This window comes from Eleutherodactylus coqui, chromosome 7, assembly GCF_035609145.1.
Source record: "Eleutherodactylus coqui strain aEleCoq1 chromosome 7, aEleCoq1.hap1, whole genome shotgun sequence".
NCBI lineage: Eukaryota > Metazoa > Chordata > Amphibia > Anura > Eleutherodactylidae > Eleutherodactylus > Eleutherodactylus coqui.
In genome coordinates, this window is record NC_089843.1 from 100763503 (window position 1) to 100827854 (window position 64352).

The following is a 64352-nucleotide window of genomic DNA, read 5'->3' on the forward strand; positions in this document are numbered from 1 at the left end:
AATTTGAGGTAGCGGCAGAAATGAGTTGCTGGAAAAGCAAAGGAGACAAAGGTATCTGTGTTGCAAACTTTGCTGACAAAAGTCATGGTTGGAAGAAGGCAACATGGTGGTTTGGGCTTGATGGAAAAGGCTGCAAAAGTACTTGACTCTATTGAGAGAGGATATCACCTGTGAGTACCAGGAATTTACTGTACTGTAATCACTTGTACGGTCTCCAGAGCTTCTGTGTAGATCTGGTATTTTCCACTATTTGGTCAATGTATGGTGGTAATATTGCTCTTTGCATAACTTCTATGATTAGGATGTGCCTCTGCAACTATAAACATGTATTATCTCTTAAAGGCCGGACTCAGGATGTTTTGTGTATGCCTCCCTATTGCCATACACTAGGCATAACACAGTATATCAGTTTTGCCTGGTGTGTTCCCTTCCTGCATGAATACAGAAAATAAATGGCAAGATACGCTCTGGGTTTTTGGTTAGTTGATCCCTCCTCCAGATCAGTGTCACTACAGGGTGGAGTGTAGTATACTACAGCAGCTCCAGTGCATAGAGCTAGAAGTGTAAGAAGACGATCAAGAAGAAGGGACAGAACTAGTAAACACAAGAGAGGCAACATCTAAAGAAGATCAAGCATGAACATCATCCCAGATTTCTCTAAGGAATCATGGATCCTGCTCCTCGTTCTGCTGGCACTTCTCACTTAGTAAGATTTCTATCATTCTCTCTTATAGTCTTTTGTCTTTGTTCCTTTCAGACAGATAATAAGTGAAGGGTCTTGATCCTCATCCATGATTGTGATACAAGTAAACACACAGCTCTGCCCCCACCTACTCCTGCAGCTGAGACCCCTGAGATCGGAAGTAGTGTACTAAACCTAAACATGTACTATGCTACAAAGTTACTGCATATCTTGTGTGCTGCTAAATAATCATCATGTATCTACTGCCCTTAATAACATGTATATATAAGAATGTACAACAGGGAAATCATTACTACCAGCACAGTGCTTTAACCAAGACCTTAAAGGGGTTGTACTAGAATTACTAGTTATTCCCTATCAGCGCCTGCCGCAGGTCTTTTCTAGTCACTCGAGGGATTTTGACTAGCAGTCTCTACAGGAATATGTTGTCAGCCACTAATAGCTTCCTCTTTCTTCCACGTCCGACAGTGTAGCCAGTGATCCTGTAACTGTGAACTACACTTACAACTGTGTCTCTTCTATCCTTTTCCTTGTTTCTGCAAGACAATCATCTATTCTCTTAAAGAGTGCTTGCATTTTTGTTCTTTAACGTTCAGAATAAGTGATTTTCAGCATTTTCGCAATAAGTTTTATCAGTCTGTTCTGTACATTTTTCTTAAATAACACTCTTCTGCTATGTAGCTAACTGAATATGCGACTGAAAAATCTGTCTTCACCTTGCTGTATAACAGTAGAGGGCGCTACATCCAGAGGTGTCTGCACCTGTTCTCTATAGATCAGATGCAGACACTAATGTACGGTCATGTATAACAGTGTACGAAGGGTCTCTACTTGATATACTTTATTTTCAATAAGGCTCTGGCCACACTCTGCTCGCACCCCCCCTTGCCACCCGTGTGTTATGCTGCTCTCCCCCCTCTTAGGTTGGGTTCACACGGGGCGGATTTGCCACGGAAATTCCGTGCGGAATTTCGCCGCGGCAAATCCGCATGCGGCCGCTAATCCCGGGATTAGCCAGCCATGTGAAGGAGATTGACGGCTTGATTGACTGACTGTCAAATCGCAGTATGACGTAATGCTATAGTATCACGTCATAGTGCAGTAGCGATCAAAGCATCGCATGTTGTAGTCCCCCACGGGGGCTTAGAAGAAAAGTGAAAATAAGATCAATAAAGTTTTACTAATTGTAAAAAAAAAGTAACAAAAGTTTAAATCCCCCCCCCTTTTGCCATATCTATAATAAAAAAAATCAAAATCATAAAATAAAAATACATATTTGGTATTGCCGCGTCCGTAAAAGTCCGATCTATCAAAGTAGCACATTATTTACCTCGCACAGTGAATGTTGTGTGCAAGAAAAAAAAAAGACGTCAGAAATGCACTTTTTGTTACCCTTTCTCCCAGAAAAAAATGCAATAAAAAGCGATCAAAAAGTCGTTTGTATGCTAAATTGGTACTAACGTAAACTACAGGGCATCCCGAAAAAAATGAGCCCTTGCATAACTATGTCAGAGGAAAAAAAAAAAGTTATTGCGCGCAGAAGATGCAGCAGAAAATAATTTAAAATAATTAAATGTCTTTGAAAAAAAGTACAGTAAAAAAAAAAACTATACAAGTTTGGTATCGTAGTAATCATTCTGACCCATAGAATAAAGTTATCGGGTCATTTTTGTTGCAGTTTGTGCGCCGTAGAAACAAGGCGCACTGAAAGATGGTGGAATGTCATTTTTTTTTTTCATTTTACTCTACTTAGAATTTTTTCCGTTCAAAAGTATTTTATTCGCATAGTTTCCGATATACAAGCATATATTTGTCAATTGCATAATAAATTGGAATGGTACGTACAGTAGTGGTATTGACATCTGTAAATAAATTCTTTTCACTTTTGAGAGTTCTGCTATGCGTCTTTTTCCTTTTTTGGGCAGAAGTATACTGTCTATATATAACTAAACTTATACTACAACACAAACATAACTGACAGACAGGGGAATTCAGGGGGTGGGGTGGGTAGGGATGAGGGTAAGGTTGGGGGTGTTATGACCATTGAATCTTTGAACACTGTTTAAGGCGGCAGGGCCCAGCTCTGAGCCGCCCCATGCCCCACTCCGGAGGGCTTCCCGAGGGAGCTCCAGAGCCCTCTATAGGTGCCCCGTGGCCACCCAGGCCTTGAATCTTTCAGAAGCTCTGAAGGTAGACCACGCCTCCCAGGTATGATAGAATGTTACCTGGGAGTCACTCTCCTCCGCTCCCATCTCGTCGAAACGCATGAGATCATTTACTTCTTCTACCCACATCCCTCTCGAGAGGGGGGGGGGTTTGTGTTTTTCCAGAGTCTAGGAATGACTCTTCTGGTTGCTAGCAAAAAGAATCTCAAAACATTTCGCTTGATATTTTTGATAGAACCTGGGAGGACTGAGAGGAGGGCCATTTCCTGAGTGAGTCTTAGCTGTGATTTGCAGATGTGGTTATATAGATCGATAATTTCCCCCCACAAGGCAGCCACTCCCGGACAGTTCCACCATATGTGGGACATGCTACCAATGTCGGCCTTGCATCGCCAGCACGTTGGTGGTGTCTGTGGGAAAATTTTGTGTAGGTGTTCAGGAGTTCTATACCACCTGGCCAAAATTTTGAAATTTAGGTCTTGAGCCTTACCGGCCGAAGACATTTTGTGACATAGTGTCCAGGCTCTCTCCCAGTCCTCTTTCGGTAGACTGTGACCCAGTTCTTTTTCCCAGACTTCTATGTATGCGGGGCTTTGGTCCTCTGCCTCCCGATTCAGCATCAGTTTGTATATAGTTGAAATCGTGTGTCTCTGTGTGTTTGAGGACATGGCCATTTGTTCAAAGGGCGTAAGAGCCCTTGTTAGGTTCACCCGAAGAGCCAGGGAACCCACATACCCCCTCAACTGAAAATATTGTAGCCAGTATCCGGGACCAGATCCTCCATCACCTATTATTTCAGTGAATGGTTTCAAGCTCGTGTTGGTCATGACATCTCTGATTCGTGGTATTGGTGTAGTCTGTAACCCTAATATGGACGTTCCCCCTAGCGTTGTCTCAAATTGTGGGTTTGTCATGAGAGGTGTTAGTGGGCCAGGGACTGAGACCATGCCTTCTTTATGCCCGAATTCTGTCCAGGTCTTAAGTAGTTCCCCTACAAACGGAGATATGTCGGGGATCTCTTTTATGAGTCTAGATGGGATCCACGCTGTTCCCCGGAGGGTCCCCGGGACCAGGGAGTGTTCCGCAGTGACCCAAAGTTTGTGGCTGTTCTCTTTTAGTAGGTGTAGCACACAGTTTGTGAGGGAGGCTTTATAGTAGAGATTGAAATTGGGCAAGCTCAGGCCCCCTTTTTCCTTTTGTCTGGTGAGGAGTGAGTAGCGTAGGCGTGGCTTCTTTCCCCTCCAGACAAACGCCGTGATGAGGGTCCGGAGGCGTTTTAGATAGTAATTTGGGAGTTTCACCGGGACCGTCTGGCATATATAAAGAAATTTTGGGAGAGAGTCCATTTTGATTACGTTGACTCTGCCACTCCAGGACAGAAACAGGGAATTCCATTTGTTAGGATCCCTTTCTAGTTCCGACAGGAATGGAAGAAAGTTCAGTTTAAAGGTCTGCGTTGTGTCTGCTGGGAGCTGGATGCCCAGGTATTTTATAGAGGGCCGTTTCCATCTAAATGGGAATTGCGCCTCCAGCTGTGATGCCTCGGCCTGCGGCAGCGTCACGTTCAGGATCTCTGATTTTTGGGCGTTTATTTTATAGTTGCTTACTCTACCGAAACGTTTGAACTCTTGAAGAATTACAGGTAGTCCTATGCGCGGATTGGACAGATATAGTAGCAGGTCGTCCGCGAACAGGGCCATCTTATGCTCAACTTTCCCAGTCAAGATCCCCCTGACTGAGCCATTTTGACGGATCGCGTTAGCTAGGGTTTCCATTGTTAGAACGTATAGAAACAGGGAGAGGGGGCAGCCCTGCCTGGTCCCGTTTGTTATTTGGAAGGCGTCCGACAGGGATCCATTTACCTGAATCCTGGCTGTGGGGTTTCGGTATAGGGCCATGATTCGGTCTTTTGTCCTCGGGCCTACCCCTATTTTATCTAGTGTGGCCGCGAGAAAGAGCCAGCTGACCCTGTTGAATGCCTTCTCTGCGTCGATCGCCAGGAGGCATAGCGGGTCGCCCCTGTCTCTACTTAGAATTTTTTATATATATGGCACTTCAAATAGCGCAATTAAAAACTACAACTCGTCCCGCAAAAAACAAGCCCTCATACAGCGACGTCGATAAATAAATAAAGGAGTTATGATTTTTTTTAACAGGGGAAGGAAAAAACAAAAATGGAAAAAAAAAGGGCCGCATCCTTAGGGGTTAAATGCCACACATTCATGGCAAGAAATGTCAAGTCTTTCCTTTTTTTAACCACAATGAGGATTTAAAATCTGTATGTGTAAAATTCTGCACTTTATGAACTTCCATTGAAAATAATAGGTTTCGGAAGCCATGAGGATTCCATCGCTGATTTCGTCGTGTAATCCGTTTACACATTCCTCAGTGTGAACGAGGCCAAAGATTTGTGAATATTCAATTTATCATCCATATGATATTATGTACAAATGTTTAGATGCGGACTGTTTGGATTGGATACTGGGGGAGCATTTCCTTTGTTAGATATTAATGGTAGTCTGATTAATGTGATAAAGTTCCTTGTCTTGGTGTATAAAAAAACCCACAATAATAAAACACATTTTTTTTCCAGTTATGCGATCTGGCCATATGGAGTATTCAAACAATATGGAATACCCGGTCCTAGGCCCCTTCCATTTTTTGGAACCTTTCTGGAAAGCAAAGACGTAAGTTGAAATACGCATCATGTGATTAATTATAAATATACAATTCATTAACCTGTTGAGGACAGGACTACTTTAAACTTTCTAAAAATGGTTCAGTTTTGTAAGTACAGTTAGGCTTTAAGGGCTCGGTCACACCAGGTATATTCGTGTAGCTAACTTACATGTGCAAAGAAATCGGGACTATTAGAACCAATGGTTTCCTATGGAAACATTCAGATGCAGGAACTTTAGCTGCACAAAAAACTCACATCTAAAAAGAAAGGACATCAGTGAATGAAGTTCACGCAACCCAAACTTCCTGCTGCATGAAAAGCTAGGACCTGACCTATCCTTGGTGCGTGATTTGCAGGAGTTTTCATAGACTCCTATGGGAGCTGGACAAAAAGGAAGGGAGTGCTGCCACGCCGCTGCTATCTCCACGGGCCTGTAGGGATTTTCCCATAGTGCGGAGAGAGAGAGCGAGATGAAAGGAGTCTCCGGGGAACCCCCTTGATCCATTTTAACTCGATATTTTTGCGCACCTAACTCCTGGATGATTGTCACACCCCTGTGAATGAGCCCTAAGGGTTACAGGGAATCTGCTTCTCAAACTGCAGGCAACATGTTATAGAGCAGGAGGAGTTGAGCAGATTGAGGCGAATTTCAGAGCAACGTGGTTTTCTCCCCTTTAGGGCTCTTACCCACTTGCGTCTTTTTAACGCTGCGATATCGCTGCGTTTTTTTCATGGGATCGTCAATGGGACTTTCTAATGTTAAAAACTCATCGCACAAAAATCACAAAGCACAAACTTGCCATGCGTTTTTAACATGAGAAAGTCCCATTGACAATCGCGTTAAAATACACGCAGCGATATCGCAAGGTTAGGTTATCGCAGCCATATAATGGGACACAACAAAGCCACTGATCTCTATGGAATTCAGTATTTTCATCTTCACTAGCTCTTTTCCCGTCCGCGATTTGTACGGCCGGGAAAAGATAGGAGCTGCCCTACCTATCCCGCACGTAGTGAATACATTGTGCGGGGAAGATCGGGCAGCCGATATCTTCCTGCCTCTTTTTCAAAACTCCTACGCTCTGGCGCAAAGTCTGAACTGCCGGCCAGGGAGATGTAATCTCCCTCATTCAGGCACAGCTACGTTCCATATAATTAAGCCTTGATATATAGTTTTATGGGAAAAGATTCAGTATAAGGGTTCATTCACATAGAGCTGGCAGTGATTGCATACGGGCTGCGATTGGCACTACACATGCCCAGGATTCTGATGCCACAGACATGTACAGTATGCCTTTTTTTTTTTATTGCGCACTCTGTGCACAGTGGGGCTGCGTATTGAAATGCTGCCCCTTCACAATGCCTGTGAATGGACTGCGTTTCATATGCAGCCTTTCAAGGGCTCCGTATGATATGTGGACAAATAGAGCATGCTGTGATTTATTTCTCCTGCGCATCATACGTACTTTTCACTCAAAGTCCAAACACAGGTGTGAGTGGAAGAATGAAAGTCCATTGACTTTCATTGCCTCCATTCACCGAGTGTTAAGCACGGGAAATATGTGTGTGTAATACGCGGTGACAGTATGCCAATGTGAATGAACTCTAACTTGTATTATATTTATTTATATCTATGCTCATTCGGAGCTGAACAGTCAAATGGGCGGAGCTATCAGTGATTGACAGCTGTCTGTGTATAACTGTACATACAGGGGTAGCTGTCAATCACTGATTTCTGAGGTTATAAGAATACTTAAAAAGTTCCTAAATGCTGTCTGAAAGCTCACCAAACAATGCCCCAATAGATCCTGTCAGCGCTGATAGCAGAACACTTACCAGAGCTAATCTGCTGCTCCGCTGTTTCTATGAGATTGAAGTGAGGTAAGTATGTATTATTTTTTTTTTATGGCCTTGAAAAAAAAAAAATTAAAATAAATTATAGTCGGATACCCTCTTTAAAAAAAAACAACAACACAGATATTGTTTCCAGGGGTTTTCCTGGGAAATACTATTGATTACCTACAGTATCTTTAGGACGGTCAGACGAGCATGTTTTTTTGTGTGCCTATGTGAACGGGAAAAAAAAGTTATGGGCGTTAACTGACCATAAGCAATTCATTTTTTTTAAGGTATTTTTTTCAATGTATTAAGTAATAAAATACAAAAATGGTATAAATTTAGTATTGCTGTACTTGTACTAACCCACAGAATAAAGTCAATGTGTCATTTTTACTGCACCATGACTACTATAAAATACCCTTCCCAGTGCAGTTCTGGGATTTTTCACATTTCACCCACTTGGAAATTTTTAAAAGTCTTCCAATACATGATATAGCACATTAAATGGTACCATTAAACAATACAACTCGTACTGCAAAAAACTAGCCCTCGAGTAAATATGTCATCTGAAAAAAAATTAAAAAGTTATGATTTTTTGAACGCAGGAATACCACATTTGCAGAATGGGACCTGAACACAGATGCATCTATGAGCCTTAGTCATGAAAGTGTTAAAGGGGTTGTCCCGCGCCGAAACGGGTTTTTTTTTTTTCAACCCCCCCCCCCCCGTTCGGCGCGAGACAACCCCGATGCAGGGAAGTAAAGAAAGTTTACCGGAGCGCTTACCGTAATCCCCGCGCTCCGGTGACTTCAATACTTACCGCTGAAGATGGCCGCCGGGATCCTCTGTCTTCGTGGACCGCAGCTCTTCTGTGCGGTCCACTGCCGATTCCAGCCTCCTGATTGGCTGGAATCGGCACGTGACGGGGCGGAGCTACACGGAGCCGCTCTCTGGCACGAGCGGCTCCATAGAAGACTGCTGAAGACCCGGACTGCGCAAGCGCGGCTAATTTGGCCATCGGAGGCCAAAAATTAGTCGGCACCATGGAGACGAGGACGCTAGCAACGGAGCAGGTAAGTAAAAAACTTTTTATAACTTCTGTATGGCTCATAATTAATGCACAATGTATATTACAAAGTGCATTATTATGGCCATACAGAAGTGTATAGACCCACTTGCTGCCTCGGGACAACCCCTTTAAGTTAGTATAACACAGGATGATTGCTCTGCTTCCAAATAAACGCTGTAATTACTTTGCTGTCTTGTATTCATGAGAGTGAGATAGGAATTTACATTTCATATTCATGCAAAGACATGTGGACATGTAATGTGTCTCGGCAGTGTTGAGGCTAGACCACAGAATATTGCACAAGGAAAGTAGGAAAAGTTGGGTTTCATAAAAGTAGTTCATTTATTAGTGGGTAACAGCACCAAGCTACTTGGCAAACAGTCTGTTGAACTTCCCGCCTTCTGGCCTATACAATGGAGGTGGCGTTTTGTATTGGTATTGGGTTCACCTGCTTCTCAGACTTGCACTCTTCAGTGACTTCCCCACAATGCCTCTGGATTCAGCAGTTACTACTGTTGCTCACTACTTGCTGTAGTCATGCTATGCTCACAAACAACTCTGCAAGAACAGGAGGACCCCTGTATATATGGTTCACTTGGAACATGGGGGCAGCGTGATCTTAAATGGTTTGTCCAGGTGCAAGACAATTTTTAAAAAATTGATCCAGGTCTGCTAAAACAATAAAAGCCGGAGCTTTGTGTTTCTATGCTTGATCGGTATCCATATTAATTATTAGAAATTTATTATTGGGCGATTCTGAGCTTTACTGACAAATGTTATTTACCTACAACAAATATGTTTATTGACTAACAACTTCAACCTTCAACTTCTCTGACATTGTGGATAACGAATCTAGTTGCACCATAGGCAGAACGATTAATGTTTCAATGGGGTTGTCCAAAACGGTGAAAACAATAAAACAGTTCTGAGCTGCGCATAGATGGAACTGCTTAGTAGTGAAGCCAGTTTGGCAATGTAAATGTAACACGCTGTACCCAGTCTGTTATTGAAAGCCATAAATTATAATCCTGATTTGCCCTTTAACCAGGCTACACTCAGTAATCCGAAATTTGTGAAAATACAATACAGTTTCATGAATAATTAACCCAAAACACAACAGATGCACCCAGTAGTAAATAAAAGCCAGAATTTTTGGCAGAAAAGTTTTTGGCAGAGAAGACTAAGGGAAAATGCCCCTAAAGACAGCAGACAGAGCATACAGCAATTTTGAAATTATGCCATATACCTATAAAAACACACCAAAAGTGAGAAAAAGAACACTTAAAACTGCTATATTTATAAGGCTTTTTACATATTACTGGTGACCTACAGTTAAAGGGGTGGTCTCGCGAAACAAAGTGGGGTTATACACTTCCGTATGGCCATATTAATGCACTTTGTAATATACATCGTGCATTAAATATGAGCCATACAGAAGTTATTCACTTACCTGTTCCGTTGCTAGCGTCCTCGTCTCCATGGTTCCGTCTAAATTCGCCGGCAGCTTGCTTTTTTAGACGCGCTTGCGCAGTCCGGTCTTCTCCATTCAGCACGAGCCGCTTCAGTGTGCTCCCCGCTACAGCTCTTCTGCGCATGCGCAGACGAGCTGTCACTGCTCGGGAGCGTGCTGGAGCGGCCATTCTGTACCTTCCTCTGTTAGGGGAAGGTGCAGAGCTGCCGAGCTGTCCGGAGAAGCCGCCCAGCTGTCCCGCCGTCCAGCTGTCCTGGTAAGTGATGGGCCGGGGGGGGGCTGCCGCTGCGCCGGGGGGGAGGGGGGGCTGTCGCTGCGATGGGGGGGCTGTCGCTGCGCCGGGGGAACTAGCGCTGGTGCCGGGGGGGGGGGGGGGGGGGCTGTCGCTGCGGCGGGGGAACTAGCGCTGGGCCGGGGGGGTCTGTCGCTGGGCCGGGGGGGGCTGTCGCTAGGCCGGGGGAACTAGCGTTGGGCCGGGGGGGGCTGTCGCTAGGCCGGGGGAACTAGCGCTGGGCCGGGGGGGGGGGGCTGTCGCTGGGCTGGGGGGGGCTGTCGCTAGGCCGGGGGAACTAGCGCTGGGCCGGGGGGGCTGTCGCTGGGCCGGGGGGGGGCTGTCGCTAGGCCGGGGGAACTAGCGCTGGGCCGGGGGGGGGCTGTCGCTGCGCCGGGGGGGCTGCCGCTGTGATGGGGGGGGGGGCGGGGCTGCGCCGGTTACCTGCTGCCTGGCGGTGGGTGACTGGTCGGCGGCTGCGGTGGGTCCGGTCGGCGGCTGCGGGGCGTCTGGTTGCCATGGAGACACAGCTGGCAGCGTCTCGGGAGGCTTAGTAATGTGTACTTAATGGGGGGGACTGGGCAAAAAAAAAAAATTCACTGCTTCCTCGAGACATCTCCTTTAATAACTGGATGTTTAAAAAAAAATGCAAAATTTTTTGCAAGACTTTTATTTGTGACACCAGTTTAAAACCGTTCTAAAAGATTGTGGAACTTCTGCCACTTGGCTCATTATGGAATGTGCTACAATCTTCTACTTTGCTTCTGCGTTCCGTTGTCCTAGGAGCCAAACATTGGTTAAACTCGAAGTGCCGAATCCGTCACATGCCGGATTAAACAGCGCTGGACGGAACCCATTGACTATAACAGGTTCCGTCTGGTTGCCGTTATGGATTCCGGAATTTTCTTGGATGAACTAGTCCTGCATGCAGCTCAGTATCTTACTGAGTTTTAACAGAAATATGTGACGGAAGCTCAGAAAGGAGTGGATGTCAGCGAGCTGGTCACTAACCTAAACTATACAGCTAATGTTGTCCTTAGTTCACATATTATCACTAATTTTATTTTTCATTTGTAAAACAATTTTTATTTATTTTTCAGGGGCTTTTTAAATTTGACATGAAGTGTTTCAAAAAATATGGAAAAATATGGGGGTGAGTTCAAAAATGTAATGTATTAATATGATTATTATTATTAATATGAAACTGTGTGTGTGGATCATTCATAGGTGCAGTGTACTTTCCAATATCTCACAATATCCTGTGCTAAGCTGTATATCAGTGGCTATAAACTAACAGACTGTACACAGAAAGCCCGCAGCAGATTCTGACCCTGGCAGCAGCGGCATCTGAGCGTACCAGTCTTTCTTTCTCTTTATCTGTACTGCAGATGGTCTGCATGGCTCACTGTCAGACATGCGCAGTACAGATTTTTTATTTGACTTCAATGGAAGCTGTCCACACAGAATCCACGCAAGAATAGAGCGGAAATGACAGTTGTAGTCTTCGGGGCCCGTCTGGAACTATTTGGTTCTGTTCAAAGATGGAGCCGTTTGGCCACAGGGATTCCCCTTTCCTTCTCTTTGAGCAGAGAAGAAAAGCAGAACCCCAAGCGCAGATGTGAAACTACCCTAATGTTCATAAATTCTAGATTGCTTACACTGAAAAATCCCCCCAAAGTATTCCTATTTGTTGTGTAGAGAGTCCAATCCACAATCTTGCTTCAATAGAACATCAATTTTCATTAAATTACACACTAAGTGCCCCATATGTTCATTGTTTTATATTAATAGGAAACATTATTTAGCATTTTTGTCCTGTTTCACGTGGATCGGCCCTCTAGTTTTGGCCCTCATAATATGTCTGAACAGCTCTATTTTCGGTACCAGGTTCTACGATGGGAGACAGCCAGTACTTGCTGTTATGGACCCAGCAATCATTAAGTCCATTCTCGTTAAGGAATGCTACACTATATTTACAAACAGGAGGGTAAGTCTGCTAATCAAATCCAGTTTTGTTTTTCACTATTTCTGACAATGATTTACATATATATACTGTATTTCCTTTCTTTTTAGGATTTTGGCCTTAATGGACCAATAGCCTCATCAGTGGCAAACGCTACTGATGACCAATGGAAGAGGATACGAACAGTGTTGTCGCCAACATTCACCAGTGGTAAACTTAAGCAGGTAGATTATATAGATGTATCATAAATACGACCATGTTTTTCTTTATCATAGTGCTCTGGATATGAATTTCTCCAGCAGGGTGGGAGGTATTCTGGAGCTTCCTAATTATGTAGTATGGTGTGTGCACGCAATGAAAGGAACCAATCGGACACAAGTTATCAGTCTTGAATCTCAACCAGCTCTGGGTGTTACAATCCCAGAGCCCTAATTTATTAAAACACATAATACCTGCCCTTCATGGGCAAATAACATATTACATAGTGGTATATACTTCTTGTTATTCGTTGAGACATATAGAATCTCCTCCCTTCCCCCTGCCACCTCAGGCCCCGCGTACAAACTAGCCTTTGTCTCCTCAACATGTGGTCAGGCAAAGACCAGTTTCTTGGAACTTAGACCTATATTGGGCTAATATATATATATTGTGAGACGGTGACCGGCAAGGTGCTGGAGGGCAGGTATGTTTCGCCTAGGATGCTCTCCTATGCTGCTTTGGGCAGATACGTGCCACCGAGCAGTGGAGGAAGCCGGCAGTATAGTGTTAGTAGCATTAAGCTACTAACACGTTGTAGCAAGTAAGTGGCTCCAAGCCGCATAATCCGGGCCGGCTTTTCCTGGAGTGACCAAAGTGAAGGGTGGGATGGTCACTCCCACGTACCAGGTGAGGCTGGTACCAGGCCTTATAAAGCCTGGGCCTACAGGGCCTAGAGGAGAGCTGAGACCTTTGCAGGTTTGAGAGTCCTGGCTGGCTGTGTGCAGGAGCCATTTGGTTACCAGTGTGTAGACAGGGACGATCCATGTTTAGTTAGTGCTCAGACGAGCAGGATTTACTTTATGTTTGCCTGGTGTTAAGGCCTGTATTTTGCTTTGTTTGCACTGAAATAAACCCAGGCGAAGCCTGGACTAAAGACTTTATCCCAAGTGTCACTGTCTCTGACTGCTTATGCCCAGGTTGCTACCGATCCTAAACGCTAATCCCTCACATATGGTGGAGGATGCGGGCAGCAGTCTTAAAGAGACATACACCAATTAATGGACATTTTGCTGCAGCAGCTGGAGAACCGTTGCTAAGGGCAACCGCCCAAGAGAGATTGACTGGAGAGTGCTGTAACCCCCATGTCCTGGGTGAAAGCTGCAACGGCACAGCCATCAGATACAGCCAAGATGGAAGAACTGATAAAGCAGCTGGTGCAAATGAACGTGCAGCAGCAACAAGTGACGGCGACCCAGCAAAAGGTCCATGAGGAGGCCATGAGAGCTCAGGCCGAGACTAATGCTCTCCTGGCGGAAGCCAATCGGTTAGCCTTGCAGGAGCAACAGCGGGTTAACCAGCAGCTGCAAGAGCAAGTCCTGGCGGTGGCGCAAAGTGTGCAGAGGTCGTCTGGTTCGCTCCCCACCACCCGTACCGCGGTACAGGCGGCCTTACAAAAGATGACGGCCACCGATGACATCGAGGCCTGTCTCGCGGTCTTTGAGAGAGTGGCCGAGAGGGAGAAATTACCGGCGCCTCAGTGGGCTGAGGTAGTAGCGCCTTTCCTGACAGGAGAACCCGAAAAGGTCTATTTTGACCTCGGTGAGCAGGATGCCAAGGACTATATTAAGCTCAAAGGTGAGATCCTGGCACGCTTCGGCGTGGACACCCGCGGGCTGGACGAGTACACGCCTGGACTTTCGCAGATGACCTACCAGCTCGCTCCCAGATGTACGACCTGTTCCACCTGGTGAGAAAGTGGCTGCAGCCGGAGGAGTCGTCCCCGGCAGAGATCATACAGAAAGTGGTTCTGGATAAGTTTATACGCTCGTTGCCCCCCGCAATCCAGCGCTGGGTGGGACAAGGAGGTCCCCAGGATGTGGACAAACTCGTGAGCCTCGTCGAGAGGTATAAAGCCACGGAGGACTTATTGCAAGCCGTGCCTCCTGGACGTTCCAACCCCAGGAACAGCAAGTCGGCTGGAGCACCTGGTAAGACTGTTCCATATGTAAGGGGTGTAAAAAGTGTCCCAAGGGGAGGCGGCTCAGAGGGGGATCATTTGGGGCAGAGGAGGAGCCCCAAATGGACATTCGGGTCCCGGGTAGAACCCCAAGGAGACCGGGCCTCCATACGATGTTGGCGCTGTCATGAGCCCGGGCATCTTGCTGCCAACTGTCCCCTCACTGTGGAACCCATGGACTGTGACTCTGCCCGGCGGAGGTCGATGTTCGCACGGCCAGTATGTTCTGCAGAGACTGTGTCAGAGACTGATCGACCAGTATGTCACCTAAAGGTGAATGACTTTGCGGTGACAGCTCTACTGGACTCAGGGAGCTTGGTTACGCTGGTGCACTCCAGCCTGGTCGATCCCACAACCTTCACCGGCCATCGCATGGGGGTTGTGTGTGTGCATGGGGACACCAAGGAGTATCCTATTGCCCTTGTAAGACTTGAGACTCCGTGTGGACTTGCCACCCATGAGGTGGGCGTCGTAAAATCCTTAATGCACACCGTGATCCTCGGGAGAGACTTTCCCCTATTTTGGGACTTGTGGCGACACCGAGGGTCGTCTGCAAATAAGGTTCATGATAATGCAAATGTGTATGATGTGTGTCCAGAACCGTTTGACCCTGAGGGTACGGTTCCGGCAGTAGGGGTGACCCAAGAGAATGGGGATAACTTTCCCTTAACAGTATTGGTGGGTGAGACGGAGGTACAGGATGAAGTGGTTGCTATGCCTGACTTGGAGGTCTCACGTGCCAATTTCGGAACTGAGCAGATCCGAGACCCCACCTTAGTAAAAGCCAGGGAAAATGTTAAAGTGATAAATGGGGAGCCTCAATTTCCAGGGGCTGATACTGTGTTTCCACACCTGGCAGTCAACCAAGAATTGTTGTATCAGGTTGACAAGGTCCGAGGGGAGGTTGTGGAACAGCTGGTGGTACCTCAGTCATATCGTAGGATGGTCGTAGACCTGGCGCACAAGCATGTGCTGGGAGGTCATCTTTGGAGCGAAAAGACTAGGGAACACATACTTCAGCGTTTTTTTTGGCCTGGGGTACATGGGGATGTAAAACATTACTGTGAGTCGTGCCCAGAGTGTCAAATAACAGCTCCTATGCCCCATTACCGGAACCCCTTAGTGCCCTTGCCCATCATAGAGGTGCCGTTTGAGCGGATCGCTATGGACCTAGTTGGGCCCTTGGTAAAGTCTGCCCGGGGTCACCAACATATATTAGTGGTTGTAGACTACGCCACCCATTACCCCGAAGCCGTTACTTTACGCAATACGTCATCCAAGGGTATTGCAAAGGAACTACTTCACATGTTCTCCCGCATGGGCATACCAAAAGAGATCCTGACGGACCAAGGAACCCCCTTTATGTCAAAGGTCATGAAGGAATTGTGTAAGCTGCTGAATATTAAGCACTTACGGACATCTGTGTACCACCCACAGACGGATGGTCTGGTTGAGAGATTTAATAAGACCCTAAAAAGCATGCTCAAAAAGGTAGTCAATAAGGATGGGAAGGACTGGGACTGTCTGCTGCCATATTTAATGTTCTCAATCCGTGAAGTCCCACAATCCTCCACTGGGTTCTCTCCCTTTGAATTAGTTTATGGTAGACATCCCCGGGGGCTCCTTGATGTAGCCAAGGAGACCTGGGAGCACGAGTCCACCCCCTACAGGAGTGTTATTGAACACATCTCCCTCATGCAAGATCGAATTGCAGCGGTCATGCCCATTGTTAGAGAACATTTACAGCAGGCTCAAGAAGCCCAAAGCCGGGTATATAACCGGTCCGCCAAGGTGAGAACCTTCAACCCTGGGGATCGGGTACTAGTGTTGGTGCCCACCCTAGAAAGTAAATTCCTAGCAAAATGTCAAGGACCCTATGAAATAATTGAGAAAGTCGGAGAGGTAAATTATAAGGTATACCAGCCAGGTAGGCGGAAACCAGAACAGTTGTACCATGTAAACCTAATTAAGCCATGGAAGGACAGAGAAGCCCTGACTGCAGTGAGCACCCCCCATGGTGAGGTCCCAGAGGTGTGTGTATCAGGGTCCCTGTCCAAGTCCCAACAGCAAGAATCTAGGGAATTTATACGTCGTAATGCGGATGTGTTCTCCGATATACCAGGGCGTACTGGTGTCATAAAACACGACATTATAACTGAACCAGGGGTAAAGGTTCAGTTGAAACCGTACAGGGTTCCAGAAGCCCGCAGACGAGCCATCTCAGAGGAGGTCAAGAAAATGCTAGACCTCGGAGTAATTGAGGAGTCGAAAAGCGAATGGTCCAGCCCTATCGCGCTGATACCAAAACCTGATGGCTCTCTGCGCTTCTGTAACGATTTCCGGAAGCTAAATGACATGTCAAAATTTGACGCATACCCAATGCCGAGAGTGGACGAGTTAATTGAGAGACTGGGTCATGCCAGGTACTTTTCCACTCTCGACCTTACTAAAGGCTACTGGCAGGTTCCCCTTACAGAGAGCGCGAAAGAAAAGACTGCGTTTGCCACACCAGAAGGGTTGTTTCAGTACATCTGCCTACCCTTTGGTTTGCATGGAGCCCCAGCAACCTTCCAAAGATTGATGGATATCATACTCAAACCCCATCGTCAATATGCGTCAGCATATTTAGATGATATCATCATCTTTAGCGAAGACTGGGACAGCCATCTACCCAAGGTACAGGCAGTACTGAACTCCCTTAGAAAAGCAGGGCTCACAGCAAACCCAAAGAAGTGCGCCCTGGGTCTTGAAGAAGCACGATACCTGGGGTATATAATAGGTAGGGGTATTATAAAACCCCAGGTCAATAAAGTTGAAGCCGTTCAGGACTGGCCACAACCCACAACTAAAAAGCAGGTGAGAGCCTTTTTAGGCATTGTAGGGTACTATAGGCGGTTCGTGCAAAACTTTGCTAGCATAGCAGCGCCCCTAACAGACTTGACCAAGAACAGTAAGTCAGTCATGGTCAAGTGGAACCCTGACGCAGAAAAGGCGTTCAAAGAGTTAAAACGGGCACTCTGTAGACGTCCAGTGTTAGTCACACCCAATTTTAAAAGGGAATTTATTGTCCAAACAGACGCGTCCGATGTGGGACTGGGAGCAGTTCTGTCCCAAGAAGTAAATGGAGCGGAACATCCCGTAATTTATCTGAGCAGGAAGCTCACGCCACCCGAAAAAAATTACAGTATCGTTGAGCGGGAGTGCCTAGCCATCAAGTGGGCCCTGGAATCCCTAAAATACTACCTGCTAGGTCGGCACTTCAGGCTGATCACAGACCACTCCCCCTTAACCTGGATGTCACAGGCAAAAGAAAGAAATGCCAGAGTCACTAGGTGGTTCCTGACCCTTCAAAATTTTAGTTTTTCGGTAGAGCACAGGGCCGGAAAGCTACAGGGCAATGCCGATGCCTTATCAAGGACGCATTGCATGACGGCGAAAGGTGTCCGACCCCACAGGCTCGAACAAAGGGGGAGGGTATGTGAGACGGTGACCGGCAAGGTGCTGGAGGGCAGGTATGTTTCGCCTAGGATGCTCTCCTATGCTGCTTTGGGGAGCGCTTGGGCAGATACGTGCCACCGAACAGCCTGGGCTCGGTGGAGGAAGCCGGCAGTATAGTGTTAGTAGCATTAAGCTACTAACACGTTGTAGCAAGTAAGTGGCTCCAAGTCGCATAATCCGGGCCGGCTTTTCCTGGAGTGACCAAAGTGAAGGGTGGGATGGTCACTCCCACGTACCAGGTGAGGCTGGTACCAGGCCTTATAAAGCCTGGGCCTACAGGGCCTAGAGGAGAGCTGAGACCTTTGCAGGTTTGAGAGTCCTGGCTGGCTGTGTGCAGGAGCCATTTGGTTACCAGTGTGTAGACAGGGACGATCCATGTTTAGTAAGTGCTCAGACGAGCAGGATTTACTTTATGTTTGCCTGGTGTTAAGGCCTGTATTTTGCTTTGTTTGCACTGAAATAAACCCAGGCGAAGCCTGGACTAAAGACTTTATCCCAAGTGTCACTGTCTCTGACTGCTTATGCCCAGGTTTCTACCGATCCTAAACGCTAATCCCTCACTATATATATATATATATATATATATATATATATACACACACACTGTTACGTGTGCTGCTGAGACATGTTGTACTATTGTGATTCCAGCAGCACAGCACTCCCAGGGTTAATGATTGAGCTGGCTGGGTGTGGTACTGTCTGCTAGCCAATCCCCTGGATCTGTGCTCACATATAAACCCAGCCCCTGGTCAGTCACTGCATGGCCCCTCAGGTGAGTAGTCATGAATGCTTGTCTGGTGAAGTTTGCAGTGTGACTTGGTTCATGTCCGTTTGTACGTTTAAATTCTGTCAATTTTGTGTCAGTTTGCTGTGTGTCCTGCAGTCTGTGTCCTGTCCTGTTGCAGCGTGCGGTGTGAACGGTGTCCGGTTCTGCTGGACTCCTGGTTAGTGTAGGGACTAGCAGTATAACCAGGAGCCGTGAAGTGGCCTGCTAGCTTACAACATCCTGTACAAAATGTCAACCAATACCTGGTATTTATATTCAGCTTCCAATCTGTTACTAGTGGTTGCATGTTGTATGCAGTGTATTCTGGGTCTGTCATGTGGCATGTGAATGCATCCTGTTCTGGTGCGTGGCTCCTAGGATCAGCTAGGGCCCATATCCGAAGACCGCTGGGCTGCCCTTATTGGGGCAATGTCCCCGCTCAGGTAGGGCCACTCTCATTCCTCCTTGTAGCACAGGGTCAGTTGCCTGAAACCGGTGTGAGTCCCTGTGTGACCCTAGTGATACCCGTGTGCGTCCCCTTTGGTCACGATCGTGTGGGTCCCATGCTTTGCCTGCCCACACAATCGTAACATACACATCCTTTCATCATGCCATTGTCCAGCAATTGCCATAACGAATGGGGCCCGCTATCAGCCTCTACAGAGTTAAATCACTACAGCTGTGTAATACATCTAGTTTATACAAATCAATAGACATTTTACGCTAATTAATCATCATTTCTACTCCAATAGAAGAAGTAAGAAACTAAACTACAGCGTGCCTGTGATGACATCCTCTCCAATTTCTTATGAGGATCTGTCCAGGAATAGGAAAAAGTGTCTGCAATGCTTGCAGACTAAACACAATGTCTGTCCATGGGATGCGTATGATATTGTAGTTGGTTGAGCTCAATTCACTTGAATGGGGATCAGATGCAATATGAGACACAGCCTGTGGACAGAGGTTGTGCTGTTTCTGGAGGAAAAAGACCCTTTTCTTTAGTTCTGGACAATGCCCTTTAAAGGGGCTTTCTCACTAATATAACTTTTGGAATGAAAATAACATCCAGTATACCATTTATTTATGATTATGTTGAGTAACCGCTGAGACCCTATGGGCAGTTTATACCGGATTCTGTTGTTTCGCTTGGTCCTAGGAGACAAATAATTGAAAAACCTGAAGCATTGAATCTGGACAGTGCCAATCAGACCCCATTCGTTTTAGTGGAGTCTGGATAACTTCACGAATGTTGTCCTGAATTTCATGCAGCATATTATGCTGTATCTGCTCCGGAGGCTTCTAATATAGCTTCCAGTGCAGATGTGAACATAGTCATACTTCCCTTCCACTCAGGTTGTAGCAAATTTGTCTGTCATAAATTTATGGAAGTTCCAATTTGAAGAAATATCTTGTACAAAAACACCAGTGATACCTGAACCCAACTATCTACTCCCACCTGATCTATACATATCACAGATACAACAAGAGTAGGAATATAAGTGTTCTTGCTCTTGTTGGCACATGAAACCTGATATATTTCTGCAGAAGAAGCCTAATAATCTCTTGTCTTTCATACAGATGTTTCCGATAATAAAACAGTACGGAGACCTTTTAGTGAAGAATATTCAGAAGAAAGTTGATAACAAAGAATTTATAGATATGAAGAAGTAAGTACATAACTTTATTACAGTTTATATACACTAGAGCACAGCTGTTACCAGGTCTTCAGGACCGCTTCCTGTACATGAGGGCACGGGGAAGGAGATCCCTCTCAGCCTAGCTGACTAGCCAGAAGGATCTGCCACATATATTAATTGGGATGTATGGTGCTCCTTAGGCTAGAACTACACAACGACTTTGGTCACAAAAGACTTGCTGTAGCACAACTGTCTTAGCATTGTGATTGGGCTGTTATAAAGCAACTAAATCGCAGACAGGATGCAGACAGGTCACAGTTGTTTGTGACTTGCATTGCAGTTTACGAAGGCAGTCACTTGCTATTCTCGACCTCTGACCAAAAATCCGATTTTTCAGATTTTTTGTGGCTGTCTTTTTATGGAGCATATCAGCTGAAGGTTGCTTTATTTTCCACGCTCCCACTAATTAGTCTTCATGTAGAGAAAATAAACTGATACATGAGGTCCAGGATTTTTGGGGATTTTCAAAAATAAAACATTTTACAATAACAAATTCCAACGCCACCCCCCCCCCCTTCCTCCCAAATAATGTGAGGTTTTGACTTTTTGAATCTTTTTTCTTACTTTTTATTTTTGTCCCCCTAGGGGACTTGATTGTCTTTGCATTTGATCATTTCAATAAAACATTGCAAAATGTCAGTATTGCAGTGTATTATATTGGAATGAGAGATTGATTGAGCCTCATAGGCCACTGCACATGGCAGACCCGGAGGCCAACTTCAAGCTTCTGAGTCCCACTGCCTGTTGAAGTTCATTGGAGAGCGGCACCGGGCTACTAGTATTGTTTCCCCATATGCTCCATTTTGTCCACCAGTTGGTGGCTTTATCTGGTCGGCAGCGTCTTCTAGTGAAATTATTTGTCACACAATTCTACACTATTTTTTCTTCAGCTATTTGAGGCTTCTGATCTCCGGCTCTGGGCTGTCATGCACACTGGGTTTGCTCCGCCCCTTTTCTATCTCTCTGTAGCAACTCATCGGCAGCCTGTGATCACAACAGGGGGGTCTGATGGGTGATGGGGAGCTCCTTCCTCTTCCTCACTTTAACATGTTATGTTCGCATTGACAGTGGCATGTAAAGGGTTAAATAGCTGGGATCTAAGGTTCCTTCAATTTAAGCCATTAGGGTTGGAGCCTAACTATCAGCAGACAGCCAAGCCCCTGTATCGGCACGGGACACCTGTGTGAGTATTCTTATGCAGTACCATAAAAAGGCACATGCTTTAGAATAAGACCCATTAGTGACCACCATAAAAAGGTGTATGGGCGATCTCTAAAGGGGTTAATAAAGGATTATAGTAACACAAAACAAAGTTCTTGTCTGTTGTCCTTCTTACACAAGAGTATTGCATTGAACTACAAGTAGAAGACTTATGTAGCGCCGTCTGTTACATCAGTATTTTATATTTCCAGCATCTTTGGCAGCTACAGCATGGACATTGTTCTGAGTACATCCTTCAGTGTGAATGTGGATTCATTAAACAATCCCAATGATCCATTTGTGACCAATGGAAGAAAACTTTTCAGCATCAGCTTTTTTCACCCTGTGGTCTTAATAGCACGTAAGTTAATGAACTATCTATTTATTAAGTACCTTTCAATGATCAGCAGTAAATAACAGGGCAAACTTGCTAAGCAGAACAAATGGGAAACAGTCCACAATTTCCTCACAGAAGGTACATTAAAAAGTGTCTGTTGCCCCACACCATATTTGTCAAATTCCCAACAAAAAGTCACCTGCAGTCCTCAAACGTGTAGAATGTAACCAAATGACATATAAATGTTACCAAATTGATAGACGTCTATTATCTCCTCTAATAAATCTAACATCAGATGAAACATTGTTCTCATGTGTTTAAAACACCTCAAAATTTGCAAGCATAAGATTGGGCATATACATGCTCCGACCGAGCACCTGGAAATGGTTCTCACAGACACAGTGGCCTGTAACAATGGTGTCACCTGTCTCTGTTGGAACTGTATGTGCTTGTTGGACGATTAGATGATCCTCTCTGCTGGTGATCTGTCGAGCCCGGTTGCCTTGTTTGTGTCCTCGCACATCCACTGGTACAACACCTCCTAACAATCTGGTCAGAACAGCCCAAGTGGCCGTGAATTCATTGGTACGATCATCCAGCTTCTCACATCCCAATAATGTGACCCTTCTTAACCTCTGTTAACTGGGTGAAATTTTTATGATTGCATCTTAGAGGTGTCTACTGATCAACAAATGGAAAAAGAGCTGTACTGCATACAAGTAGCCTTTGAGAGCCGTTTTATAGTCCCAGGGTGGAACCACTTTTAGGGCCTCAGCTAACAAGACCGTTCATCTAATCATACCTCAACTCTACCCGAGATGTAACTGCATGATGATTTTTACAGCAAAACAGCAACTCCTTCTAGGTACTTATTTTTTTTTTTTTTGACAAAGGAGTATTTGTACTTCATGATGCGACATTGGCATACTTTGAATTCAGATTTAGCTACGCTTGACATCTGACTTGGCACAACCATCTGAGCAACAATTGCCTGCTCCAAAGATAGCAAGGGGCAGACATCACAGCAATTACAACCCTTAGCTCGCCTGTCCCCATACTAGCTAGAAAGAGTATATAGCTGCTAAAAATCATAGGCAATAATAACTACTGTGCTCATAAAAAGATTCCTGTTTTGTTTTTTTTTAACTCGTTTTTATTAACATTTTCCAAAATATACAAGCAGGAGGAGGCTGCATTATTGGCCCATGATATTGCATTCTGTGCATTTGTCTTGCATGCAAGATATGTAAATATTTAACTGTAAAACATGGAAACAGTGATCAAGTATACATAGAAAAATGCTCTCCCAACTTTCTCAACCTCCCTTTCCCCATTCCCTCCCAACCCTCAAGAACTCCTTATCCTACCAAAACAAAAAATAAAATAACTATCAACCCATTAATATAAAACTAAAATAGAATAGAATGAAATGGAATTAACTAAACCAAATGATGTCAATCACTGGCGACACTTTGTGAACTTTTGTTTCCTGATTATTTGTGTATTGGGACTATATTGGACCGTAGATCCGCATTCCAGCTACCTACTGGGATCGACTTTTTCCCAAAACGTTTGGTATCTTTCAAGCTACGTTATGCTTAGATTACCCAGACGATTCACAACATCATAAATGTAAGATTCCTGTTTTTATTTGCATCCTCTTCATCCTTCTGTATTTTTATTACAGTCGTGTGTCCATTCCTAGTTCCTCTTTTGGAGAAAATTAATTTCTGCATCTTTCCAATGAGTGTCCTCAACTTTTTTCAAGATGCCATAACAACTATTAAGAAAAACAGGCAGAAAGGAGATCACAAAGTAAGTAGATAGTTAACTCCAGGTGGGGTTCCATCACGGTCCCATGCCACCCATCTTCATCATAATGAAAAGTTTGTGACAAACTTTTTCTTTTTTCACATTTTTGAGCCAACATTGTATTTTGAATATCAGAAAAACTCATAAAAGAAAGAAAATAGTAAATATGTGCGTATAATACTGCGATATATGAAGTTACTAAGGCTCTTCTCATATGGCGTCTACAGTGTACGTATACTGTTTGTGCTGGGGAACCTGTTGGCTCTGTGTTGGTCATATCTGTCAGGGTTGCCTTTTTTACTGCATGGGATAGCACAGAATAATGAACTCCTCCCATGCAGAAGCTTCCAGCAAAAATACTGTGTACTATGCTGTATATTTTTTATACAATGGCAACCTATGGGTGACAGATTCCACTAAGGAGTATCTTTTAAAACATATATATCCAATGTCTTCATCAGAATTCCTCTCTACCAAAACCTCAGATGCACACTGCAGACATAGTAGTCCTAGAGCGAGGCCATTGTTTTCTGTATATCTTTGCTTATTCTGATATTTTCTTTAACCGTTTAGAATCGAGTAGATTTCCTACAACTCATGGTAGATGCTCAGTCTAATGACAACAGTGGTGGAGAGGTGGCTCATGGCTATAAAGGTAAGATGGCATATTTACTAGATCTGTCATAAATCAGTGTACTGTGTGGCCCCCAAATGTTGATGACTAGAAAAGTATTAGAATCTAACAATAAACTAGTGAGAGAGTATACAGCATTGTTAATGTCATTAAAACTTAAAGAATAACTACACTTTTTAAAAACTTTTGATATGTCAGAGTAACATGTCAAAAGTTTTGATCAGTTGGGGTCCAGGTGATGAGACTGATCACTTAAATGAAGGGGCTGCATCGTTCACCTGAGTGCTGTGCCCCTTCAGCCCTTCTCAGTTGCTAAAGACTGATGCATAGATTATGTGGCAATGTCTACATGGGGGCTGGCGTCGGCAACAACACAGTGGCTCACTCAGTCCATGCAAAAGACTGAATAACTTTATTTTCTTGAATACTCAGCAATAACATGGAAATCAAATGGAAACACAGCAGCCACTGGCAGCACATACACTTTATGCTATAAACATAACAAACACTTGTCCGTCAAGACGCTAACTGAACAGTAGTTTCCTCAACACTACACGCAGCCAACCTAGCAGAGCCTGACCTGACCTCTTCATTTTGCTTAACTGGCACTTTCCTAGCTGCCACCTCATATTTCTTATGTTCATTCCTGAATTGCCTTTGGTTCTTCAGTTGCTTCTCTACAGGTCCTTGTGTGCAGTCTGCCTTTACTTTTTTATATTCTCTGCAACTTCTTTGGTCTCTTGTACTTCAGAGGATTGCTCACCCTCTATCTGTTGCTCAGCCCTCACCTTCTCAATGTCTATACTAGGGTTTACAGAGGCAATTTCTTCCCTCAAGACTTTCCTACTTTTCACAAACTGTTCACTTGTAGTGCCCAGGTGACCTTCTAAGCATAATTTGGCATGCTTTACTGCTTGTATCTCATTTTTAAGATTCTCCAAACCAACAAATCTTTTTTTAATTTGCTGTCTGAACTGGGTCCTTGACCTCTCTAGTTTATGAACCTTTCTTTCAGGAACACGACTATTCAATTCTCAGTGCCACATCTTTTCGCTTAACTTCTTGGTGAACCTTTAAAGCACTGCCTTTTCTTTTGACACTATTTCCAGAGTGTGTCAAGGTTAGTGCTTCGGTCTCTGTCTTACAAGCTCACGTTCAATGGCATATCTCACACACCTGATTTTCTCAACAGTAAGCCCCTGTTCACACATTTTCTGTTTCTTCTCCAATATGGACACAATCTGATGTTGGTGACCACACTCCACAGTAATATCTTCTAATTCCTGCTGAAGACTTGTTTTACACCATAGGCTGCTACAAATGTTGATTTGTAGCTTCTAATTCTCTTTGAATTTCTCTCTTCTGCTCTTCAACAAAATCCAAGCATGCAGTATTCTTCTCTATTTTTTTTTCCATATCTGACACCTGAGCCTAAAGTGTTGAAATCTGCTCTGCCAGGTTTCTTTTAATTACTGCATAGTTTCTTCCTCTAACTGCTTAAGGAACACATTTCTCTCATCTTCCATTCTCTTCAGGTGCACACTAAGGCCAAGTGTGCCCCCTGTGGTCTAAGAAGGCCATTGCCTGTAGCCCTCTGGAATTTACAGGTTGTGTAAGCAGAACCCCGGTATTAAAAAGTCAATATGAAAGACCTCTTCAAAGAAGCACTCCTGCATTTTTTGCATGTACAGTGCAGCTATATTTTTTATTCAATAATAATGAAGAGTCTTTAGTGCATGCTCTAAAAGTACCTGTTTTAATTGATGTGACAAATATGAGCTGTCTACCATCTTAAATATATTTTCTACTCTGACATGGTTACCCTAATGTAGAATACATTTCACATTATTCCTCTGGCTCTTCAGAGACAGAAGGATGGGGTCTTATCACACTGCCCTTGCTCTGCATACTATCTGAAAGTGATATAGAACTGCTGAGTCTCAGTGTATGCCTATGTAATGGAGCTTCACCCTGCTATCCCCTGCCTCTTTCTTGTGTATCTTTTGAGTGCTTTAGATGAAGCTTAACACTGTAGACATACAGTATGAGATATGGGAAGTTTTAGAACTTTGCAGCTAATCATTGTAGGGCTTAACCTACTCTATCACTGCTCTATCTTCAGCCCTGTCCTGTATATGGGGAGAGAGAAAAGATAGGGCAGGACTTATCTTTCTGCTTTTTTTTTTACCAACATGCAATTACGCAAAATTTGAACTGTCAATACCAAAAAGAATTCTGACTATTTCATGCACTAATAGACTTCGTAGTGGTGAGTATATTTTCATATGCGCCCATCTGTTTAAGCCTTAATGCATGTTAGCAAGTATACATTTTTGTTTTTAGTGTAGGACAAATCTCAAAAGTTACTTCTTCGCATTTCCCATTGTATGCCCGCTCACTCATTTGTAAGATACCAACTTGGCTCTGTATATATTCCACAGAATTGACAGATACTGAAATCATGGCTCAGGGACTTGTCTTTATTATGGCTGGTTTTGAGACCACCAGCAATACACTTATGTTTCTGGCTTACCTTTTGGCAACTCACCCCGATGTCCAAACCAAACTACAGGAGGAAATTGATACAATTCTTCCCAATAAGGTAACACAAATGTGTAATATGGTACTAAGTATTGCCTAAGGGCTCATTCCCACGGCATTAAGGACTTGCTAGCTGCGAAACATACTGTATGCCCTTGGCAGCTGCTATTGTAACAAGATCATCAATGTTACTTAATTCATCTGTCAGTAGTTTTAATGTTGTTGCTGATTGGTGTATATCATACTGAGTACTGATTAGTGTAATTGGTGTATATCATACTGAGTACTGATTGGTGTAATTGGTGTATATCATACTGAGTACTGATTAGTGTAATTGGTGTATATGTATAATAATGAGTACACTGTCCTGGATCTACTAGGTACTTTAGAGTAGAAAGGCTAAAAAGGTAAGCTATAAGTAAATGTACAGACCCAAATATTTATGTTACATTTCAGTCCAAAGATACTTATCAAAGACAATAATATAGTAACAGTACAGCGTGGAGAAGTAATGTCAAGTGTTTCCTATAATTATCTTATGAATGGTATTAGAAAATGTATTCCAAACCCATTCAAATCAACAGTTTGGTGCTTTAGACCGCTCTCACACATGCGTTCACAAAACTGCTAATCGCTGTAAAAAGCAGGCAGTGTGAGAGGGGCTTTAGGAGAAAACTATTTCTATTTAGTCCATTAGCAGCATGATTAGTATGGGTCATGACTAAGGATGAGCGAGTATACTCACTAAGGCACTACTCGTCCGAGTAATGTGCCTTAGACGAGTATCTCCCTGCTCGTCCTTAAAGATTCGGGCGCCGCCGCGGAGCGGGGAGCTGCGGGGGAGAGCGGGGAGGAACGGAGGGGAGATCTCTCTCTCCCTCTCTCCCGCCCGCTCTCCCCTGCTCCCCGCCGCGACTCACCTGTCAGCCGCAGTGGTCCCCGAATCTTTATGGAGGAGCAGGGAGATACTCATCTAAGGCACATTACTCAGACGAGTAGTGCCTTAGCGAGTATACTCGCTCATCCTTAGTCATGACCAAATGTTTTGAGACTGACAGAAATTTGGGTTTTCACAAAATTTGCTCCTTCTAAGTAAGGCCAGCTGCACATGGCTGAGACGGATTCTGCAGATGACTGTGGACACTCGCAGGCGGTCACGCGCAGTGGAGATTTTTTTTTCAATATTGTGTTTCCTGTTGCCGTTGCTAGGCAATGACGCGGGTACTCGTGGCCCATCTGCAATGTTAATTGTGGATGGGCTGTGGGTCAGATGGCTTCCATTGACTTCAAAGCAGGCTGTCCGTGTGGAGTCCACAGCAAAATAAAGCATGCTGCAATTTTTCCTAGTGTGAAGGAACAAGTGAAACTACATACCTTTCAATTTATGCAATTTTCTGTGGATCCTCCGCACAGATGCCGACCGCAGATACCGCAATAGGAATCTGGTCATGTGAAGCCGGCATTATACTGAAACTCAATCGTAAACATTTCATACGTTTTAAAACTTTTATTGACAAATACATCAAATTTAGACAAAGACCTAATATTTACAGTGTTGTCCTTTTTTTTAGACTTCTGTAATTTTCACTGGCATGCTGGATATCAGCTTCTGGCCCAACTCATTCTTGCCTAATCAGTGCTTGGAATGTATCAAATTTCTGTGCTTTTGTTTGTCCAGCCACTTATTGAAGATTAACCACAGGTTCTCAATTGGATTGAGATCTAGGGAAGCTGGCCATGGACCCAAAATTTCAAGGTTTTCTTCACTGTTATCACTTTTGCCTTGTGACATGGGGCTCCATCATACTGAAAAAGCATTGTTCATCACCAAATTGCTCCTTGATCGTTGGGAGAAGTTGCTCTTGGAGTATGTTTAGATGCCATTCTTTATTTATGGCAGCGTTCTTAGGCAAAACTGTGAGTGAGCCCTCTCCCTTGTATAAAAAGCAACCCCACATATAAGTGGTCTCAGGATACTTCACTGTTGGCATGACACAGAACTCATTATAGCACTCAACTTTTCTTCTCTGGAAAACATTCTTCCAGATGTCCTAAACAGTCTGAAGGGGCTTCGTCAGAGAAAAGAGCTTTACCCCAGTACTGTGCAGTCCAATCCATGTACTTCCTACAATATATCTGTCTGTCTTTGATGGTTTTCTTGGAGAAAAGTGGCTTCTTTGCTTCGCTTCCTGACACCAGGTAGTCCTCCAAAAGCCTTCGCCTCACTGTGCGTGCAAATGACTCTTTAGGAGATAGTTCTGCACTTCTTGATCTTTCTTGGACACCATGAAGCCTTTTTCACAGCAATTGAACTTCTTCCCTTGTAGTTCTTGATGATCCAATAAATAGTTGATTTAGGGGAGATCTTACATTCAGCAATGTGCCTGCCTGTACAGACCTTTTGATGCAAAGCAATGATAACTGCATGTGTTTCCTTGGAAGTAACCATGGTTAACTGAAGAAGACAATGATTTCAAACAGCATACCCCCTTCTAAAGCAACCAGTCTGCTCTTGCAATTCAATCAGCATGACAGATTGATATCAGCTGCCTTGTCCTCGTTAACACTTTCTTCTCAACTAACCAGAAGATCACTTAAATGATGTTAACAGGTCATTTCATGGCACGGCTGAAATTCCTGCCTGGTTTAGATGATTAACGCTCAAAAGATGTCTTTTGAGCGACATTTGAGCGATAATCGTTGTGTGCATTTAGGGCAAGGTGATCGCTCAAACGGCAGTTTGATTGACAGTTTGGAGCGAGCACTTTGCGCTCCGAGCGGGGCATGCAGAAGACAAGCGGGGCGCTTGTCTTCTGCATCCAGCTGTTCTCTTCTCACAGAGCTCAGCTGTTATCCAGCTGAGCGCTCTGTGCGGGGTGTGCAGAACATAGCTGGACCACTGTGTTCTTCATACTCGGCTTTTTTCACGGAGCAGGATACAGCTGAAATGATAGTATCAGTTGTATCCCGCTGTAAACTCCTGATAAGGCTGATCGTTGTCTTTCGGCATGCTGAAAGACAACGATCAGTGACTCCTTAACGAAAACTGCACAATGTCAGTGCAGTTAGACCTAACGATTCTCGCTCAAAAGACGACTTTGTGTCTAAACCAGCCTTAAAGCAACCAGTTTGCTCTTGCAATTTAATAAGCACGACAGATTGATATCAGCTGCCTTTTTCTCATTAACACTTTCTCCTGAACTAACCAGAAGATCACTCAAATCATGTTAACAGGTCATTTCATGGCAGGGCTGAAATTCAGTAGAAATTTTGTTTTTGTAATTAAAGGGGTATTCCGAGAGCAAAGTCTAATTCTAAAATAGTGATAAATCTGACAGTCCTATAGTAAATCCATCCATTACCTTTCCTCTGCTTTTCCTGTTCTCCTCATTCTGCAGCACCTGTTCTCCTGTTCAGACCTCCTGGGCTTCATTACTACATCTCCCATAATCCCCTGGGTTGCATCTCTGCCTGTTCACTCTATATCCCCCTCCCACGCACAGGTCATGAAAGCTAAATCCCACCCACTAAACCAGTCGACGCTCGCTTATTCACAGCCATTCAGTGAATAACATCACTGAATGGCTGTGATTGGTTTATCGAGCACCGGCTATGATTGGCTGGCACTCGATCCAATCACAGCGCTAAGCTACACAGCTACCTGATGGCAGGGGAATTGAAAACCGAGCCAGGGAGATGACAGCGGGGAGAAGTCTGAAGCAGCTTGCCGCACCACCGGGTAGAGCATTGTGTCGGAGGGGAGTATTGCGTTTTTTTTTTAACCTAGTATATACTCAAGTATAGCTAGGCTTATACTCGATTCAATAAGTTTTACCAGTTTTTTGTGGTAAAAATTATTGACTTGGCTTATACCTGGGTCGGCTAATACTTGAGTATATGCAGTATTATATGGCCTGCTCCTGTATTCAGCTGTAAATAAGTAGATTTGCCATTCAGGATTCTAAGCAAGCCCATATGTGAGCCATAATGACTGCTATTATAGCCCAACTCTCTCAGAAAACAAATTGACTAATAATTGTCTGAATATAATTACTAACAACTTGATAGCAATGTCATTGGTGAACATGGTGAAATGTATGAATGCCTGACCACACTGCAATGTAATCTACCAAGGATAAACAAGCAATGTATTTACCCTCTGCAGGCTCCTCCAACATACGAAGCTCTGATGCGGATGGAATATCTTGAAATGGTGCTTAATGAAACCTTGCGACTCTACCCTGCAGCTGGGAGAATTGAACGTGTTTGTAAGACAACAACTGAGATCAATGGAGTAACGATCCCAAAGGGCGTTTTGACAGTTATCCCGGCCTTTGTTCTGCACCGTGACCCGGAGCTCTGGCCTGAACCAGAAGAATTCAGACCTGAAAGGTATTATATGTATAGCTACTTTTAGACATAACGCGAAGTGCCCGATTCTCGTTTGCCCGAGTGAACAAGCTGGTGACGTCATCATCAGCTCATTCCCACTTGTGCAGCCTGTTTAGACTCCACGGTTCTCGTTGACTTCTCGTTCAGTGTTACACATTACTATGTCAGAGCAGCATGTAGTGTCCCAGACTACCGATGCATAATAATGTACAGTATGCATCAGGTAGTCAGAGAAGGGGTGTGGCCATCTTTGTTTGTCCAAGATCGGAGGGTCACTATACACTGGCCCTACATTACTTATTTACTAATGGATGTTTGTCTTTTTTCATGCACAGATTTAGTAAAGAAAACAAGGAAACCCAAGACCCTTACACCTTCCTGCCCTTTGGAGCTGGACCGAGGAACTGCATAGGGATGAGATTTGCCATGATCAATATGAAATCAGCCATCACCCTGCTGCTGCAGAACTTCTCTCTCAGAACGTGTAAAGACACTCCAGTAAGACACCTGTTCAGATGGATTATTACATGTGGGAACTTCAGCTAGAGAGTCATTGAATAAATTAATTGTTTACTATAAAGGTACCCAAGCAAAGCGATTAAAGGAATTTACAGTTTCCCATACATTTCAGATAACTGTTGTCCAATTGCTCATTTGACTGACAGCTATCTTTTCCAGACCCTCCATAGCCATGTTGGCTAAACTCACTGCCAGAGGTGCTTAACTCCCAAGTACAAAAGAATCAGTTGAAATCCAACTGCCTCAATCCCTATTTCCCCATATTTCTGCATTTTGGGGGACAGTCGATAAGCCACCATACACATTACATAATTGGCCGTTCCCGCCTAAGTTGGTGGCTTCAGCTAATCTATATCTAATGTGCATGGCCACTCCAAACTTTCCTGTTTTGCATTATTATACTGTTGAAAGAAGGAAGTTATGCCTTGTAATCAAGATGTCTAAGATATGAGAGAGGTTGCATGTTTCAAAATAATTTTTGCCTCCAAGATGTAAATAATGCATGATCCTTTACTTTAGGCCGGCTGTACACAAACAAGTCAGATTCCTCATGTGGGATCCTGCAGCGGAATCTGACTGTGTGCCCTGCCGGTGACCCCGCGTACGTGTAATCTTCTTAAATCTGTACTGCGGACGGTCCGGCCGACCCTCAGGCTAACATGTGCAGTACAGCTTTTGTGGCGCCGTTGCTATGCGATGACGCCGATCCCGCGACCCTTCCTCAATGATGATTGTGGAAGGGCAGCAGGTCAGACGGCTTCCCTTCAATGAAAGTCGTCCACACGGAATCCACCTAAAGTTAGAACATACTGCAAATTTTTCCTCCACAATTGGAAAATCACATTTGATTTCGCTCGTGTGCAGGAAAAATGGCTTTTGCATTGCATGCTATGGGCAGTATTTGCTGCGGAATCTGGAGGCGGACACCTGTTGCGGATTCCACAAGGCAAATCCACCCGTGTGCAGGTGGACAAAATGTGCATATTTATGTCAATGCATGAACAAAGGGGGAAACAGACGACTCATAGCTGAACTTTCCTAAACTTAAATTTTTGGTGATGGTTCAAGTGATGACAAAATCGTGGAATTTAAAAGAAATAGTTGCCACATGGTTTTAGAGTGCTCTAAAACATAATCATACTGAGCTGAGGGTATGTGACGATGCATCTAGCCCTGATCCTGTGACATTCTGGACTGTGGACTGTTAAATGTGACCTATATTGATTGATAGTGGCAAACAATCAGGAATACATTGTAGCAAAACCTAAGCTGTGATAATCATGTCTGTTTGGGTTTTCTTTCATGGATAACATACTTAGATGTTGTAAATGATGGGAAACTGTAATACAAAGTATATAAGAAAGTTGCATAGCTATTACAGAACAATTACAATGTATTAATATAACACTGGGGACCTCTTTAATAGACTACAAGTCTTAATCTGTTAAATCTAATGTTACAGATCCCTCTGGAAATTGACACCCGAGGATTCCTGAAGACAACAAAACCAGTTATACTGAACCTTGTGCCAAGAGACTGAATGGTGACCATGATATCATTAGTAGATGCAGTACGAATGAGCTGACATCAGTGCACTGTACTCTGAAAGTGTGTAGAAAGGCCAGGATCATTTATGTTAACCTGGCAAACATTGATGTAAGGATGCCTGTAAAATTATGCAGCAAATCTGCGTACATTCATCCCTTGTGTTCTTTAAGAACCGTGGGAGAAATGTACTAAATCCGGAATTTCGGACAAAGGACTTACTAAAATTTCCCCAGTGCACGTTGCGCTGAATATATGAAGATGCGCAGACCTCTTCATGTATTCAGCGCATCCCCGGAAGCTTCACAGAAATGTATTTCTGGCATAATTTACACCACTTTGTGGCGTAGGAAAATACATCAATCTGTCAGTCTGGGTGGCCACGCCCCCTCTCACGCAAGCCATGCCCACATTTTAAAAAATTGTCAGGGCTAGCGCAGGAGTAAGAGAAGAGCGAATGTTTCATTACCACCGTCCAGGATATAAAGATTACTAAATGCAGGATGTATGTTTAATGGTAACACATGTATAGAGCTTCTTACAGGCACTTAATAAACTCTATAACTAGTTTTTATTTACCTACATACTATTAACTGAGCTCAGATGACCATAAGGGAAATGAAGTACTAGTCATCTTTTGTATTAGGTGTTTAAATGCAATATCATATTGTGTCTATAGAAGGCAGTACTGTATTTTTATAGGAGGAAAATAAATGTCCCAGTCAGCAGCGGCCCCGACATGTATCACCCATCATGAGGAATGGAAAGATCACTTATATTTAGTTTTACATGTTGAGGATGTAAATCTGCACTATACACAGTCAATATAAACTGTGCAGAGGCCAAAAGCACTGTTTATGTCATACAATGCAATATAAAAAACTAATTATGACATCATCAAGTTGCCTTATGTGTCAATCCTTTTTTTTTTAATGACAGATGACTGAATGTGATTGTGTGACACATGCATGGACGACTGGAGAAGTTAATGGAAACCATAGTCAGGACTTGTTATAAAGGACTGCAATGGGTGGCAAGCTGGAAGAGGCCTACACTCTCTAAGGGGTTTCTAAGATGTGGCTGGAGAGCCGTGTCATGGTGGCAATGAGCCAGAACACTCTTTGTAATCTCGTGCACCATTGAAGGTATATAACAGGATCTGGACGACTAATGGAATTAGGTGATCATGATGCCAGTGTCTGGATTAAAAGTACTTGGTAGCGAAATAAGACTAAGACATGTATGTAGGTAAATGACAGGCACACCATTTACTTTCAGAACCGTGGTTGTCTGTATTAATATTAAAGACAGATATCCAGAAATTGCATATACAACTTGCATATACACTGTTTAACACTTTAGACACAGATAAACAAACTTTGAGGAGGGAGCATCTAAGCCACAGGTGTCAAACACAAGGCCCGTGGGCCGAATCCGGCCCGCCACCTCATTTTCTGTGTGTAAGTTCCCTCACTCCTCCGTGCTGCTGTCAGTATGCAATCTTCTCTCGGCTTGTTCTGTCTAGTGCAGACAGTAAGAGAGGAGTGCCGATAGCAGACTGACAATGGCCGCGGAGGAGGGAAGAAGACTGCAGAGAATATCATCTCTGCAGCGAGGAGAGTGACGCTGAGAAGGAGCAGCTGCAGGGTGGGAGCCAGTCAGCGCTGACCTCCTCTCACCGGCTCAAGAAGGACTGAGAGCAGCCGGTATACCTGCCAGTGGGACCATATTGGATGCAGGTAAGTATAAATATGTGTATCAAAATGCAGAAGTGTCCTTGTGTGTATATATGTATATATGTGTGTGTCTGTACGTATATATGTGTGTGTCTGTACGTATATATGTGTGTGTATGCGCCGAATGGTGTGCGTGCACCTGTGCACGCGCAGAATGGGTGTGCGCCTGTGCACGCGCAGAATGGGTGCGCGCCTGTGCACGCGCAGAATGGGTGCGCGCCTGTGCACGCGCAGAATGGGTGCGCGTCTGTGCACGCGCAGAATAGGAGCGCGTGTGTATGCACAGAATGGTGTGCGTCTGTGCATGTGTATGCGCAGAATGGTGTGCGTCTGTGCGTGTGTATGCGCAGAATGGTGTGCATCTGTGCGTGTGTATGTGCAGAATGGTGTGCGTCTGTGCATGTGTATGCGCAGAATGGTGTGCGTCTGTGCGTGTGTATGCGCAGAATGGTGTGTGTCACTGGCCACTATGGGGGACCTTATTACCAATCGGGCCACTGTGGGGTTCACTTTTACTTTACTGTCTTACAATTAGAATCGGCCCTTTGAAGGCAGCCATAAGGCTGATGTGGCCCCCGGTGAAAATGGGTTTGACACCCCTGATCTAAGCTAAGGAAGAGCTATATTGAGAGAACTACCCCTTATGAACCCCACTAACAGTTTTGCCATTTCTGAAACACCGTTTTATTTAGTACTCACAAACTTCTATGAAGATTCTCTACTTCTTTTTTTGAAGTTATCATCTGGTAGAAAGCAGAGTTGGCTTGAACGGACATCAGGTTTGGAACAACAAACAGTCTCTCTCAGCATCGGGGTAATTTCTGAGCAGCTGCACACAGGATTTCTTGAAAGTTTACATAACATTTCTCTAATTACAGCAGGACAGACAAGAAGGAAAAAGCTGGGTCTTCACATGGCTATCCGCCTTCCTCCCTCGTGTCCATCTCAGCTCCTCTCTCTCCCCTCTAACTGACCTCTTCACTGTCTCACTCAATATTCCCTACTGCACTTCACTTCTGTCTTCTAACACTGTTTTCAATTTCTAAGTAAGCAATACAAAATGAACTGGAACCCCCATTTTTCCCCAATGAGGCAGCCTGTCACAGCTCAGCAGCTAACTGATTTACGACGGTGCCTCAACAATCTTAACTATTTAATTTCCTGACTCCCTCTTCTTATTAAATGAATTCCAGCATAACTGCCCTTTGTTAAATGCACTGGTAGTTAGAACAGTTGCTCTTAACTTGAAGGTAAAGTACTTTTATCCTGTAGTGCCGGACCAGGTCACTACAGGACCTCCCACAACTATCAGTTATATGCGATATGTTGTACCCTCTCATTTCCAGATGTTTGGTAGACTTCCCCTGAAATACAGACTATAGGATTGTCTCCACTGCTGATAGCAGCAATCAGGCAATGTAGTTCTTCTGTACATTGGGGTTAACAGGATATTTTATCAGGAGGGTGTACAGTACATAGTCACAAGTCACGGGAGCGGACACCAGCAGCATATGTTCCTGTGCAAGAACAGTATATGGATGCCTTCATTTTCCACCGCTTATTTGATATGGTATTTCCACCCCTGACTGAACAAGTTGTGATGTAACAGCAGACTACCTGATTGAAACCCACCTATAATCTGACAGCTGTTCGTGCTCATGCAGAATGTCTAGACGGGCAGATCATCGCTGAGAACTGCTCACTTCTCGCTCAGTGTTTCACAACACTGAGCGGGGAGTGTTTAGACGTAACAAGAAGCAAGCGAACCAGCGATTTAGTTTCTTTATGCCAACTGAAACCGAGTGACAAATTAAAAGGGTATGAGGGCTCACATTTAGACATAATGAATATCGCGCACTTTTGTTTATTTGAGTGATAATCATTACATGTAAACGGGCCTTAAGCCTGTAGAGCCGTTAACAGCTCTTCAGCGGTTTGGGTGTGCTCACCAAAACAGATGAGCTTTAGCACAGCATGGTGCAGTTTCCTGCATGCAGTGTTATGTAGATAACAGTGTTGATATAGAAGGTTATTAAAAGTTAGCAGGAGGAGGTGAAGAAAGAGGGGGTGAGGTGAGGAGGGGACAGACATGGATGAACGTCCCGCAAGTCTTGGTGAACAATGAAATGAAGGCCACCAATTTTAGCTTCATGCCTCACCCTATGGACATTGACCCAGTGTGCTGTTAAGAATATGTAACGCCCCGTGCCCATGCTTGCTGGACCATGTATCCAAGCTCAGGTGCACCCTGTCACTGACAGCGTTGTGCAGCACCAGAGACACGTTATCGCTCACATGATGGTGCAGTTCAGGAATGGCTCTTTTTGGCAAATAAATGGCAGCTGGTACTATGGATTAGCACAGACCATTACATTGTGGAAGTTGCCTGTGTCCGCTAGCCCGAAGGACAGCATTTCCAACACCAGAGGCTGTGCAATGCTTACATTTAGGCTCTGTGCTCGGAAGGGTAGTACTTTTACTTTTACTTTTTACCAAAAACACACAAAAATAAAGAGAGCCCTCCAGGACGCCCAATAATTGCAGGAATTAACTCGATCACATGTGCATTATCAGAATACGTAGATCATCAATTACAAAGAATTGTAATTAATTTACCAGCATATATTAAGGACACCAGTGACTTTCTGGAAGCATTAAAAATGAACAGTTGGCAAGAAAATTACTGGTTGTGTACTTTGGATGTAACGTCCTTATATTCGAACATCCCACATGAGAAGGGTATATCAGCAGTCAATCACTTTTTGACTAGGGATACATCCATGCCGGATCACCAAAAAATGTTTATTCTCAGAGCAATCAGATTTATTCTACAAAATAATTATTTTACTTATAAAGATCGTTTTTATATTCAAAACAAAGGTACCGCCATGGGCACGAAATTTGCGCCGGCGTATGCCAACCTATTTATGGGAGCCTTGGAGGAAGAGATAAAAGATAAAAATATTATTCTTTACCGTCGTTTTATTGATGATATATTTTTTATATGGGGAGGAGAAGAATATGAATTAGAGAATTTTATAAAAAATTTAAATTCGAGAGAATGGGGACTCGAGTTCACAGGAAATTTTAGTCAAAAGAGTATAGTCTTTCTGGACGTTGAAATTTTTATTGACGATAGAAAAGTAATTAACACAAAAAATTATTTTAAACCTACCGACACAAACAGCTATTTAAAGTTTACTAGTTGTCACGCAAAATCGTGGAAAAGTAATATTCCATATGGCCAGTTTGTACGTATGCGTCGGAACTGTTCCAAAGTTGAGGACTTCATTACGCAATCAGTAATATTAAAAAAACGATTCCATGAAAAACAATACCCTACACAACTTGTTGAAACAGCCTACAAGAAAGCGTTGACAAGAACAACTGAACAAAAAAGAGGAAACCAGGAACGAAAAAAGAAAAGGGCGGAAGAAGAGAACCATAGCCTTCAATCAAGATTTATAACAAAGTACAATATACAACATGGAGGAATTCGAAATATTCTGCAGAAGCATTGGAACATTTTAAAAGATGACCCCTTTTTACAAAAAGATCTATCTGAAAGACCAATAGTTACGTTCAGACGAAATAAAACAATTAAAGACATACTAGCTCCCTCTTGTCCTTTTAAAAAACAAAAAAATAAACAGAATAAAGTTACAAAAGATGCGAATCAATTGCTAAAACCCATCCAAGGTGCATTCAAATGTGGAATTTCTAGATGTAAATGCTGCACACATATCACGCATGGAAAAAAAGAAATACCATTATCAATAACAACTCCAAAGAAAACACACAAGATCCAATCACTTCTGACATGCAGCTCCAAATTCGTGATATACCTCCTACAATGCCCTTGTGGGTTAAGGTATATAGGACGCACTATTAATCCGTTACGAACGCGTATCAACAAACATCGCAACAACATAGTGAATGGTTTCGAAAAACACAGCATTTCAAAACATTTTAAAAAAGAACATAATAAAGACGCCAGAGGTTTAAAAGTTACACCCCTTGAGAAGGTCAAACCAGAAATATTTTCCTTGCTTAAAAAACGAGAAATGTACTGGATTTTCCGACTACAAACATTGAATCCAAGAGGATTGAATGAAACTCTGGAAAAAAACTTTTAAATAATAAAAAAAAAAAAAAAAAACCCTCTTTTTAATTTAATTTTTTAAGGTTTTCTATATCATGTGAATATATTTTTAGCGAATTTTGAATGCTAGTGTATACTAGGAAAATTCTCTTCTTTGATATGTACAAACCATTGATTGCATTTTTAACAAAATACGAAAGACCAGAATTAATATGAATAATGTTTAATGAATTTTAATTGAACAAAATACTGCCTTCCTGGATAGATTCCTAATAATGTTACGACATAATGCATGAATTTATTCTTATATATGATATCGCCCACAACTTATTGGATAAAGGCTGAGTAAAAATTGATTAGGTGACCTTATTGAGGCATTGTGAGCTAACCACGTATATATCAAAAATTTTCTAATATCTCCCTTTGGTAGGATAGTGAGACGCCGATTAGGTTGCCGGCGTTGGGTTAATATACCCCCAATATAGCCGATGTTGCTAAGATATACCAATAACATGAATACGTCAGAACGCCGGTCATGTGACCTGCTCAATGACGTGGGCTTACTAGACACTGCCCCCATCAAGGCCTCTACCGCCAGGAAAATACATCCCTATTATGGCCGTCGTTGCTAGGATACATCAGCAACATCAGTACGTCAGAACGCCGGTCATATGACCGGCGCGATGACGTGGGCTTACTAGACATTGCCCCTACCAAGGCCGCGATTGTCAGACGCTCCTTGCGTTGACACACGTCACCGCGCCGGTCAATTGACTGACGTGATGACGCTGTATAATCTAACACATGCCATAAATATAGCCACCACCATCGGGAGATGTTTTTAGTGGTGGGCGTCGGGACGCCGGTCAGGTGACCGGCGCAATGACGTAGGTTCACCACAGCACAGCATAGCACGCCCCCATATCTCATTAGCAGTGTCAAGACGTCAACCATGTGACCGGCGCTGTGACGCCGGCACATTATGACACGCCCCCATCACGGCTGCCTCCATATCTCATCAGCAGCAATAGAATGTCTAGACGCCGACCATGTGACCGGCGCCATGACGTCGGCACATTATGACACGCCTCCATCATGGCTGCCCCCACCAGCAGCATGTTTTGTAAGTAATCCATTTTCTATATATATGTGATGATTTTATGTTGTATTATGGCTTGAGAAAGGTGCCTGTGTGCACTGAAACGCGTCGCCTGTTATTTTAGCGAAGTGTGGAATTAAAGCTGTTATTGCTTCACTTCTAATACGTGTGGTAAACATCTATTTGGAGGCTGAAGGAGTCATCACTTCAAGGAGGGGGTCCATGGTCATCATACCCCCCTCCTCCCCAGTAAGTGTAACTCCTATTTATTTCTTGACAGATCACTAACTGTGGTTACACACTACTTATCGAGCGCAGAAAATTTTGTTTGCTGATAGCTCTTTTGCATTCTATTTCTTTGGGACCACTCTCTTATGAGAGACCCCAATTATTTCTGCAGCTCTCCCCCGGGTTCTGGAGGATCAAAATAGTGTTGGTTTCCACTGAATGTCAACCTCGAGGCGCTATCTGGTTTATCTTCTTGTGATTATCTTGATACGGCGCTTCTGGGAAAACAGCCAAGCATGCAGCCTTCGTATCTGGTTCTGTATCATCTCTGAATTTCTGGACAAATCTCTCTCAGTTTTGCAAAGCCTTGGCATATCGTATATGATTTTTAAGGCTACAAATTAAGTTTTTCTAATTTTAGCATTGGATAGAAATTGCATACAGGTATAAAGCATAAAAAAACATATGGCAATATATACATATACCCTCACAAACCCCCCTAAAAACTTAATATGGAGATCAAGCACCAGGCCTCACACTCTCCCTTGGTCACCTCTCCCTTGCATCAGGGTTTCCCCACTGCCCGTAAGGCCCTACTTCTAGGAGGGGGGATCCCTACCTCACCTCAGAAGGAGGCCATGGATTCCCTGGGCTCATTTTCCGGGCATCCATACCCTCTATCTGTATAAGTTAACACCCCGTAGAGTGCGCCCTCGCTGGAACCTAAAGTCTTATGCACTATCCCTAGGCAAATGGGAAGTCCACTGACAATGCATCTTAGGAGATCGGGGCAGGCGCAGTACTAGTACATTTCTCAATTCTTCTGGTAATGTACGTGGTTAGCATTATCGTGATTGGCTCAAACAAAGGGAATGTTGGTGTCACATTGTCCAGTCCCTTACTCATACTCTTTTTGATCAAAGGGATAATACACGTACAGGAAATCAGCAGAACTAACAAATCAATGCCCAGCATTATACCTACTTGAACTAGGACTTTCTACCATACCTTCAACCATGAAAAATATTGGTCCCAGGGATCTGTAACCCCGGAATTCCTTTTAAGTTCTTCTGACAGACTGGCTAACTTTTTTTTACCTGTAGGTCCGGTGGTTATTTACCAATCATCTTACACACTCCACCTTTTTCTGCTAAAATCATATCCAAGGCCATTCTATTTTGGAACCTCATAGATGCAGGGCCCTAACTGGTCAACTAACCCTTGCAACGCATCCCTGGTGTAGTTTACAAACCTTTGCTGATTGTAATAGATATAAAATGTATCCAATCTACATTCTTATTAACAGTGACAATAGCAAATAAGGACTCAAAACCTGCTTTAACCTGATCTCTAGCCTTAAATTCATCTGACACTCCCCTTGACACTCCTATTGCATTTATGTATACATGTGGATCAAAGCTACCACCTGGAGCGTCAACTTCTCTCTTAGTACGATGCGGCGTTGGATTCTCAACCTCAGTGTAGTCTTCATATTGCACATTTGATTGTATTAATTTGTTCTGATCCCTGAAACAGGGGGCTAGTGTACAGTAGTCAAAGGTGTATGTGGCTATGGGTGTTAGAGGAATTGTACCACAATGTCACATCGCCTTCATATTCTCTGGACCAGGGGTTCCAGTTTCCCTTCTTTCCTGACCCTGAATGTGTGACGGCCACTTCCACCCAGGTCCCCACCCTGCCCATAGCATGTAAAGGATATGCAGGATCATGAGTTCTGTGCTCTGGGACCCCAGGCCTTTTTTTGCAATGCGAAGTGTGGATCCAAGTAGGCTTTCCTTCAAGCTTGACTGCAGTTGGGGTGGTGAGCAACACCTGTTAAGGACCTTCAAACCGGGTTTCTAGTCCTTCTCTCTCAAACTTTTTCACGTACGCCCGGTCAGCTGGTTTCAGATCATGACACTCGTCTGTAGGACCTGGGAGAGAAGCAGAGACTGCAGAATGTGTTACTGACAATTCCTTGGAGAGGCCTATGACAAAATTAACAAGAGAATCATTCCCCAAGCTCAGCTACTGTGGCATATACCCTCCTGAGAAAAGAAACTAATGGAAGGCACTCAATCCAAGATTTGTCCATTTTCTCCATTTCCTTTAGTATCTACTTTCCCCCTACTCCGTGGATGGTAGAGTGTGTGAAAGACCTGTGATATAGCCAAGGAAATGCAAATAAGAGCCCAGGCGTTAAAGGTGACTCATTGCAAATTAGAAAGAGATTCTACAGATGCACGTAATCAAACTACAGACTTTTTAAATCAAGTTGCAGAGTTGAAAATGAAGTTAGCAAAGAGAAATGGTGAAATGGAAGCTCAGAGTAAAGAGTCTCAAAAGCTGGTGCAAAAAAAAAAAGCACCAGAGGTTTGGCCTTAGTGCACACCTGAAGAGAATGGAGAATGAGAGAAATGTGTTCCTCAAGCAGTTAGAAGAAGATGCAGAAATAAAGAGAAACCTGTCAGAGCAGATTTCAACTCAGGCTTATGTGTCAGATATGGAAAAGAAAATAGAGAATACTGCATGCTTGGATTCTGTGGAAGAGCATAAAAGAGAAATTCAAAGAGAATTAGAAGCTACAAAGTCAACAGTATGAACAAAAAGCAGCTGCTTATGATTAACTTGAGGAGTTTAAAACGAGTCTTCAACAGAAACTAGAAGATGCTACTGTGGAGCTTGGTCACAAACGTCAGATTGTGTCCAAACTGGAGAAGAAATAGATGTGTGGACAGGGGCTTACTGAAGAGAAACTGAGGTCTGTGGGATATGTCACTGAATGTGAGCGTGCTGAGGAAAGGGATCGTAAGAAAGAGACCAAAGCACTAACCTTGTCATGTACCCTGATAGTATTTTCAGAGGACAAGGCTGTGTTTAAAAGGTTTGCTAAGAAGTTAAGCACGAATATGAAACACTGGGAATTGAATAGTTGTGTTGCTGACAGGAAGATTCAGAGAATTGAGAACTCTAGGACCCAGTGTAGTAGACATGATAATTAGTTAGTATAAAATGTCTATTTATTTGTATAAACCAAATGTATTACACTACTGTGGTGACTTTAACTCTGTGGAGGTTAATGGCCACACAATCTCACCATGGTAATTGCTGGACAATGGCATGGTGAAAGATGTGTGGTATAATGTTACCCTAATACAAAGTTCCACAGCAGCCTCTAAGAGTTAAAGTCACAATATTATATGTATGCTTGTATTCATTATTGTTTGCTACCCCAGCCCTACCTTCCCCCACACCGAAACTTCCCCCCCATACTGAAACTTCTCAAACAAAGACTGCCACGTACACTGAAATTCCTTCAGCTCGACCGCATGCTGAGAAGACAAAGTCCACACGTACACTGGACTTGAGAGAAGGTGGGGAGGGGGGTGTGGAATTCCATATGACCCAGCGAATAAGAATATATATATATATGTTACTGATGTAAGCTGTTAAACGCCCATAAAGGGCAGGTATTATGTGTTTCAATAAATTGAGGCTTCTGGGCGTTGTATGCTCAGAACCATATTGGACATGAGACTGATATCTTGCATCTAACTTGGGGCAGTGTGTGCATACTGTATTATACACAATTAGGAATCTACAGAATACCCTGAAGCCTGCTGGAGAAAAACATATTGCAGTTCAATTGGCGTTCCTGTGTGAGCGGGTGGATTTGTGAAGAGTCAGAGTCTGGAACGTATAGAGATCCGCAGATAACACGTGGAACTCAGGGGCCCGAAAATCTACAGAACATGGTAAGATTGCTTTATGTTAATCTACCTGTGTCAGCTGACTTCTAACTGTTAATCTGCCTATATCTGATCCAGACTAGACCTTCACTGAAAAGCAGGTAATAACTCTAGTTCTGTCTACCCGATTACCACCGTGTAACCTGTCTAGGGGTATTCTGTATGCTGTGAATGTTGTTTCTGAGACGGTTAAAGACTGTGTATCTAAGACCAAGAGACAGATTCTATGAGGATTAACTTTTTGCGCGTAGACGGGCGGACTTGAGTGTATAGCAGGACATAGTCTGTGTTCCTATACGCTTTGAGGGCGCACTCTCCTAGGTAATAGTGTGAGGTCAGGTAAATCTAAAATAGGCGTATTCACTTGTATGATCGAGCATGGTATATGCTCTTGTACATAGGGAAGGATACGCGGAGATTATAGCCGTGTGGTGTGACGGCTAAAGGCTCCGGATATTGTTGAGGTCTTGGTCACTGAATATAATCGTCAGTCTCTGTGTATAGCTAAATGTCATGTCCAAATTGTGTGCAGGGAGTGCTGTTGGGGATTACTAGTAGAGGGTGGGCTGTTGCAAAGGTAGGTGAGACATATACCTTGAGCCGTTGTGGGTATTCTCCAGTAATCCCGTCTGTTCGGTGTTATAGAATTAATGTGCATTGTGATTTGAGGGGGAAAGAAGGGTTATATTGGAAGGATTGAGAAGGTTAGGCATAGATTCAGGTTGTTCAGAGAATGGGGAACAAAGTGAGCAAAGACAAGGGCCATAGAGCATGTGATTTGGTTGCTAAAAGGGAGGGAGCAGAGTTTGCTGAACAATGGGAAAGGATCAGGAAAGTTGCAGGATGAGAGAACATTAGGGGTCGTAGATTACAGCCAGAACAATGGAGGAAAGTTTTGAGGGATAAAAAGGGGGCTTTGGCAGATAGGGGGGGGGGTGCTACAGTCTGCTGAGGCGTGGTATAGAGTAGCAAAAGGGATACACAAACAGAATTGGGTGGAGGAGGAGGTGAAGGAGGGGGGGATGTGTATTACTTGTATCATGAACAATGTAATGCCTTTGTGTCCACTATACCCCTTCCCTATGATGGCGGCCATCATTGCTGGACTTGCCATGTTTGTAATGTTCAGAATCCCACATGGCGTGAGGTCTGCAGTAATTGTGGGGCGCCCCGCCCCTACCCTGATGTTACTTCCTCCCATGTGCTCACTTCCAGTGTCTGTAACGTCACTTCCGGTCCCTCCCCATCCAGGACAGGACCAGGCCCCGCCCCTTCCTCCTCCAGCGGCCTTTTTGCCTCACCTGGAAGTGCTGCCGCCACAGGCCCCGACCCTTCCTCCTCCAGTGGCCATTTTGCCTCACCTGGAAGTGCTGCCACCCCAGGCCCCGCCCCTTCCTCCTCCAGCGGCCATTTTGCCTCACCTAGAAGTTCTGCCGCCCCAGGCCCCGCCCCTTCCTCCTCCAGCAGCCATTTTGCCTCACCTGGAAGTGCTGCCGCCCCAGGCCCTGCCCCTTCCTCTTCCGGCGGCCATCTTGCTACACCCGGGAAGCCTAATTCTCCGATGCCCCTGTATCCATTGCTGCGTGCAGATGGCTCTTTTCATGTGCCATCCAGCACTGTGCCTCTATCCCTAGAGGGCACTGTAGAACTAGCAGTCCAATTTCGATAGCTTTCCCCTGATGATGTTAGGGGAAGATGGTTCCCCGAGACTTGCCACTGGCTACGGATTCCATCCATGGGCAGATCCATCCCCCTCTAGTGCTAATGTAACCCGTAGCCTCATGGTGGAATTCCAAGGAGTACAGAGAGACATCCGAAGTGCACAGGACCGCCTTGAACACTTCATTAACGCAAGAGGTGACCAGCGGGCCTGGATGCCAGGGCCCGCACGTTTAGCCAACAGCCTCCCATGTCCGCAGGATTCCAGCCTCCAGCTGATGCTCTTGTGTTGTACGTTTCTTTTACTCCTACTCAAGCATCCAGCCTCCATAACTGTCTCCCTGACCCGAAGAGACAGCCGATGCCTTTTTACCGGATACTGGTGCAAATTCAGAAGAATTTCAGTGCTAGCTGGAAGGACCTCCAGGCCCTTACTGAAGTTAAAGCAGGAGACACCTACTGGCCAGTGATTGAAAAGCACTTGGACCCACTGAAGGTGGAGAGCGACATTACATATGAATCCGGTGTCCAGTTCTGTGAACAGATCAAGGTGTGGGCTCAGGATCGTCTTGCAGATCAAGCCACCACCATCCAAGACGTCACCCAGGAAAAGGGAGAATCTATGGAGAAGTACCACACTCACCTGATTAAGTTGTTTAATGACCTAGGCTTCTCCCCGCAAACCAAAGCGCATGCCCAAATGCGTTCATATGCCTTTATGTCGGGACTTCGTGAACCCATATGGAAAGATCTCATCACATCTCGTCCGCAATACAAGACGCTGTCCATGGATACGCTGTTACTGGTAGCAAAGGGACTAGAAAGAAAAGGACACTCACTGGCTATGCTGGCAGAGGACCCATCCCTGCAGAGGTTTCGGACACCACAGCCTGGACAACCAGACGAGCGCACGTGTTACAATTGTGGTCGCCCTGGACATTTCCGCCGTGACTGCCGCGCCCCATGGAGGCAACGTTCTGGCCGAAGCACTAGAGAGCAACTTCCTCCCCCACCTCCTCCAGCCAATGACCTTCTACAATAGGACAGTGGCAAGCCTGCGTCCATCATGGCCATGTCTCAGAGGGGTACTAACATCGATCTGCCAGGTCCACAAGCCCAGGTTATCCTCTCCGTTGCAGGCCGTCCCACTACCTTCCTCCTGGACACAGGTGCAGCCAGAAGTGTGATTAAGGAAGCGGATTTCCCTTTCAAGACCCTGCTGGACAATGTCGAAATCTGGACCATGGGCATAGAAGGACGTCCTACCTCTTACCGCCTTTCAAAACCCCTGCAGATTGGCTCTCTCCCTAATGTGTTAGCACGGTTTGTGATCCACAAGACATCTCCGCTGAACCTGCTGGGAGCAGACCTGCTATCCAAGTTGCAAGTCACCATCACCTATACCGAGGATGGAGGAATAAAGGTGTCATTGCCTTTGTCGGAAGAAGATACGATGATACTTGCATCAGAACCTTTACTCCTTGCAGTCAGCACAGAAAACCCTAATACAGTGCCGACCGATGTCCTCCAGCGAATTCCAGATAAACTGTGGTCCAAGGGCCCGGAAGACATCGGTAAACTCCGAGTGCCACCTGTGGTAGTTAAACTGAAGCCTGAAGCCAGCCTCCCACATCGGCCGCAGTATCCACTTAAGATTGCCGTCTCACAGGCTATAGCAGGGCAAGTGAAGGCACTCTTGGAAAATGGGGCACTCACACCCTGTGAATCTCCCTGCAACACCCCGTTGTTTCCAGTAAAGAAGAAGACACCCAAGGGGATGCCGGTGAAATACCGTATGGTGCATGACCTCCGAGCAGTGAACGAGGCCACCATTTTGGACACACCCCTTGTGCCTAATCCACATACCCTGTTGGTGGGGGTACCGCCCACCACCACATACTTCACAGTCGTGGATCTTGCAAATGCCTTCTTTAGCATTCCGTTGGACCCATCCTGTCAATTTCTCTTCGCCTTCACCCATGATGGCCGGCAATATACATGGACCGTGATGCCTCAGGGGGCCCAGAATTCTCCAAGTCAGTTTGCAAAAGCCATAGCGTCCATCCTTGCACCATGGCAATCCGAACACACTATGGTGGTTCTCCTACAATATCTTGATGACCTCTTGCTGTGCGCTGATGACCTCCCCACAGCTGAGGCGGCGTCGGAAAGCCTGCTTCACTTCCTGGCCGACCAAGGTTGCAAAGCATCTCTATCAAAGCTCCAGTGGTGCTCCACTTTGGTGATTTTCCTTGGTCACTGCATCACGCAGGGGGCCAGGCACCTCACCCACGAACCGATACTGGCAGTCCAGTGGATACAAGTGCCAAACTCCGCGCGGGCGTTACAGGCTTTCCTTGGCCTAATTTCCTATTGCAGATCATGGATCCCAGAAGCCTCTCTACTGATGCAACCTCTGTACGATGCTTTAAAGACGGATCCATTTCTTCTAGGACCTGAGGCGCTTGAAAGTTTCTATCTTCTGAAGACAGCCATCTCCAAAGCCCCTGCATTGGGCCTGCCGGACTATAACAAGGACTTCCACCTGTTTGTCAGCGAACGGCAGGGACATGCGACGAGTGTCCTTGCCCAATCTCACAGCCCCAGAATGAGGCCAGTTGGCTACTACTCTGCACAGCTAGACACAGTAGCCCGTGGAGGGCCCTCCTGCCTAAGGGCCATTTTTGCTGCTCAGGTCCTGTTGGACAAAACTTCGGACCTTGTTTTGGGACACCCTTTGATTGTCCAAGCTCCTCATGACATTACGGCCATCCTCAATCAAACGCAACCAAAACATCTTTCGGCAGCAAGACACCTCAGACTGCAATGTTCGCTCCTCCTGCCGGATAATGTGACTCTACGCCGATGCCATATTCTCAACCCCTCCACTCTCCTCCCACTTCCTGAGGGGGGTGTAGAGTCAGAAGAGGAAAAAGAAACAAATGATCTGGGGGTGCCCGAACATGATTGCTTTGAGCTCATGAAACAAGAAACCTCACATCTACCTACTGTCCTTGATACCACACTGCAGAATCCTGAACAATTTTTATTGACGGTTCCAGGTACGCGGACAGCAAGGGAAGGTTTCACACGGGGTATGCAATCACTACGGAAGACACCATCCTCCAAGCTCAGAGACTGCCTCCGACGATGTCTGCACAAGAAGCAGAACTGCAAGCCCTGATTTCAGCCTGTAAATTGGCCAAATGAAGACTGCAAATATCTACACGGACTCCAGGTATGCTCTTGGAGTGGCTCATGACTTTGGACTAATATGGAAAACCAGGGGATTCCTGACGATAGCTGGTACTCCAGTGAAACATCATGAGGCTATCGGAGAACTGATGGATGCTCTACTTCTACCTAGCCAAGTGGCTGTGCTGAAGGTCAAGGCTCATGGAAAGTTAAACTCACCAGAAGCTAGAGAGAACTATCTAGCTGACAAGGCAGCTAAAGAAGCAGCAGCAGGTCCAGACGAAGGAAGTGAGACTCGGGTGGAGGATCAGCTAATGGAAATGGTCGCCCAGATGGGACCAGAGGTGTTTACCACCCCAGATGTAAGAAGTCTCTCAGAAGCACAGCCGAGAGTTACGCCAGAAGAGCTGAAAATCTGGGAAGATAAGGGGGCTACCAAAGACAGAAGAGGGCTGTATCAAATCTCAAGGAAACCCTGTCTTCCAAGATCTCTGTACCCAGCAGTGGTACAATGGGCTCATGGACCCACGCACCTATCCAAAATGCTGACGAACGCCCTCATTCAGAAGTACTACATGGCCCCTGGAATCTCAGTTCTGACTGACCGATACTGTAAGTCGTGCATTACTTATGCGGAATGTAACCCAGGGCTTATGGAGAAGGTTCCTGCAAAACACCTCGCCAGACCCGGGTATCCCTTTCAACGGATCCAGATTGACCACATCCAGATGCCAAAGAGCGGGCGATATGATTACGCCCTAGTAGTAGTAGATGTCTTCTCCGGCTGGCCAGAAACATACGCAGTGAGCAATATAACTGCAAGGACTGCTGCTAAGAAACTCCTCTCAGAACTCGTCTGCAGGTTCGGAATCCCAGAGGTCATCGAAAGTTACCAAGGTCCAGCGTTCACTGCCAACGTAACCAAAGAAATTAGGCAGGGCCTTGGTAGCAGTCTGCTGTTTCACACACCTTACCACCCCCAGAGTAGTGGAAAGGTAGAGAGACTTAATGGCACACTAAAGAGCAAAATGCTCAAAATGACGCAGGAAACAGGGCTACCCTGGACAGACTGTCTCCCAATAGCCTTATTTAGTGTGAGATATACACCCAGGGGGGATCACGCACTATCCCCCTATGAGATCCTGTTTGGGTCAGCCCCAAGGTTAGGTTGTTACTATCCCCAACAGTTACAACTGCAATCTGATGTGTTGACTAAGTATGTGACTTCCCTTGCCAAAGAACTAACCAAGGTCCATGCATAGGTGTTCTCTTCCATTCCAGATCCAGAGGCGGACACCGGGACCCATATCTTGCAGCCTGGGGATTGGGTGTATGTCAAGAAGTTCCTCAGGAAGCACTCCCTCGAGCCTCGATTTGATGGTCCCTACCAGGTGCTTCTGACTAAAGCTACAGCTGTGAAACTAGCCGGAAGACCCACTTGGATCCTTGCTTCCCACTGTAAGAAAGTTCCATATCTGGGAGACCAGGTCTAGTCATGCTGTGGACATTATTCTGGTTGGGACTCGTCAGAGTGGGAGGTGGGTCTCGAGCAGTAATCACGAGAGAGGAGGGTGGCAACTGGAATCCTTGGTCGGAGGAAAATGAGGGTACTGTTACCCTTTGGTATAACTCATCCAACACTCAGGTGGCCACATATTCCTTCGACTATTGTACTTTGGTACCGTGTCTAGAAACAAAACCCCACCATAGGCCAGATTCAGCCCGGTCTAGCTGGCCATATGACTTGTACACCCGGAGAATACAATATATTTGTGTCACTGATAACGTCTGGGGAGAAGACTGTTGCTATTGGGGATCAGTGGGATGGAACACAGGAACAGACTGGTCCTACAAACCGTGAAGTGCCTTAAATAAGAAAGATAGGAGTGGGAAATCCCTAATTAGTCGTATGACCCTCCTTAAGAATAATAAGAATAGTGGGAACTGGAAGGCTGAACTTAGTATGTTGCTTGGCTTTAATATGGTTCTTACACTAACCGTAGAAAATCCAAGCCCGGGGGACGAGGGGACTTATTGTTTGGGGACATACCGGTACGGGAGGACAGATCCCTTAGGGAAGTTCAAAATAAGGGATATGGTAGATGCTCCCGAATGGAAGCCTTCACCTAGTCCAGTGCCCATATTTAACCCCCTGCGCCCAAAAATAAAGACCTTGACAAACACGATGGCCATAGCCGACCCTACCTTTGAAGACATCATGACAGTAGAGACTGGCTACTCTGACCAGAATCTCTGGTTGGAGTGGATGAGGTACAACACCAACAAGAGCAACAAGTCTAACTGTTATGTGTGCGGTAGTGCCCGACCGCACTGGGGAACGGTCCCTCTGAATCTCCCTGTAGATGTTGAAGAGTGTTTCCTTAGTCTCTTCACGAACATTTCCACTAATCACACTGCTTGTGTGAAGTGAAAAAAGGAATACCCCATAATCACTTAAGTGCCTCACCCCGGGGAGAGTATTACAATCTACCCCGAAAACTATACCTGCTATGAAAACAGACAAGGTGGAGGGAGATTTTTGGGGAACTTCACCAATGGGTATTGCTCCTCCTACAGTACACTGGGAGGGGAATGGACGCAGAATCAGGTCCAGTCCTTAGGAGACATTTACTGGCTTTGTGGAGACATGAGGTTGAGGACCCGTCTGGAAGGTAATTTGACAGGGGAGTGTGACTTAGCAAAAGCCCTTATGCCCCTCCACATCCTGTCAAATAAAGTTGAGGATAATGAGGTTACCCCCAATAGTTACCATAGAGTGAGAAGAGAGGCTCCTGGCGGTAGTTTCGACTTACACGTGTACATTGACGCCATAGGACAGCCAAGGGGGGTACCTGATGAGTTTAAACTAGAGACCAACTTAAAGCTGGATTCGAGTCCATTTTCCCAATCATTACGATAAATAAAAACGTTGACTGGATTAATTATATTTATTACAATCAGCAGCGATTTATAAATTACACCAGAGATGCCTTACAGGGACTAGATGACCAATTAGGACCTGCCTCGACTATGACTTTTCAAAATAGAATGGCTTTAGACATGATTTTAGCTGAGAAGGGGGGTGTCTGTTAGATGATAGGAGAGACTTGTTGTACCTACATCCCAGACAATACAGGACCCACGGGTAAAGTCACAGTTGCCATTAAGAAGTTCACTGCACTATTGGAAGAATTAAAAAGAAACTCAGGGATAACTGACCCTTGGGACCGGTACTTTTCATGGATGAGCGGTGGCAGAGAATTCTGGTCCAGATAGGCATTGCTGTTCTATGTGTACTGATTATCTTTTCTATTTTAGCCTGCTGTGTTGTCCCCTGTGTCAAAAAGACCTGTGAAACTGCTGTTGAAAAAGCTGCTCCCACAATGAGTTTACTGGATGCATCCCCAGAAGGAGTGGACAAGTCCTACACCCCCTTGAAGACTCTAAATCCAACCTACAACGCGCTCCAGTTATAGGATCAGACCACCCTCCTTGGAGTTATGAGTCGGTGACTACGGGGGACCCAGGCTAGCTGTGGTCCAGTCACAAGGGCTGTGAAGAACCCGTGGTTGGTTTAGAGAGCTTACCTTTGTATGCTTGATGGGCTTGCCTAGATTTGGGTCCCGAGGGAGGGTCACCCGCAGAGGATTATGGAATTACTAGGGAAAGTTAGAGAATAGACATTTCAAGGGGGGATTGTAGTAGACATGATAATTAGCTAGCATAAAATGTCTATTGATTTGTATAAATCAAATGTATTACACTACTGTGGTGACTTTAACTTTGTGGAGGTTAATGGCCACACAATCTCACCATGGTAATTGCTGGACAATGGCATGGTGAAAGATGTGTGGTATAATGTTACCCTAATACAAAGTTCCACAGCAGCCTCTAAGAGTTAAAGTCACAATATTATATGTATGCTTGTATTCATTATTGTGTGTTACCCCAGCCCTACCTTCCCCCACACCGAAACTTCCCCCCCATACTGAAACTTCTCAAACAAAGACTGCCACATACACTGAAATTCCTTCAGCTCGACCGCATGCTGAGAAGACAAAGTCCACACGTACACTGGACTTGAGAGAAGGTGGGGAGGGGGGTGGGGAATTCTATATGACCCAGCGAATAAGAATATATATATATATGTTACTGATGTAATCTGTTAAACGCCCATAAAGGGCAGGTATTATGTGTTTCAATAAATTGAGGCTTCTGGGCGTCGTATACTCAGAACCATATTGGACATGAGACTGATATCTTGCGTCTAACTTGGGGCAGTGTGTGCATACTGTATTATACACCATTAGGAAGCTACAGAATACCCTGAAGCCTGCTGGAGAAAAACATATTCCAGTTCACTAGTTCAGACAGCAAGTAAAAGAAAATATTATTGAAGAATCTTAAAAATGAGATACAAGCAGTCAGGCAATGGTGTACATATAGAGGGTGCGGTTGCACCTGGGTCCAGGAACCCTAAGGGGCCCATAAAGTCTTTCTTCTCCATATTGCAAACCAATACTATCAATGGAGCTTTATAGTTGGGGGCCCAGTTCCATATGTTGTACTGGGGCCCAGCAGCTTCAAGTTATGCTTTTGACTACAGGTGAACAGTGCATGTGAACTGGGAAAGTCTTGACGGAAGAAATTGCCTTTATAAACAGTAGTAAAGATAGTGAGAAGGTGAGGGCTGAGCAACCCACTGAAGTACAAGAGACCAAAGAGAAGGCAGACGGTGAGGCTGCTGAAGCTTAGAAAGCCCCTAAAGAAGCCGAGACTGGAAAAAAGGCCTCCGAAGTTGCTGGTGAGGAAAGCTATATGAAAGAAGTTGCAGAGATTAGCAAAAGCGTTAGTAGAGACAGATCTTACACAAGGACCTGAAGAGATGCAAGGTCAAGAGGTGATGGCTAAGAAAGGGCCAGATAAGGAACAGACTGAAGAAAAGGTTGTCAAGGTAGTTGAGAATGTGCAGAAAAGTGAAAAGGTTCTTAGTGTTATAAAACATGAAGAAGGTAGCAGTGATAGCTTCACACATGCAGATCCCCAAGCCTGGTGTTTTGAAGGGGCAAAAGCTGTGATCAGGCCTATGATCTTTATCCAGAGGGGTTATATATAGATGGGTAGTACGCAGAATGGGCTGTAGACAGGCATTCTAATACGCGAAAGGAGAGAAAACACCTGTGGGTGTGGCAGGAAGTAAGATTTCCATGGGATTTACGTGTTAACCCAACCTTAGTCATGTGGTTGGGTTAGTTACAAGTGGACTAAGCTATTGCCTAAACCCATGTGGCGCTATAGATGTGGTAAGAACTGCACCAAAAACTGCATTGGAAAAATCACTTGTATTTCTGCCTTGGTTTTGCCATGGTTGTGTTTTTTACTGCAAATATGGGAAAACCATTTGAAAGTAGCATAGATTGAAGTAATCCAGTAGCAAGAAAATTCATTAAAACCAGGAGTTTAGCTCATCAGGTTAAAAAAACAGCAAATAGTTCAAATGGAAACAAATTCAGTTGACGTGTTTCAGATGGCACATCCTTAATCATAACACAAACATAAATCCATGTTTTTACCGATGTGGTTTATACCCTATCCAAAACACCTTGTGGGAATACAGTCTCATGCGGTTTAACCCAAAACAAATTGTTAACAAGCACATGCAATTGTTAACAAGCACAAACTGTAACCAAGGCTGCATGAATCACTACAGAAACATGTAAAGCTTGTTCTGCAACACTCTTCATTATAATGCACTGTATATTAGTACATAGATGTCACTGTCCGTAATGTGCTCATTGCAAAATATTGTACTATAAATGAGACACATAAATGTTAACCTGCCAAGTTTTACAGATTAGGCAAGAGGAACAGGTATATCCAGCTAGATGTGTGTGCTGTGGCTTTTTTTCTGATTCCATATGAGATCCGACACAGTGGTGTGGTTAAATAAACAAAACATATATGTTTTTCTCATATTTGTTATTTAGTGTCATACCAGAATTGGCCAAGCACTGTGACCACATAACAGTGGCTCTAAGGTGCAGCTCCAACACTCACCTACTACTACCTGCACACTACTATACTGCTGCATGCACTACTACCTACCACTCTAACTATATAGCGACCTTTCACATAGGACGGAACATTCTGCCACAGCATTGCAGAATATTTAGAACCAAAATTAGCACAGCTAACGTTTGGATTTAGGTGTGGATTTGAAAATAGCGAATCCTCCGGCAATGCTGCATCAAAATCCATAGTTAGCAGTGAGGGTTTTGTGTGGAATTCAGTAACAGAAATTTCTGCAGCAGATTCGCATCAGAGGTGCCTTCTCCTGTTCTCCAGCACCCTTCTAATGGATGTTCAAATTTAGCACCTTTGCATTTTTTTAGTGCCATAGGAAGATAATACAAATTGTGCCCTCCCCCAATAGAATCAATTCAAATTATAGTGATTGGGTCATTGATAATTATGGGAATTATGTTAATAGGAGCCTCCTTGGTGGTCTATGGAAGTTAGGCCTCTTTCACACGGGGAGCTAGGGACGCAAAAATCCCACACTTAAAAACACACGGCTATTAGAACCAATGGTTTTCTATGGGAGCATTCAGATGAAGGAATCTGAATGTTCCCATAGGAAACCACTGGTACTAATAACCGTGTGTTTTTTAAGCATGTGATTTTTGCGCGCCTATCTCCCCATGTGAAAGAGCCCATAATGAGTAAGGCTGTGCTCACATTTGCCTCATAATTATTGTTCATGGTACAGCACTTGCACTCGCCTATCTCTTGCAGTTCCATAGAAATTGATAAAGAAGTGGTAGTCTGCACTGCTCCAATAATTCGGGGACTCTTTAGACCCTCTTTCTCATGATCAGTGGGATCCCAGAGGCCAAGCAAATACTTATCCCCTATCCTGTGGATAGGGAATGAGGGATTTCCGTGGGACAATCCTTTTAACTTGAGGCACCAAGGAATACTTGTACTTCTAGGTAATTGCATAGGCTTAGAAGCTATGCCCATACGATTCTCATAGGAGCTTGGAGGTGATTGTAAGCTGGGCTAACTCCGTAAGGCTGCTTTCACACGGACAGGAAAATTGCACGAGATTCGTGCATTGCAAGATACACAGGTCTAGTACGAATGTAATCGTAGCATGTTATAACTTTCCGCGTTCCTCAGAACACGTCAACCATTGTTTTCAATGGGCTCGGAAAACACCTTGCACAGTGTGCGATATGCATGCGAGTGTGATGTGAGGTTTCCCATTGAAAACAATGGGATACACTTGCCGACCCTCCGACACGGCTGAAAGCTTGGGCTTGTTTAGCTTTGAAAAAAGACACCAGGGATATGTCCTCATCAAGGAAGTCTTCGCAAATTTGAGTTGGAATCTGTGCCAATTCCACAGCAAATCTGCATTCCAGAACTTTAAATGGGAATCTGCACCATAGCCTATATGGGATCAAATGTTTTCCACAACGGATTTCAAATTTACATGTGGGGCTTTTTCAGCTTCAGCAGCCTCACCGTCTGCCTTCTCTTTGGTCTCTTGTCCTTCAGAGGGTTGCTCAGATCTCATATAGTTTACAGAGGCAGAAAGAATCCCAAATAGAATTAAAGGGGTTGTCCCGTGGCAGCAAGTGGGGTTATGCACTTCTGTATGGCCATATTAATGCACTTTGTAATATACATCGTGCATTAAATATGAGCCATACAGAAGTTATTCACTTACCTGCTCCGTTGCTAGCGTCCTCGTCTCCATGGTGCCGTCTAACTTCAGCGTCTAATCGCCCGATTAGACGCGCTTGCGCAGATGGGTCTTTTCCCTTTGGCTCGGTTCGGCAGCAGCGGCGTTCTGGTTCCGTCCCCTTGTACGCGTCATCGCGTAGCTCCGCCCCGTCACATGTGCCGATTCCAGCCTCCTGATTTACGCATACAGCCGTGTAAATGAGGCCTTAGGCCAGCTTCACACAGACGTATTTGCCTGTGTATTTCAGTCATGTAAAAAAAAAAAAAGAATATGTTCTACTTTTCTTTGCATTTGCACACCAAAATCCCCATAAAAGTCAATAAAGGGTGCAAAAATGTGCATGCAGCACGCAACGACATGCATGAAACAGCACCAAATTGGTCAGTAAAAAGAACACATTTGGAACGCATTAAGACTAATTAGCCATTTCAATCAATGTATCTTTGTTTGCCGGGTGCAAAAAGTACAGTAAAATACGCTGATGCGCATGGAAAAAAAAAAACATTGTTCATATTGCAAAAACACTACTCTCAGGCACTCGCAAATACGCTTGCATTAATGTGAAGCCAACCTTAGCGTATGACAATAAAAAAAAGAGAAACAAAAATTCCATTCTTAAGGCTTATTCAGACGACCGTATATCGGCCGCGTAATTCCTGGAACTTATCCCCGCCCCCATCCCGACTCCTCTCATTGCAAATAGTGTAGAGGGGCGGAGAGGGTGTGGAGAGGAGGCAGAGAGGGGGCGGGAGCTCAGAGCACTGCTCCCGACTCTTCCAGACTCCTCCCCCTGCAGATAGAGACGCCGTATATCGGACGGCGTGAATACCCGGCCGATATACGGTCATCTGAATAAGCCCTTAAGGCTCAAAAACTAAGCCGGTCCTGAAGGAGTTAAAATGTAACCTTATCTGTTATGTTGTTTGCTGCTCATATTGATGCCCTATGTTAGGTTGTCCTTAGGTGACCTGTGGAGGCCAATCACACCTGCTCTATTATTTCATGTATGAAGCAGCCCTACCTCAGTTATGACTACACAGAGCTGGTTAGTTTAATAACCAGTTTTTTCATCCTTGCATTACAAAAGTCTTTGTGTTGGTGTAGCAGTATGTGGATTTGCTTTTTGCAGGAGGGGTTGTATTTTTCAATGGCACTATTTTAGGCTCGGGCTAAGTGGAGGCTCTTGCAATGCAACTTTCCAATTTTAACTATTGATTTACCGCTGCAGTTCAGTTGCAGGTCTCACAGAACTCCTATGGGCTTCCACTGTAGCTTGATATTTAAAATTGGTAAGTCAAGCTACAAAAAAGTCTCTGTGTGCCCCAGCATTAAAGCATTCATTTATTATTTTGGGGGGTAAAAGGGATCTAAAAAAAACCCCATGCAATTCTGTCATTGGTTGTTTTTTTTTTCTATGTACTGGGTGGAAGAAGAAATTGTGAACCTTGGGGCTCCTGCACACTTGCGTTTTTCTTGTGCGTTTTTTTAATGCGATTGTCAATGGAACTTTCTAATGTTAAAAACACATCGCAAATTGGTGCTTTGCAATTTTTGTGCGTTTGTAACATTAGATAGTCCCATTGACAATCGCGTGAAAAAACGCAGCGATATCGCAGCATTAAAAAAACGCAAGTGGGTAGGAGCCCTTATTCTTATATTTTTGACAAGTAACAGCAATTCTGCACAACAAAACTTAACATTGCGTATGAGCAGCGGAAACACTCGATACTTCATAGGAAAATAGATAGAAAAGCCAGAATGCTGGCTGGAGAGGACAGATCTTTCTTTCACACGGACGATACGCTCTGCAGACAAGTACATCCACACAGATAAATGCTTGCATCTGCAATCTTCCGCAATTACTTTCTGCAAATGATCGCAGGTGTTCCACTGCGGAAATCCAGGCTCAGATGACTTTAATTCGCAGCATGCCGTTCACGTGACTTGCTGCGTGCCGCTAATTGCCATGAACTATCTTGACATGTATGCGCTCGTAATACGCATCAAGATAGAACATGCTGCCATTTTATTTGCACACGTACTTTGCACAATTTGTATGAGCGGCAACTTGAGAGCCTATGGGAGATTGGTACAGCCTATTACGCACGCAAAACCTGCCCATGTAATATACTGTGTGAGCCCGGCCTAAGAGATATAACTTTATGAAATTCACTTTATTGAATAAAAAGTGACAAGGTACACTGCAGATATACTTATTACACATTAACTAGGGATAAGAGCATAAATATCCACAAGTCAACATAATTAAATAAGCATAACTGATAACTAACCAGAATCATAAGTCACGCACATCTTGGTGGGCAGATATTTAAAACGTTTTCAACAAGCTTTGTAAAATACACCAGGTTCTCCTCACCCGCTCATTTCATGTCTGTAAGTTCTGATTTTCAGGTGGTCTTCTCTTCACTTTCGGGGGCGGTGATTGTAGAAAGCCTAGCATACTGTCAGTATTCACTGTCTTGTACTTCCTTGCCCTGACTTCCCATGGTGCATTGCACAGTTTGTGGTGCAATCAGCAGGGAAGCAGTATGCAAGTGCTATATTTCCCACTGAAGTCCATGGGAAACACTTGCACTTGCCAATGTGCGATTCTCACTATGATGCAAAGCGTTTTTCATTAAAAAAAAAATAGAATCACTTTTGTGAAATTGGGATCCTCACACACGTGTTTCACACCCTAGAGGATCACAATTCCACAGAAGCAAAGTTAGTTTTAATCAAAAACGCCTTGCATTGCTATAAAAATTGCACGTTGGCAAGTTCGATATAAGGCTTCGTTTCTCAGCTCAATCTCGCGCTCGCCCATATGAATGTTGCCTAAAGAAGGAAAATAAAACTGTAACACAGAAACATCCAACACCTGGTCAGGGACGTATATAGACTGGCTCTTTGATTTGGGGAAGAGTGTATGTTACCAGTATGTAAAATGAAAAAAATGGTTGTGTACCGACAAGATTACTTGTCTTCTCTTACTGAGAACAATCCCACTGTTACCAGTATAAGTATATCCTGTGATTTAGGCTGCCTGTCCACGGGCATTCTTGCATTGCGTAATCCAGCCATGGGTAACGCAGTGCACGCTATGGAAAGTGTAGCTACCTGTCCACGAGCAGAGAATTATAGCGAGTTTGCTGCCCCTTGCTCCTGCTGGGATCCCAGTCTTTATATTAGCATTAATTCAGACAATAGACTAGCTCTCTAAATTAATCAGATCCCAAGTCAGACCTTTTAAATCAATCAGATTCCAGAGTATCATAAATTATTCAAACCCTAGACCAGACTCCTAAATAATTCAGACCCCAGAAGTAATTCATATCCCAAGACCAGACCCTGTAAATTAAATAGGCTCCAGAATTCCTAAATTAATCAGACCTCAGACTATACCCCTAAATTAATTCAGAGCCCAGACTAGACCCCTTGAATAATCTGATACCAGACCAGATATCTAAATTAATTATACCTCAGACCCTGTAAAGGTATAAAAGTACAGACAAGACCCCCTAAATTCATCTGACCTCAGATCAGATGCCAGACTAGACCCCTAAATTAATTCAGAGCTCAGACCACTTGAATAATCACACCCCAAACCAGATCTCTAAATGAATCAGACTTCAGACAAGGCCTTCTAAATATTTCAGACCTCAGAGCAGAATACTTTAATTAATTAGTAGAGATGAGCGAGCACGCTCAGATACAGCAGTTACTCGAGCGAGCATCTCTCTTTTTGAGTAACTGCTTACTGGTCCGAACATGCTTGGGGGGCGGGGGTGAGCAGCGGGCAGTGGGGAATAGCGGGGGGTGGGGGTGGGGAAAGTGAGAGAGATCTCTCTCCCCCCCCCCCCCCCACCCAGCACGCTCGGACCAGTAAGCACTTGCTCGAGAAGAGCGATGCTCGCTCGAGTAACTGCTGTATCTGAGCGTGCTCACTCATCTCTATTAATTAGAGATGGATATATCCCAAATGTCCAAAATTATTCCATAATAAGAAGCTCAGATGTGAATATGTCCCGTGTCTCAAATCTAGACTTAAAATTCTTCTAATTGTTGTTAGGAGAGTCCAGACTTCCATACACCAAAACCCCTTGGATAATCAAACCTGAGACTGAACCCTAGCATATACTTAGCCTCCTAGCTCCTTTTTGGGCATCACCATACATGATCCTTATGCTTTCCAGGGTGAGGATGTTGTTTACACCACAGTGCACTAGATCTTGACACTGGATGGTGTTAGGACCCGGTGTTGTGTTGCACAGGGGTACGGGAGAGGCAGGAACCTGAGTGTACCGCCACCCTTCCACTTGTCACTGCTGTTCAGCTACCCACTCGCTTCCATTATAAGATGTGCAGCTGACCACAAGTAAGAAGTTCGGGGAGTGTAGCTGTGACTTCCCTTGCCAAAGAAGTTGGCACCCTGGGCAGTTGGCACCCCTGATTTGATTGCTTGTATAATGCTTTGGAAAACAGAGTATTCCAAAGCATTGTTGCCTGTTCAGTGTTACACTGGCTGATGCAAACAGTAGACCTAGGGGCCATTCTTAGTCCCCCAGCCGCCATGGTAACCTGTTGGTACCCTGCCATTACCTACATCTGCCAAGCACCTTTTATGAAGTGGTTGCATCTAAGGTGTGTTAAACTATTGGAATCAGAGTTCTCTGTGATCCCAGCAGTTACAACAAAAGCCCAGCTGTGTATTACAGCCATGCTCCCACCATCTCCTGGGTGCACTGACCAGCACTCACGAGTAATGCATTCACCTGTGATAGATATGCCAGTCATTTGTTGTTAAGGGGTTAAGGTTTTGATCAATAACAGTATACATATAATTACAGGGTGACTCCACCCTTGTAATTCCAAACCACTTGTTATTTAATGTTAAAGGCACACCTTTGTAACTGATGCTATGCTAAAATGCATCGAAGATAAAAAAAAAAAAAGATGCAACTTTGCAAATGGTCTCCATTCACGTTCTGAAGTTGGTGAGTCAAGCCCACTGCCATTTCTTAGAAGTGGTTCTGCTTGTGCATTACATCTGCAGCACACAGAACAGGTCGTACAGTGGATGACACAGCATGCCTCAAGTACTACCACCTCCTCTTCTTTGCAGTTACAGGCACACAGCAGTCAGTCTGCACTAGTCAGCCATGAGCACCCCCCTCTACTTCATCCCGTGCCAAATCCCCTGCATCCTCTGAAGCAGTCCACATGGATCAGGCTGAAGAGCTGTTTGATCATTCAGTGTCATGGGTGTCAACCGGGCAGATCAAACAACCAGAGAGAGAAGACCAAGACATTCAATGCACTGATACCCAACCATTGTTTCTTCCAAAGAGGAAGATGAGGGTAGGACATTGTGTATGGTCAGCCTTCCACAGGCAATATATAGTCAGGGGGATGTGGAAACGGAGGTGAAAGCTCCCGGTGCTCACTGTAACATAAAGTCCAAAACTACCAGTATGAGACTGAAACCTTCTACACAATGTACATCTATCAGCACAGATCAGTCTCACAACGTGGTGATTGGTGAAGCGCTTCTTGAATCTGTATATGACTCTGTATCACCTCGGGTTGAAAAATCGCGCTTATGTGTGTCGCAGAATAATGAAAATATGGACTGAAATTTACGCCTGTGTACTGCTCCCCTCCTCTTTATATATTAGACAATTTGGGACTATATTGGTCCATAGGATTTTTGAGCTCTGCAGAAAATCACCTCGCTCAGATTGAGCTTACAGAGGTTGTGCTGCTGGTAACCTGTCTTTCTTGCACAGGCACCTAGAATGTTCTGCTTCCAAAGGGCGTTGATCCATGCCAGTGCCTGACGTGAAACGTGTGACATAATAAACGTGACCTTGGCATGATCAGACACAAAGAGCTGTGGCAGGAGCTCGAAATGTAATGTGCACTGACTCACAAAACCTCGGCAAAGTCCGGGGTCTCCCTCACAGCGAGGTGGAGATGCCAACTGAGGTCCAAGAGCTGAAGCAGCACTCGCTAATGAAACTGACGCAGCGGCAGCTGGACTGGTAGAGGGCTGCGATACCGCCATGGCAGCCATGATACTGTCGAGCCGGGCATTCATGGTATGAAGAAACGCCAGAATCAGTCCCTGTCTCCGTCGCTGTTCAGTAAGTGCCTGAAACAACTCTGGCAGTCTTGTGTGGTGAGAATCAGCAGGATCCATGTCTTTGGTGTACTGTAATGATGTGATTGTAGATCCACTGTGTCAACCTACCGAGTGTGACCACTCGGCAGGATAAATAAGGACATAAGGTGAGGGCAGGACACAGACCTATAAAGAGGTAACAGACACAGGGGATAGATAGAAAACAAGCTGCAGAAACCAACAGCAAAACACACAGAAAGCTGGATTCACACACAGACACAATATCATCCACACATAAAGAACTGAATGCAGACAGGATAGCTGCTGCAGCAGCAGCCCACATGCAACCGTGCAAGGAAATGCACAACAACACCAAGGTATTCTGTGAAAGGTCTGGGGAGGTTAAATAGGAGGATAATTGCATATCATCACCAGATGGGTGGAGGAACCAGACACAGTAACCCTGTTGGTACTGGAAGAAACAGAAGCAGGAGGCAGGACAACGCCTCCATCTGATAGATCTAACATCAGCCAAAAAAACGTAGTGCAGCATGCTTACTTCCCTTCAAAATTGGAAGATGTCCAGCAGTGCCATCAGCTCAGAACTAGCAGAAACCAGTGGAACCCAGGTATACGCAACTATTGTTCAGAGGAGTCTGGCGAAAAGTGGTCTTCGTGGAAGAATTGTGTCAAAAAAGCCATTCCTGCAATGTACAAACAAGGCCAAGTGACTTAACTATGCATGAAAACATAGGCACTGGGGTGCAGTAAAATGGCAGCTGATGCTCTGAACTAATGAGCATTGTGAAGGTTCCTTCCAAATTCAGGGTTACACTTTAGCAAATGAAGTTGGGAATTTGGTCAGGATTAATGGTATCATCAATGCTGAGAAATACAGGCAGATTCTTATCCATCATGCAATACCATCAGGGAGTCGACTGATTGGCTCCAAATTTATTCTGCGAACAATGACCCCAAACATTTAGCCAATGTCATTAAGAACTATCTTCAGTGTAAAGAAGAACAAGGAGACCTGGGGGTGATGATATGTCCTCCAAAGACTCCTGATCTCAACATCATTGTGTTTGTCTGGGATTACATGAAGAGACAGAAGAGAGAGAAAGAAGGATTTGAGAAAGTCTACATCCACAGAAGATCTATGGTTAGTTCTTCAAGATCTTTGGAATAGCCTCCACACAGTGTTTCTTCAGAAACTAGGTACACGTATACCTGGAAGAACTAATGCTGTTGTGAAGGTAAATGGTGGTCACCCCAAATATCAATTTGATTTACATTTCTCTTCTGTTCATTCACTTTGCATTTTGTTAATTGACAAAGATAAACTATTAATGTTTCTATTTTTGCAACTATTCTTACTTTGTAGTATTTT

The 64352-nt window shown here is 44.5% G+C and overlaps 1 protein-coding gene across 2 annotated transcripts; it reads left to right on the forward strand.

Annotated features, from left to right (window-relative positions):
* Nucleotides 1–526: 526 nt before the first annotated feature.
* Nucleotides 527–34583, forward strand: LOC136572678 (cytochrome P450 3A29-like). 2 transcript variants are annotated; one of them, XM_066573490.1, is made up of 14 exons: nt 527–706; nt 5462–5555; nt 11299–11351; nt 12086–12185; nt 12272–12385; nt 20219–20307; nt 21750–21898; nt 23562–23689; nt 24260–24341; nt 26762–26922; nt 31027–31253; nt 31589–31751; nt 33235–33315; nt 34257–34583. In XM_066573490.1, exons 1-13 carry the CDS (start codon nt 636–638, stop codon nt 33310–33312), a joined length of 1509 nt encoding a protein of 502 aa, XP_066429587.1. In that variant the 5' UTR covers nt 527–635; the 3' UTR covers nt 33313–33315; nt 34257–34583. The 2 variants fall into 2 exon arrangements, with proteins under 2 accessions (XP_066429587.1, XP_066429586.1); XM_066573489.1 differs by lacking the exon at nt 34257–34583 and having other exon boundaries at nt 528–706; nt 33235–34214.
* Nucleotides 34584–64352: the final 29769 nt, after the last annotated feature.

Bases quoted from the DNA above. Each gene is read 5' to 3' on its own strand.
- LOC136572678 (XM_066573490.1), top strand. From the start codon at position 636: ATGAACATCATCCCAGATTTCTCTAAGGAATCATGGATCCTGCTCCTC. The intron at 26,923-31,026 runs GTAACACAAATG...TACCCTCTGCAG, and splicing joins ATACAATTCTTCCCAATAAG to GCTCCTCCAACATACGAAGC. The intron at 31,752-33,234 runs GTAAGACACCTG...CTAATGTTACAG, and splicing joins GAACGTGTAAAGACACTCCA to ATCCCTCTGGAAATTGACAC.